Genomic DNA, 72089 nt, shown 5'->3' on the forward strand with positions numbered 1-72089 from the left:
TGACCCATGGCGAGGAAGATACCATTGGGAAAAAAGGACCATTTAAGGAAGATGGTTGACTGGAACCCATATTTGGACTCGGAAATGAAAGCAGGTCAATGGTGACAATTCTTCCTTCATGCAGGAAACACATAACTAGAAAGAGTGTTGAAACAATAGCTCCCATGTCATATACATAGTTGCACCCAAGAAGTAAATTGTAATCTAAAGGGCCTGGGACTACCATCACATTGAGATAAACAATTTTTCTCCCAAAGTAATATGAAACTGAGGAAGGATTACTAATGGTTGACTGGTTCCTATGTTAAAAGCCAATAAATTCTAGGTAACAGGCACAAGTGGTGGCGAACCGAGCGCTTGGCAAGCAGTGGAGGAAAGGATACTCACAGATGCACCTTCATCTATAATAGTGCTAGGTACAATCATATTACAAACCTATACTATGATCTGGAAAGGCACATAAGAAGGAAGACGACATCCTGTCAGTCAATTCCAATCAAAGGAAGTGACGAGACTACTTGGAGGGGGTACCGTAATAATGGTAGAATCACCCCCTTGGGTTACCAGAGCTGGAGGATTTTCCTCCTGTCTTGATGGAACAAGAGGGTTGCCACCAAGCTCATTCAAATCTGAAGAAACGAAAAGAACCTGAGTGGTATCATACTCACTCTCTATGAGAAAGGTATGATTACCTAAAGGTGAAATCGAGTCAACTGTTTCCTCGACCTATTATGGGTCAGGTATAAACTCATGGCATTCACATTTAGAGAGAGTGGGTTTGACCAATGGTTGATTTGGGTCGGTCAATTCATCAACTAGTGAAGGATTAAGGGGATTCTCCTATAACCAGATGGAAGTCACCGTGGAGAAGAAAGAAAATTACCCAACACTTTTTTGGCTTCATCTAGATAGGGAAAAAGGTGAATGGGGTGATTCCTTTCACATAACCTACAAGGAAGCTTAACTTTACCCTTCTTTCCATGAACTTTGCTATCACTAGTTGATGGTGTGTCACCAACATGATCTCCAAATGTTGATGACATAGGATGATGTGAACGAGAAGACCATTCTTCTAACATCTGAGAAATACCAGAAAAATTTCGAAGAAGGTGGTCTCCTGTACAAAATTTGCATGGATATCAAAGTTCGTGAGGCTTATCGGATGGTTTCTCATCAAAATTTGCATTTGAAGCAATGGTTGCCTCATTGCCCCCTACGAAATTTTCTTCTTCTTCTTCTTCTTCCCTTTCTTCTTCTTCTTAGCCACCTAGTTACTGGTAGCAATGCTTTCCCCAGGTGAAGAGGAAGAAGGGGAGGAAGAAACAACAAATGAAGAAGCAAAAGGGTCAACTTTAGGATCAACTGGAGGTTGATTTTGTCCAGTTGGTGGAATACTTGATTGCTGAGAAATCATGACATTTTGAACCAAGGAGGTTGAAAACAACCAAACTGGCAAGCCAATGGTAAATCCCAAAAGGGACAATGTAGCCATAGAAGGAGCATCAATATTTCTGAAAGGAGGAAAATGACTAGGATTCCCATCAAAAGGAACTCCTTGATCAGTGGACTCCAGAGTTGTTCCCATATGTCTCAACCTAATATCAACTAAGGAGTGAGTGTGGAGGATGTTATCCATGGTCAATTAATTTTATTTTAATAAAATAACATAATGAAACAAAATAGGGATAATTTAGGCAAAAGGATTACCAAGCAACTGTGAACTACAGAATACCTCCTAGCAAACTGAGAAGTACAGGTAGGCAATCTCCCTGAATACTATGTTTGGTGTATCACAATGTAAAGGCGGCCAACTCGGTTACCTATGGATGGATAGAAACCTAATGTAGTCCTTCCATACATACCTGAAAGTATGTGCAGGCCCAATCCATGTTAGTGTTGTCTGATGCGAAATCGCACAGTGAGAACATTCCTTTATACTTTACGTATTGTAGCATTGCCCTATATAACCGAAGGTATGTGTACGAGCTATGATATACTTATGTACGTGGAATGAGGTATCACTCTCAGAATGTATCGTAGACAAGTTAGCGCCAGTTGCTATGTTTTACGATGATGGAACATGTCTCTAGCCTAGAACCTCTAAATGTCTTGCGTTAGGTGAAAATGCTCCATTAGGTTAATTAGGTTAATTTTAAGTTGGTCTTGATTAAGAATTTTCCTTTCAAGGTTCACCACGTGATGTCTTTGAAATTCCTAGAATGCAACTAATATGATAAGCATTCTTTTCATTCAATTTTGAACAATGAAAACCATAGCTAGTAGGGATAGAGGAATCAGATTCTTTTAATAAAAAAAAAAGAGCACATCTAATGCAATTTCCCTAAACTATTCCTACAAGAACACCCAAACTTTTTTAAAGCACAATGCAAGTTTTTCTTTTCAATTCCCTTAATATTTGAAATGAACAAAAGGAAACTAATGCACCTACAATCAATCAATCTTTTTGCAAGAATGAAGACTTTACGACAGTTCCTTTTCGAAAGAAATGAAGACTTTTATGACACTTTCTTTTGAACAAAGGTTAATCGACTATAAACTAACTTTTACAATGAATTGATAGTGATAAAGAAATCATTTAAGAAACACTAAACAATCAAGGTCAAAGTAGGGCTAGGAAAGGAAACACAATTTAATTTCAAAGACACAACAATCATTGATCTTTCAGCAAGAAAAAACAAATGGAAATTTGGGGAAAATCAAGTCAAAGGTGGGATTTTTGACCTAAGAAGGATCAGCACAGTCCTGAATGGGAGACAATGCACTTCGGAGCACTGTCCTCAAGCCAAGGGTGCTCTACAGTTCTCTATGTCCTGACCAAGCCTACGCTGGTGCCAGAGAAGCCATTCTAGGGGCTTTCAACCAGAATTTTTACCAAAAAACACTTCAAAAAGGTTGAAACAAGATCAATGGAAGTGAGTAAAGTCTACTAGGGTATACTAGGATGAAGGTAAACTACTTGGAAAAATGATCCTTCCCTAGCGGAGTCACCAATTTGTTATGTGGAATTTTGGATCTACGAATAAACATAATTTCCCTAGGTGGGTAGCTACACCTAGAACAACAGAATTAAAGAATTTAACGTTTTTCTATAGAAGATAAATAAGACCAAGGACCTACTTGTTATCTTTTGCTTTCCCTTTGTCTCCTTTGTATGGCTCCCGTCGCTCCTTCTCAAACTTAATCCACTCGACAAGTACTTGCAATCATAAACAGAGGACAAAAACCAATCAAAGAAAGAGATCTATCTACTATAAGTAAATGGAATCGAAAGCATTTACACATATAATCATCATACATAAAGACAATAATATGGGAAAAGGTGTAAACAACTTTATTAAGTAGAAGGAAGAGTTACAACCATGAAGTCCAATCCAATGTCACTTCTCCAGCTTGAGTTCCATCCTTCATCACACCATAAGAACAACTCTCTGGTAGCATAATGCTACTTGCTTACAATCTCAAACCTCACACCAACAGTATCTCCTTACAAATTCTCAAAGTCCAGCCCCTGATCACTTAGATGAGTGCTTAATTTATAGGAAAATGGAGGTGGTTTGGTCATAAATGAATGTATTGAATGACCTTGCAAACTTAGCGTTAGTTTGCATGGTGGAAGGGATGAGAGGATAGGAGGTTACTTAACTCATCCCTTTCAAGATCATAGGAGATGATAAGTGTGGGAATCTTCTAGAATTCTCCAGAAGATAAGAATATTCCCAAAACCCTATGAAGAATTCGCTCAATCTCACCCAGCACAGGTCAAAGTGGGCCTAAGTGCACTAAAATGCACCCTTACATGGGCCTACCTGCACTGAAGCGTATTTACCCCTGACCAAGGTTGCGCTGGTCCCTCAAGGAGGAATTTTTGGAGGGCTTTTGGCCAGGAAACATTCAAGGAGGGAGGCATTCAAAGTAATGACTTGTCTAGGGCATGTAGCAACTAGATTAGGGTTTGATGAGCCCTAATAGTACTAATATGAATGTTGGGAGTGATGTGCCCAAATGGATCTAAACAAGGATGAATAATAAATAATAAATGAAAAAGATATTATGGAATTATGGCACAGATTGCGGAACTCCAATGATTGAGAAAATCTAGGAATGTGTTCCACTAATCAAGGGACCAAATCCACTAATCAAGTGACCAGATCCTAATTAAGTGATTATGGTGGGGAAAGATTCCTCCATTCATGGGGAATGATTCCTAATCATTTTTTATAAGTACCAAGTCGAATTTTCCTCTAGGGAATGATTGAAAAAATCTAGGAATGTGTTCCCTGCTATTTAATGCAGATTCCTAGTATCGGGGACCAGATTGACTGATCAAGTGATTTTGGTGGGGAAATATTTCTCCATTCATGGGGAATTATTAATAATCATTTTTTATAAGTACCAAGTCGAATTTTCCTCTAGGGATAGATTTTCATTAGTGTTATTTTGGAGAGAACATTTATTTTTGTAGCTCCATTGTATTTTCTTGCAAGGATGTAATTCTATTAATGAAAATAATGAAGATTTGTGTCATGTTCACCTTCTAAATATTTTTCTCCTCCATAGGTCTCTAAGTTTCCTTGGGCTTGGCCATCCCAGGAACCTCAGAGCCCTTTTGTATCAATTTCTTTCCTTCTTTTCACTAATTATTCACATGAATCTCTAGTTTTTATTTCTTTCTATTTCTGCATTTAGTATTAATGATTTCTTGTTGTAGGATTGAGTTAAATGGTTGATGTAAGTTATTTTGCAGGATCACAAGCATTATTTCATCCTAGGAAAATATTTGGAATTTCATATCAATCATTGAGCTACTTGGATTAGTCATCTTATTCCCAAATCTAAATTGGTGGACCTCCTTTCTAACAAAGAACAGTAAACTTATGCTATATTTTAGAGCATGCTAACAAGCTTCAATCAAGTTGGTTCCACTTGCATTAGAATAAAAAAAAAAATCTAGTTCATAAAAAAAAATTCCCCATTTAATTTTCACTTGATTTTGTTAGGAATTTTTTATATTTACTAGCTCACTAGTTCTCAAATCTCTAGATTTTCGACTAGTAATGTTTTTTAGTTTTTTTGAATGGGTTAAAAAATATCTTTTTGAGTGATTCCACTTAGAATAGAGACCTAAGACATCCTAGTTAATAACAAAATTTGTCCCATCCAATTTGGATTTGATTTTCTTGGTCATTAAACCCTCACCATTTTCATCATTTCACAAGGAACCTTCTCGAAGCTTTTTGAGCAAATCCATCCATCTCCCAACTTTGGTTTTGATTTCTGAGTGATCCTAGCCATTTTATTACTCCATTCCATCCACCAACCAGCTTCCCTAATCTTTCCATCACCTTTAACATCCATCCTTTTTCTCACGGCTGTATGCTATAGGTTTTTAGGGGATCCTATAGGTTTTTAGTACATCATGTAGGTTTTCCTATAGTGGCCTATTTTTAGGCTGAATTGAAGGAAAACCTCCAATAAGCCACACAAGGTCACCTAAGGGTCTCACAAGTCTTCCAACCATCCACCATAATCACCAAGCCACTTGCCACATCACCAAAAGAGATTAGCGTTCACACTCTCACATGAAAAAAAAGACAAAAAGAAAAAAAGATTTATTTTATTTATTTACATGCACAACAATACAAGGTTTGATGGCTTGAATATGCATGCTTAGGATAGTAGGATTGCATACATGTTAACTTAGCATTCTTTTGAAGCAAAGCCTCTTAGTAGTTAGTTTGAAAATGGTGTGTTTTATCATTTGATTTTAGTCTCTTTTCTTGTACTTTCTTTCTTGCAATATGTTAGGGTTCCATTTCGAACATTTCATTTTCTGCAATTAGTTTAGGATTTGAATTCAGTACATGCACTCCATTACATAATGATAGCAAAGGAAGGGCACATTGTATGCTGCACACATAGTGTCGATACCTCTTAAGTTTGTACGAACCCCGGGTTGATAATTAAAGTCGGTAACCTTGGGAGTTGTAGCAATATTGTTGCAATACCAAGGTTCATCATAATGCCCAAGATAAAATTTATGGGTTTTTCTATAAAAGGACTTTCCCTCCAATTCTACATCATTTGTGCAATGGCTTGTAGAGAGCTTGGATAGAATGAGACCTTAAACCTTAGCAAGCTTATTGCAAACGAATCAGGTGGTGGAATTTGGATCTATGAATTTTAGGTAGGCGGTCGTACTTGTCTAGGAATGGTTTAAAAGGGCCAAATAGGTTGAGAAAAAAGCGCCTTAATGCTTCTTAGGAAGGTGTTCCCCTTTGAAAAATCAAGGCCAAAAATGATGAGGGGTTGAACTAGAAAAGGAGGTCTAGAGTCAGCTTGATTTGTTATTGAATGTTAGTTTTGCTGTGCTAATTTCAACTTCAAATTTATAAACAAATGCTTGTCAATTGCTTCATGTGCATAGGTTTCCTTAGGGTGTTTTGCCAATGTAAACAGGTAAATTCATCAAGTTTTATGTGAAGTTCATGAGAAAAATAGCATGAAAAACAAGTGTTGAACAACAACAATCTAAAGTAAAGAAAACCATCAAATTGAACACTTAACACACTGTTTTGATGAAGGATTTCACCCCTCCTGGGCTACATATCATTGGTACAGCTTCCATGGCTTTAGCCTCTGTATTAACTCAATATGGGAAAACTATTGTTTACAATACTTTATTGCTCCTGAAACCTACTTCAATGTGCTCAGAATGCCCAAATCAGCTTGGAACACCTTTTCCTGATCTCAATTTGGTCGAATTTTGCTCCAGTTATGGTCAAAATTGTTTTCCCTAGTAAACCTCCACTAAAACTGGAGGAACTCCAGTTAGTCCCGCTAAAAATGGAGTTAGTACCGAATTTGGTGATACCAATGAATTCTCCACAAAGTTAACTGGAGATTAATTAACATTAAGTGTGATTTAATTACAATTAAGTGGAGATCAGGCACATTAAGTGCATTTAATGGTGAACCATTTCCCTTTGTGCTCGAGGTCTTCACAGTAGAGGACACATGGTAGCATTGAATGTTACGTTAAGCTTACGATTGTTGCAATCTCCACACGGTTTCACTAATTGTTACCTTGTCATTAACGAAACTGGTCACATGGGATTTAATGTCAGTTTGAGCTGGCAGCTATGTAATGTTGGACGTTGGATTAACCGTAACCACTGGAAGTTTGTGTGGTGTTCACATGGGAGGGTTGGCCCACAGGCTAGCCCTCCTAACCCCCAGTCTCGCAAACCATTAACTACAAATATAAACAATCCACTGTATTGTAAGAACCACCAGTGTGGCGCAACGACAAGGCTTGGATTTTGCATGGCGTAGGTCCCGGGTTTGACCCCCCGACCTGCCATAAAATTTTGGTAAAGTGCACCATAGCTGGTCCTTTGGGGAGGGACATGTGGTGGCCTAAGGGCTTGCTACTTGTCCCCTCCGCATTGGTCCACTTTCAACCAATAGAAATATGCCACATCACCAACTTCCAAACCAACCAAAACTTGACACTTGTCGAACTCCGATTGAGAGTTGACCAATGTTGGCTCTGCCCAGCTGATGAGCGTCAGTATTGTAACAAGAATGCCACAACTCCCAAGGCTACCGACTTTAATTATCAACCCGGGGTTCATACAAACTTAAGAGATGTCAACACTATATGTGAAGGATACAATGTGTCCTTCCTTTGCTGTCATGATGTAATGGAGTGCATGTACTGAAGTCAAATCCTAAACTAATTACAAAAAATGAAAAGTTAGAAATGGAACCTTAACCTATTGCAAGAAAGAAAGTAAAAGGAAAGAGACAGAAATTCAATGCTAAATCACACCATTTCCTAATTAACTGCCAAGAAACTATGCATTGAAATAATGTTAATTATCATGAACCAAATGCTACTATCTAAGCATGGAAGTAAGAAGCATCAAACATCACTAATGTGCAAGTAAAGGGACTGAAATAAATTTGTTTTTGTCTTTTTGCCTTTTCATGCACAATCAAGTATGCAAACTAATTTCCTTTGGTGATGCGGTAGGTGAATTAAGGATGTTGGAGGTTGCATGGGAGGGTTATGAGATGGTTGGATGGTGTGGGAGACCCCTGGGAGGCTTTTGGTGACATCCTATAGGTTTTCTATCAATTCAGCCTCAAAACAGGCCGTTTAAGGAAAACCCACATGATGTACTATAAATGTACAAGATGATCCTTTAGGAATTACAAGAAACCTACAAGATACAGCCGAGAGAAAAATGTGAGGTGTTGGAGGTGATGGGAGGCCTAGGAAAGGTGTGTGATGGCTGGAATGGAGTGGGAAAATTCCTAGGATCACTCAGAACTCAGAACCAAAGTGGAGAGACCCTTGGGAGTATTTTGGTGACTTCCTAGAGGTTTTCTATCAATTCGGCCTCAAAACAGGCCGTTTCAGAAAAACCTACATGATGTACTAGAAACCTACAGGATGATCCTGTAGGAATTACGGGAAACCTACAGGATACAGCCAAGAGAAAAATGTGAGGTGTTGGACGTGATGGGATGCCTAGGAAAGGTGTGTGATGGGTGGAATGGAGTGGGAAAATTCCTAGGATCCCTCATAACTCAAAACCAAAGTTGGGAGATGGATGGATTCACTCAAAAAGCTTGGAGAAGTTTCCTTGTGAAATGATGAAATTGGTGAGGGTTTAATGACCAAGAAAATCAAATCCAAATTGGATGGGACAAATTTTTTTATTAACTAGGATGTCTTAGGTCCCTATTCCAAGTGAAATCGCTTAAAAATACCTATGTTAACCAATGCAAAAAAATAGAAAACATTACTAGTCAAAAATCTAGAAATTTGAGAACTAGTGAGCTAGTAAATCTAAGAAATGCCTAACCAAATCAAGTGCAAATGAAATGGGGTGATTTTTTTTATGAACTATAATGTTTTTGTGATCTAATGCAAGTGGAATCAATTCGATTGAAGCTCGTTAGGATGCTCTAAAAAATATCATAAATTTATTGTTCTTTGCTAAAAAGGAGGTCCAACAATCTAGATTTGGGAATAAGAAGACTAATCCAAGAAACTCAATGATTCCTATGAACTCCCAAAGATTTTCCAAGGATGAAATAATTCTTGTGATCTTGCAAAAGAACTTTCATCAACCATTTAACTCAATCCTACAACAAGAAATCATTAATTCAAAATGCAGAAATAGGAAGAAATAAAAACTAGAGATACATGTGAATAAGCAATGAAAAGAAGGAAAGGAAATGATACAAAAAGGCTCTGAGGTTCCTAGGATGGCCAATCCCAAGGAAAATCAGAGACCTATGGAGGATAAAAATATTTAGAAGTTGAACATGACACCAATCTTCATCATTTTCATCAATAGAATTACATCCTTGCAAAAAAATACAATCGAGCTGCAAAAATACAAGCTCTCTCCAAAATAACACTACTGAAAAATCTCCCCCTAGAGGAAAATTTGACTTGGTACTTATAAAAAATGATTAGTAATCATTCGTCATGAATGGAGGAAGTTTTCCCCACCAAAATCCCTTGATTGGTGGATCTAGTCCCCAATACTAGGAATTTGCATTAAATGGCAGAGAACACATTCCTAGATTTTCGCAATCATTCCCTAGAGGAAAATTTGACTTGGTACTTATACAAAATGATTAAGAATCATTCCCCATGGATGGAGGAAGCTTTCCCCACCGAAATACCTTCATTAGTGGATCTGCTTCCTTGATTGGTGGATATGCTCCCTTGATTAGTGGAACACATTCCTAGATTTTCTCAATCATTGGAGTTCCACAATTTGTGCCATAATTCCATAATATCTTGTTTACTTATTGTTTATTATTGATCCTCTAGTAGTAGGGAACAAGTCCCTAAATTATCTCCTCCTCCAATGCTTCATAATCTGCCCAATATTCTCATAATATTCAACAAAAATAAATAATATTAGGCACAAATATTCAATTATTCATAAACCTTCCTAATAAATATATTAAAGTTAAAAATAAATTATCTAATGCAAAAAGAGAGGTTTAATGTGCTGAAGGATGGTCATAGGCCTTAATTTATGTTTTAAATTAGAGGCATGGGCCTTAATTTATGTCTAATTTAGAGGCCCATCCTACCCCCCTACTGAAATTGTTCCTCATCCTCTGAGCAACTTAGTGACCTCATTGTGCCTCATCCATGGCCCTAGTGGCCTCTCTCTTGTGCATTAAGAATCTTGGATGTGAGCTATGCAAGGACAAGCCAAAAAACATATTTGTGCAAAGAAAAATCATTGTTTCTTGAGACCATTAGCTTGCATTTGTCCCCCTATTCAAGATGGTTCTTGATTGTTTCTTCAGTTTGGCGAGGTCTTCCACACCCTTATCAACATTTTGCCACCTTTTTCCACCATTTATTTTCCTTAGGTCTATCTCCTGTAGGATTTTTGGGTCACTGTAATTCCTACAGGATCATCGTGTAGAAAACACAGTCCCTTTGTAAACTGAAATAAAGGAGTGGAAAAAATGACATAAATGGTGGAGGAATGAATGGTAATGAGTGGTGAAATAAAAATGTGAGTGAAAAAGATCTCTTTGTAATCCTCCTTTGCTCTTTGACCATCCTTGTTGACCTGCAAATGGAATTTCATGAAAATGGAGAGGATGCTCTCTTTGTCTTTCTTTTTCAAGAATGAAATGGGATTGATGAATGATGAATAGATAGTGAATATGAAGTGGATGGAGAGCGTGGAATGTTGTGGTGACCTTCGCCTTTGCAAAAATTTCTTCTTTTAACTGTTGTCCTCATTCCTTCAAATGATCACCCTTCATAATTTGACTTTTCAACATTGCATGAGTGAAGGAGTGAGTTGCAATTAACTAGCTGAAGGCAGCTGAGACTACTGACCAATCCTTAGCTTATAAAACTTCATCCCTCATGCATTGACATCAAATTTCTAACTATAATATGCTCAAGAGAAGAGGTCAAGAATATTGCATACCTGTACCTACCTGATGGTTGTTGGAGACACATGCATGCTTCTGCTGAGTTGATGTTGATGTGCAGGTGTTGGATGGTGATGTTGATGATCCTGATGCTGCTACTAAGCTTTGGAGGAGCTTATTTGACCTTTGGATCTCCTTTAAAACTGCTCATTGCCAATCCTGTAGGTGTCGTTCTGTATCATGTAGGTTTACAGGACAACAACTTGTTTTGTCCACATCTCCCAAATGGTAGACTGGATTGAGCTGAAACTTTTTGAGCATGTTTCCATCATCATTATTCACCTCCCCATAGAAAATGTTTGGTCAATGGATGCATGAATCTCGAGAAAAACTAAAAATGGCTGAAGGTGATGGAGGTCGATTTCTTGGAAACTGCACTAGAATTTGCTGAAATTTCTTAGGCATGTTACCATCATCCATATGCATCTCCCCATGAAAATGATTTTTAAATGGATGCACAATTATTGAGAAAATGTAAAAATGGCTGAAGGTGATGGAGGCCAATTTCTTGGAAACCGTGCATTGGAATTTGCTAAAACTTCTCATGTTACAATCATCCATATGCATCTTCCCCTAAAATAACTTGGCAAATGGATTCATGGTTTTCAAGTTATGTAAAAAAAAAGTTTATGATCTATGTATTTTTGTGTTATTTAGTAAAAGAGAGCATCCTGTAGTTTTCTAGGACAGCAAGGAAACTGAGTGGTAGAAACTTGAGAATGATGGTTGGATGGTGAAAATAGATGAGGGTGATGGATTGGCATGGCCTTGGCCTTGTTGGACCATTTGAGCGAAGTAGGAGAAAGTCAAAATTTAACTTGTTTTAACTAGGCTTGACCAATTTTCCTTTTGGTACCAACTTGTTCTTATTGCTTGTAGATGGTGGAGAGTACATGCATGCATGGAGCAAGGATTCTTTTTTTTTTTCTTTTTTTTTTCTTCTAGGCCTACTAGCTGCCTCAATGAGGTTTTCAACAAGTAGGTCTGCCTAGGTGCCTCAAAGGATGTTTTCACATAGGATCTTTTCTCCTTTTTTTCTTTTTTTTCCAACCCATTGACCGCCTCATGGAGGCTTTCAATCAATGAGCCAATCTGAGGTGCCTCCAAGGAGGTTTTCACCTTAGATTATTTTTTTTTTCTACCCTACCCTACTTGAAAAACAAAATCACTTTCAACTATAAGAATACTTCCAATGGAGCCATGTGCACATCAAAATGATAGACAAAATGATGTGGAGGCTTGAAATGTATGCTTTGACATGTACCTGGATTTGAGTGATCAAATGCTTTGACTTTGAAAGGATCAAGCATAGTTGAAGAAGAGAGTGATGCTGCAACTTAGTGACTGTCTGGAACCAAACCTCAATATAACTTTCATGCCCTTGGTTTGATTGCTTATCTAGATCATTCTTCATGTCTTCTTCTACCATGACCTTCAAATCTTCCTCTTTTTTCTAATTGTTCTCTTGAATACATGGAGGATTTGATGGTAAGCATGTGGGAGCTCTCTCAATCTCTGATTTTGATGTTTTCTTTTCGTCGATTGCAACCCATGATTCTTTGATCTTCTCTTTCGAATCTTCTTCTTCGGGATGTAGTCCTTCAATGATATCAAGAGAATCTCTTTTTTGCAATACTCTTCCTTAGCTATGGTGAATACCATTGATCTCAAGAGGAGATGTTTGGATGTTTTGTACCTCAGCGTTGTAAGTGGGCTAAGCTATTTCAATGTGTGGGTTTGGAAATGGTGGTACAGGTATTTGAGTGGGAGTGTATATTTGAGATGGATGTGGATGGGGTTGTGGTTGTGGTGGAGGTGAATGGTAAGGATACCATGGAGTTTGGTATGGAGGATATTGAGGAAAATACTGAGGATATTGTGAATGGCTCTCATAAGTTCCTTTCCAACCTTGTTGCCAAGATTGGTTTTGGGGTTGAGATGGCCAATGTTGCCGAGGAAAGGGTGTGTTCCAATTACTTTGAGGTGGATGTGCATAAGCCTTAAATTGTGAATTAGGCTCTTGCATCATATCAAGCTGAATAGGATTCCATGGTCCTCTTGGAGCTACATAACATTGCTGCATTGGCAATTCACTTGCTCCATTATCCTCTTGGTAAACTTCCTTCAACCTTGGTAATGATGGACAATGTTTAACATCATGTGATTCTGCAAAACAAATATCAGTATTTTCTTTTGCTTCATCTTGCATTCTTAACATTTCAACTTGTTTTGTTAGATTGCTAAGAATTTCTATTTTAAAATCATCAAACAAATTTCCAACTTTAGCTTGACTTACCGATCTTGATGCTGATTTACCTACTGTTATTTTTCTTCTTGATATGTGTTTGCATGTTTCACAAATTTCTTCGAATGATAATTGATATACATCACCTCTACTCATGAGATTAAGTAGATCAATCCATTCATCTCTAATTGTTCTAAGTAAGAGGGTTTTTAGTGTGTCGGATCCTAAATGATGTAGGTTTCCCCTCTTAACATTGTACAAGAACCTCTCTATTAGATCCTCAAGTCTCTCATCTTCTCTTTGATTCATTCTAAATATTTCTTCTTTAAGATCATGATCTTTATATTTTTTTATAAATATCTTTTGCATATCATTCCATGATCTTATTGAATTAGTCCATAAACTCAGTTTTTGAGTTTTTAATAAGTAACCATAAGATCTACAAACATTTTTTAATTCAAAGAGAAAGGTTTCTAGATCCTCTGACCTTAGACCATGAAATTTTGAAAGAAAAGATGGAGGGATGTTCTTCATGTGCACATTAACATCAATATCTTGAATGGGAAATCCGAGAGGATCTTCCTCATTGTCATCATCTCCATCCATTTCTTCTTCATTCCTTGCCATCTTCTTCTTCTCCCCTAAAAGTGAATGGTGATGTGGCTCTTACTGCACCACGTGATCAATTGGGGGGGTGGGTTGGTGTTGGAATTTTTTTTTTGTTGTTATTATGATTGAATGAAAACACTAAGGCAATGTAATTTTCTATTTTTGAAATGAAATATGCCTAATGCAAATATTTTATTTTTTGCAAAAAGTGAAAAGACATGAATCAACTAGGGAAGAAAACAATGTGTACTTTGACACCTCCCTGGAAACGGTGCCAAAAATTGATGAGCCTTAGTATTGCAACAAGAATTCTGCAACTCCCAAGGCTACCGACTTTAATTATCAACCCGAGGTTCGTACGAACTTAAGAGGTGTCGGCACTATATGTGCAGCATACAATGTGTCATTCCTTTGCTATCATGATGTAATGGAGTGCATGTACTGAATTCAAATCCTAAACTAATTTGCAAAAAATGAAATGTTCGAAATGGAACCTTAACCTATTACAAGAAATAAAGTACAAGGAAAGAGACAAAAATTCAATGCTAAATCACACCATTTCCTAATTAACTGCCAAGAAACTATGCGTTGCAATAATGCTAAATTATCATGAACCAAATGCTACTATCTAAGCATGGAAGTAAGAAGCATCAAACATCACTAATGTGCAAGTAAAGGGACTGAAATAAATTTGTTTTTGTCTTTTTGTCTTTTCATGCAAAATCAAGTATGCAAACTAATTTCCTTTGGTGATGTGGCAGGTGAATTAAGGATGTTGGAGGTTGGATGGGAGGGTTATGAGATGGTTGGATGGTGTGGGAGACCCTTGGGAGGCTTTTGGTGACATCATAGAGGTTTTCTATCAATTCAGCCTCAAAACAGACCGTTTAAGGAAAACCCACACGATGTACTAGAAATCTACAGGATGATCCTGTAGGAATTACAAGAAACCTACAAGATACAACCGAGAGAAAAATGTGAGGTGTTAGAGGTGATGGGAGGCCTAGGAAAGGTGTGTGATGGCTGGAATGGAGTGGGAAATTCCTAGGATCACTCAAAACTGAAAACCAAAGTGGGGAGATGGATGGATTCACTCAGAAAGCTTGGAGAAGTTTCCTTGTGAAATGATGAACTTGGTGAGGGTTTAATGACAAAGAAAATCAAATCCAAATTGGATTGGACAATTTTTTTTATTAGCTAGGATGTCTTAGGTCTCTATCCCAAGTGAAATCACTCAAAAAGACCTATGTTAACCCATGCAAAAAAAATAAAAAAACATTACTAGTTGAAATTCTACAAATTTCAGAACTAGTGAGCTAGTAAATCTAAGAAATGCCTAACCAAATCATGTGAAAATGCAATGGGGTAATTTTTGTTATCAACTATAATGTTTTTTTGATCTAATTCATGTGGAATCAATTCAATTGAAGCTCATTAGGATGCTCTAAAAAATAGCAGAAATTTATTTTTCTTTGCTAAAAATGAGGTCCAACAATCTAGATTTGGGAATAAGACGACTAATCCAAGAAAATCAATGGTTCCTATGAACATCAAAAGATTTTACAAGGATGAAATAATGCTTTTGATCCTGAAAAATAACCTACATAAACCATTTAACTCATTCCTACAACAAGAAATCATTAATTCTAAATGCAAAAATAGAAAGAAATAAAAACTCGAGATGCATGTGAATAAGCAACGAAAAGAAGGAAATGAAATGATACAAAAGGGCTCTAAGGTTCTTGGGATGGCCAAGCCCAAGGAAACTCAAAGACCTATGGAGGAGAACAATATTTAGAAGCTCAACATAACACCAATCTTCATTATTTTCATCAATAGAATTACATCCCTGCAAAAAAATACAATGAAGCTGCAAAAATACAAGCTCTCTCCACAATAACACTACTAAAAAATCCACCCCTAGAGGAAAATTCGACTTGGTACTTATACAAAATGATTAGGAATCATTCCCCATGAATGGAGGAATATTTCCCCACCAAAATCCCTTGATTAGTGGATCTAGTCCCCAATACTAGCAATTTGCATTAAATGGTAGGGAACACATTCCTAGATTTTCTCAATCATTACCTAGAGGAAAATTCCTCTTGGTAATTATAAAAAATGATTAAGAATCATTCCTCATGGATGGAGGAAGCTTTCCCCACCGAAATCCCTTCATTAGTGGATCTGCTCCCTTGATTAGTGGAACACATTCATATTTTCTCAATCATTGGAGTTCCGCAATTTGTGCCATAATTCCATACTATCTTGTTGTCTTATTATTTATTATTGATCCTCAAATATTAGAGAACAAGTCCCTAAATTATCTCCTCCTCCAACTCTTCATAATCTGCCCAATATTCTCATAATATTCCAAAAAAAATAAATAATATTAGGCACAAATATTCAATTATTCATAAACCTTCCTAATGAATATATTAAAGTTAAAAATAAATTATATAATGCAAAACGAGAGGTTTAATGTGCTGAAGGATGGTCACAAGCATTAATTTATGTTTTAAATTAGAGGCATGGGCCTTAATTTATGTCTAATTTAGAGGCCCATCACCAGTCACCTGCCACTTCAACAGTACGGACGGCTGACTGTGTAGTGATTGTACACATTTTTTTTCAAAATTTCTTATGTTTGGAAAAGTGGACAGAACTCAATATCTTCCTCATACAAACTCGATTTTCAATGAAAAAAGTTTCTTTGGGATTGTTTCGCTAAGATGAACGCATTCATACAGGTTTCAAGTGATTATGCGAACTTTGATTTTTTAGCTAAATACTAAGCACTGGATCATTCCTCCCCAGTGGAAGCCTTTTTGACCCCAAAAGATACTATCAATTGTTCAACAGGTGAGGGTACAGCTCTGTCACCTTTTTGATCTACAACCATTTGGATTTAGAAGGATTTTTTCCCTTGAGTCCCACTCTAAGGTATTCGACATTCCCTCTCTTTGAATTTTTGGTTCTTCTGTCAAGTATGAGATCTTTTTGTAGCTCATCAAGATATTATGACGAGAAATCATCTATTGATGGCATATGAACATGCTCTCCTTGATCATCAATCAAAGGAGGCTCAAATAATCTCAAATTCTCAATATTAACAACAGAGTATATTTGCATATATGGAGGCAAATCTAGCTTAAATGTATTGGGTTGTGGCCACAACTACCACCCTATCAAAACCTACCTTGATAGTAATTTTGAATGGGTCCCCTAAAGTTGATCTTCCACCTCTTCAAATGATCTGTTTTATTCCAAAGACTTTAACTCGTTGTCGAGCCAAATCTCCAATTCCTAATGTTTAAGCCCCCCCTTTAAACATCTACCACATGATCCATTTATAACCCTTTTTAGTCCTTCATTCATATCCTCCATTGGCACCTTTTCAACCCTCAAAAACCTTCCATCATACCTTCATCTCCATTACAAATCTTTATAATAGAAATACTCAAAAATATGCATAAATCACCCCTTTTTGGCCTATCGCAATTAACATTGCACATTGCTCTCTTCCGGACCCGATGACATTATCAACCCAAATACATATATTTCGGGTCCAGAGCTATATCACATATCGCTATCGTCCAAGTCCAAAGCTTATATATATAGCACGCCACTATTTATCTAACCTGAAGGCTATATTAACCGCATATATATATATATATATATATATATATATATATATATATATATATATATATATATATATATATATATATATATATTGGGTCCGGAAGCCCCATCGCATATCGCAATCGGTGAGGTCCGAGGCCTATATATAAGGCACATCGCTATCACTCAGACCCGCCGATGATTATAGATTCCGGCATATAATATTTCAAGTTTGACCTAATGGCCGGACACGGGTTTTCCCATATTTTCTTGTGTTTTTCGAAAAGCATTGAAGTCGGGGTTTTTTAAAGGGAAGGCTTACATTGTGGACTTGCCAGGACTATTAAGGGTAGTATGTATATATCTATATATATATATATATATATATATATATATATATATATGGGTCCACCTAGCCCCATTGCTTATCGCAATTGGAAGAACCTGGGGGTTATGCAGTTAGCGAAGGGATGATGGCCAGACCTGGAGATAATAATAGGCACCGATACATAATTTTTGAAATCCTGTTGTACGACCATTTGGATTTAGAAGGATTTTTTCCCTTGAGTCCCACTCTAAGGTATTCGACATTCCCTCTCTTTGAAGTTTTGGTTCTTCTGTCAAGTATGAGATCTTTTTGTAGCTCATCAAGATATCAAATAATCTCAAATTCTCAATATTAACAACAGAGTATATTTGCATATATGGAGGCAAATCTAGCTTAAATGTATTGGGTTGTGGCCACAACTACCACCCTATCAAAACCTACCTTGATAGTAATTTTGAATGGGTCCCCTAAAGTTGATCTTCCACCTCTTCGAATGATCTGTTTTATTCCAAAGACTTTAACTCGTTGTCGAGCCAAATCTCCAATTCCTAATGTTTAAGCCCCCCCTTTAAACATCTACCGCATGATCCATTTATAACCCTTTCTAGTCCTTCATTCATATCCTCCATTGGCACCTTTTCAACCCTCAAAAACCTTCCATCATACCTTCATCTCCATTACAAATCTTTATAATAGAAATACTCAAAAATATGCATAAATCACCCCTTTTTGGCCTATCACAATTAACATTGCGCATTGCTCTCTTCCGGACCCGATGACATTATCAACCCAAATACATATATTTCGGGTTCGGAGCTATATCACATATTTCTATCGTCCAGGTCCAAAGCTTATATATATAGCACGCCACTATTTATCGAACATGATGGCTATATTAACCGCTATATATATATATATATATATATATATATATATATATATATATATATATATATATATATATATATATATATATATATATATATATATATATTATCGGGTCCGGAAGCCCCATCGCATATCGCAATCGGTGAGGTCCGGGGCCTATATATAAGGCACATCGCTATCACTCAGACCCGCCGATGATTATAGATCCCGGCATATAATATTTCAAGTTTGACCTAATGGCCGGACACGGGTTTTCCCATATTTTCTTGTGTTTTTTGAAAAGCATTGAAGTCGGGGTTTTTTAAAGGGAAGGCTTACATTGTGGACTTGCCAGGACTATTAAGGGCAGTATATATATATATATATATATATATATATATATATATGTATGTATATATATATATATATATCTATATATATATATATATATATATATATATATATATATATATATATATATATATATATATATATTGGGTCCACCTAGCCCCATTGCTTATCGCAATTGGAAGAACCTGGGGGTTATGCAGTTAGCGAAGGGATGATGGCCAGACCTGGAGATAATAATAGGCACCGATACATAATTTTTGAAATCCTGTTGTACGACCATTTGGATTTAGAAGGATTTTTTCCCTTGAGTCCCACTCTAAGGTATTCGACATTCCCTCTCTTTGAAGTTTTGGTTCTTCTGTCAAGTATGAGATCTTTTTGTAGCTCATCAAGATATTATGACGAGAAATCATCTATTGATGGCATATGAACATGCTCTCCTTGATCATCAATCAAAGGAGGCTCAAATAATCTCAAATTCTCAATATTAACAACAGAGTATATTTGCATATATGGAGGCAAATCTAGCTTAAATGTATTGGGTTGTGGCCACAACTACCACCCTATCAAAACCTACCTTGATAGTAATTTTGAATGGGTCCCCTAAAGTTGATCTTCCACCTCTTCGAATGATCTGTTTTATTCCAAAGACTTCAACTCGTTGTCGAGCCAAATCTCCAATTCCTAATGTTTAAGCCCCCACTTTAAACATCTACCGCATGATCCATTTATAACCCTTTCTAGTCCTTCATTCATATCCTCCATTGGCACCTTTTCAACCCTCAAAAACCTTCCATCATACCTTCATCTCCATTACAAATCTTTATAATAGAAATACTCAAAAATATGCATAAATCACCCCTTTTTGGCCTATCGCAATTAACATTGCGCATTGCTCTCTTTCGGACCCGATGACATTATCAACCCAAATACATATATTTCGGGTCCGGATCTATATCACATATCGCTATCGTCCAGTTCCAAAGCTTATATATATAGCACGCCACTATTTATCGAACCTGATGGCTATATTAATCGCATATATATATATATATATATATATATATATCTGGTCCGGAAGCCCCATCGCATATCGCAATCGTTGAGGTACGAGGCCTATATATAAGGCACATCGCTATCACTCAGACCCGCCGATGATTATAGATCCCGGCATATAATATTTCAAGTTTGACCTAATGGCCAGACACGGGTTTTCCCATATTTTCTTGTGTTTTTCGAAAAGCATTGAAGTCGGGGTTTTTTAAAGGGAAGGCTTACATTGTGGACTTGCCAGGACTATTAAGGGTAGTATGTATATATATATATATATATATATATATATATATATATATATATATATTGGGTCCACCTAGCCCCATTGCGTATCGCAATTGGAAGAACCTGGGGGTTATGCAGTTAGCGAAGGGATGATGGCCAGACCTGGAGATAATATTAGGCACCGATACATAATTTTTGAAATCCTGTTGTACGGCCCGGCTGCGGTTTTCATGTATATTCCTGTGTATTTTATAAAACGTTGTGGTCACGATTTTTAATAAAAAAACCATATGGCAGACCCGATAGGATATAGGTTCTCATCCATGATATTTCAAGTCTAGATGTATGGCCCGGCCATGGGGTTTTCTATGTTTTCCTGTGTTAAACCTCCACCATTGATCTACCTTTCGTGGATCCAATCGTCCATGCAGATTTCGGGTGAACAAGTAGCTCGAGGAATACCCATTCGAAAATCGGTATCCTCTTTCCTCCTAGTTGCTACGTGTCGTTTGAAGAGTGGAATTGGGGGTCATCCTCGCAATACCAGTTACCACTTATACCCCTTCCGAAATACCATTCAGTTATGTGTTATGCCATTATTTTCAACATAAATCGGATTCGCACTCGCGGGACTTAATCAATGCATAAATTTAAAATCAGGGGCCGATTCTTTCACATTTGATGTAATAAACATTCAATGAAGGAAAGACTTATGTTTTAAAGCATTTCTATCATATTTTCATAAGCATGACTGGTGTTTGTTAGCTCTGTAGGAAAGGAGTAAAGGATGCATAAGCGGATCCGAAGAACTCATATATGTGGATGTGTTCTATTGAAAGATCCAGCCTTTGGCATTCTTAGTCGATTTGCAGGTGTTGCCTGTGTATTCCGAAAGAGAAACAGCCCTAGATCTCATCATGAAGAGATGACACATATTCATCCTCTTCTAATCAACATCTATTCATTTCCTCCGGAAACGAAGCACTCCAGTGATAGAAAATTCCCTTTACGTGTCAGCAGTGACACCAATTGTTCTACAACTATGTATTCTAATCTGTATATCGAAGAAAACTGGGGGAAGGCAAAAGGGTTAAGGGAAGACTAAGATTCATTTCCAGCCACATAAATATTCCCTCCAGATAGGAGAGGAGGGATTTTTTTGGAGAAAACAGCTTTGATTTATTGTGAATAAAGAAGATTGTTTGGTTCAAGAAGGAGCCTGTGTTTCAGATTTATTTTCCTTTTCTCTCATATGTTTAGAATCAGTGTGTTGTTGCTGGCATGAAGATAAATGTGATTTGCTTTGTGCATATTGTTAACCACTATTTCATGGTTGTTCTTGGTTATTTGAATGTAATTCAATAGCATTGATAATTCATGAAAGGTTGTTGATTCCAGACTTTGTTAAACATCAGTTGCAAGTGTTATTTGTATGGAAAGGAATGTATATTCTTGTATAAGTAATTGCATTACGATTAGGATTTAATACAACCTTGTTCTTACGTGGACCAGTAATTGATTCATTTGGACTTGGGATTTATTATGATGTTTAACCTCCTTTTGTTTTGATCCTACAGGATAGATTAGGATAGTTAGGACTAGATTAGAGTAGCTTAAGTAGTTTAGATAGGATTTGATACATATAGGTTAATTGTTTTATTTTGTTGATTTAATTGAAGTCCTGTTCCCAGAAGCAATCTTTCAACGCATTTAAAAGTTTACGGGGTCCCTTAAAACCATTGGAACTAGCCATTCCAAACGAAAGCAGGCCTAATTGGGGTCTGTGACCGGGTTAGTTCCCCTTGTTGGTATAGCGAAAATTCGCCATGTCAACACATTGTTACCAATCTTTTCTAGAATTTTAAAAGGACCATAACAGATTGGATTAAGCCTTTTACCTTCCCCTTGAAGTCTCTCTTTGCTAATATATAAACAAACTTCATCTCCAACTTGAAATTTGTGAAATTTGTGATTGACACGATGTTTGTCATGCCTTGCCTTGTAGTTGCTTTGACTTCTTTCAAGTTGTTCTTGCATTGTATAATGTATCAACTGAATTTTCTCTATGAATTGCCTTGCCTTATCGATGTCGCTATGACCATTTATGGCAACATATTTCTCAAATATGAAGTCCAATGACAATCTTGGAAAGTACCCAAAACATGCCTCAAATGGCGATGTATTAGTGGAAGAATTCTTTTCCCTGTTATATGCATGTTGTATGTAATGATATTGTTCATCCCACAACTTGGGATGTTTGTTGCAATATCCTATAAGAAGATGAATGACTGTCTTGTTTGCCACCTTAGTTTTTGCATCTGTTTACGAATGAAAGGATGTACTCTTCTTCAACTTAGTGTCCATCATGTCCCAAAAATTTGACCAAAAATTCCCAACAAATCGAGAATCATGATCACTTACAATGTAAGTAGGAAGACCAAAATGAATCCAAATGTTTTGAAAGAAAATATGAGATGTTTGTTCAGCTACAATTTTCTTTTACATGTTGTTAGAATACAGATCTTGCTGAACTTGTCTACAACCACATACAAGTAATCATGACCTTTCCTTGACAATGGAAGACCTCCTACAAAATCCATTGAGATACTCACCCATAAACATGAAGGTGCTGGAAGTGGAGTGTACAATCCTAGTTTCCTATTTCTAGGCTTACTTGTTGCACACAAAGAACATCCTCTAATGAAATGAGATACATTATCAAACATGCATGGCCGATAACCATACATTTGAATATTCGCTATTGTGTTGCCTACACCAAAGTTTCCAGCAAACAATGAAGTGTGCACCTCCCTTATGATACTATTTCTTCCTCCCTGTGGAATACATAACTTGCCTAAGTGATACAACAAATTGTTATGTACATGGCAATCTAACTCTTCAATTTGGTTTCCTTGCCTCAAGCTTGCATACACATCTTGATAGTCATTATCATATGCATATTTCTCAATGTCACTTTCATGTAAAACAAAATTGTGCTTGAGTATAATAGATGAATTTACAATAGGCCTAGAAAGCATATCAGCTACCTTATTGTAGATTACCTTTTTCTACTTGATAACCAAATGAAACTATTGTAGAAAATACATCCATCTGAAGTGTCGTGATTGTTGTAAATTTGACTATGACTGTAAGTACTGCAATGGTTGATGGTCAGTATGGATAATGGTCTCCTTCCCCATTAAGTAGTGTTTCCATTGTTTGGCACGTTGTACCAATGCGTAAAGTTCTTTTTCATAAGTGGGATAGTTAGTCACAGCTCCATTAAAAATTTCAGAATGAAATGAAATGGGCTTACCATGCTGCACAAGAACAGCTCCCATGGTGTAATCACTAGCATCCGTTTGAATCTCAAATGGATGTCTAAGATCCAGAAGAGCCAATACCAGTGTTGAACCGATCTTTTGGTTTAAAGCATCGAAAGCTTTTTTTTGTACATCTCCCATGTTATCACTCAAAATTTTCCTCAGAGGTTATTAGAAGGAGGAATAAACCGAGGTAACCACAAACCAATCTTTTAAGTATAGGCTCTAGCCAACCTATGACTCAGAGAGGGCTCTCTCTATATAATTTAGCTTTGTTTTTATGGGATTTTAGGCTAGTTCTTAATGTTTGTTGGGGTTTTGGTTTTGAATTGAAGGTTGGGTGGTGGAATTCTTGAAGCAGATGGATAGAGCTAGGTCTTCAAGCCATTGGGCTATGGAGTCAACAAATGGATAGCATAACTGGACCAGATCATTAAAGGGAATGTTCACAGGGTAGGCTAGCAAAGAAAAATGCAAATCTTTAGGCCTAATGGGTGAAGTAATTCTAACCAGGTGAAAGGGCCCTTAAGAATTCTTGGACTAGGATCGGAATGAAGAACAGAGGATGATCATGAACAAAGGGCAATTAAGAATCCTTTGCTATAGATGGCTAGGGGTAATCTAAACTAAGGAGCAATCAAGAATTACTTAACTTATATTTGTGAAGAAAACATACAATAATGCATAAAAGTCAAGACAGAGTGCATTTAAGAAATTTCTTAATATCATTCCTGGCTATACATTAAGATATTAGAAATTTACACAAAGATTATGCAAAAAACATAAGGAAAAAAAACATTGAACATGGGAGAATACTTATTTGTATTTTGCTTTACACAAGAATCCTATAAAATATCTGATCTTTATTCCTTGATCCAGCAAGCCAATCCAGTCATTGATACAATAGAATTTTGATTTGAGAGAAAAAGTCTATAGAAATGTCTTGGAATCCACCCTACATACTTCGAAATATGAAGTATATATACAAAAATATTTACAAAATATCTCAAAACAACTTGGGACTTAATCTAGGGAATAAAATTAGCTTATTGCATGAATATAGAGAGAGATGTTGAACTGCTTCCTGCTATCCCTTTTATTGTGGTGTTGTTGGTTGTTTTAGTTGAGTTGGAGCCCTTTAAGCTGGCTGATATTTGTAGCACTTCTACACTGGAATCTTCTTTACTTTCATCTTTCAACTGATACTCTTTGACCCTGCTACTAGGCTTTTACCTATTTTAACTGGTTTCCTTCATTTACTGTGCAATAACTTTCAGATGTAAATTTATTACAATAAATCTATCATTTTTTCCCACCATTCTGCATCAGGTAGTTTTACATTCGCCATCCTTCTATATATTTCATCTGCCTCTAGGTACTTTGCAAAATTTGGCTTAGTGAGGAACAAATGTTTCACCTCATGCTCTAGGAAAAACAAGTTTTCCAATGTGTCATATAACACTTTGCCTATTGGCAAGACTTTAATGGCTGAAGAACTTGCTTGTTCCTTAGCCAATTTTCTTAGTCTATCTCCATAGTCCAGTTGGGTCATGAGTTTGTCATTGATGAGCAGAGGACTGTGATGACTCTTCTCCCTCAAAATCTAAAACTTAGCCATGAACCTATCAATGGCTACCTGCATGTTATGGAACTTCTCTTCTAATTTAAGCATAAGGTTCCTTTTGGAAAGAACATTCCTAATCTCTAGAATGGCCTCAGTCCTATCTTCTATGTTAAGCTCATGGAGCTCATATCTGTTATTTTTTTTTAGGAAGTGGATGAGTCGATTGGCATCCTCTAGTTTATCCCCCAATTCTTCCTTTACTTTTTGGATAGCTTCAGTACCTATCTTTACTAATTCTGTCTGCTCAAAGATTACCTGGACTGATGGCCAAATATCATTGACAAAGTCAATGATATTGGCCCACATCATCTCTTTGGTTTGTCTAAGTGTTTTCTGTAGTGTCAAATATTTTTCCAGGATTTTGATTCTCTCACCCTTCTATGTTTCTTCTTTCTTCTTAAGTTAGGCAAGTTTGTAGTCAGTTTCCAAACTTGCCACCTTTTCTTTTAACTTTTTAAGCTCTATAGCCTAGATGGACATATCTTCCATGGCTTTCACAAGTTCTACTGCTTTATCTGTTGGTGCTCCTATTGTTGTTGTAGGCTCTGTGGTAACTGGCAAAGTTGTGGGAGGTGGAACTGTGGGTGCTAGTGATGCTGCCAATGTAGATGGAACTGTTGTAGATATTGTATGGATGATAGTTCTAGAAGTTGTGGCAAAGTCACCTTTCTTCAACTGAATTAAAGTTTCCAACTCCTTCTTTGTCTCCTTGAGTTGATCGTTTAGCTTCAGGACCAATTCCATGAGCTCTTCATGTCCTTGTTGTGCTTCTAGGACTTCCATTTTCTGTGGGTGATGCAACTAGGGTATCTTTAGCTACTTCTTGAGTGCAACAATGTCATCATTTTTCTTTTTAATCAGCTACTTTGTAGCTTTTACATCTTTGGGATCGTGTCCCAATTCAATCACTAAGTCCTCTAAGGACTTGATTCTAGTATCCTTGGCCTGTGAGGAGGCCTTCTCCAACTAAAATTGTGATGATATATTGTTTAGGGAGTTCTGTAATTGTTGGGCAGTAATGGATTTCCTGTTCATGTGGAGTATATCATCTCCCCTATTTGTTTGTGTAGTTCAGTCTAGACAATGGGATGAATATCCCTTACCAGTACTTCAAAATCCATCTTTTTGAAATCTGATTCTACTCTTGGCTGCTGAGTGGTTGGCTTGATGAAATTCATCTACATTTTCCCCTCTTTGATATCAAAGGCTGACATTAGCCTTGTTTGATTAGTAGGGGTCATCTTCAGATATTGGGCATATGTTTGGGTCTTAAGCCTCTCATTTCTGGCTTTGATCTCTTTGTATATTTCCTTAATATCTTGGTCCTTATCTACAGGTATTCTGGAGGAAGATACCTCAACACTTTGTTGCCTCATCAACATCTGAGTCTGTGATGTGGAAGGCTCCTGCACACTCCCAGATGGAGTGGTGGGCCTGCTTCTTTCAACCTCTGTGTTGGTGACCTCAGTTGAGTCGTCAGTAAATTCTTGCTCAGAGGCTGGATTGGGCTTTTGCCTTTTGTTTGATTCTTGTTGTACATCAGAAGTAGGCATTCCTGAAGTGGAAGCCTCTTCTCTATTTATTTTTGGGACCTTCTCCTCATTTTGAGGAGTTTGCATGACTGGATGTGTATATGAAGTAGTTTCTGGTTCTTCTGATTGTTCTAGCTGGTTGGACTGCTCTGGCCTGCTTGATTGTTCTGGCACCTGCAGGAAAGAACCCTCATCAAGTTGTTTTTCCAGATCTATTAGAGCATTCTCTATATCTATCCTAGTGTTGTCCTGATCAACTAATGTTCCTTCCACCCATTCTGATTGGTTGGCATAAGCTTCAATCTCAGGTATGGGATGGTGGATGAAAGGCCCTAGCTTGACCTTTTCTCTCTTCTTGGATATTAATTCCAAAGGGTCATATCTCCAAACAAAACTCCTTTGAAATTTCATGCTTTGTAATATAGCCTCTGCTTCATGGCCTGCTTCCCTAAAGTTGCAAATGAAGGGGTCTAGTTGGTCTTTTATTTTAAAATTGGCCTTCTTCTTAGCATTGACAAAATTTCTCCCATCAGTGTTAATAATCCATCTATAGTATTATAGAGCAAATAACCTCATTGGGAGGTATCTTGGAAGTTTGTATGGTGCTAGCATGAAACCATAGATTCTCATTTCTGTATGGTTTTGGTACAAGTACCAATCACCCACCTTGGTCTATTTTGACAATTGAAGGACCCTTTTAATGTCTGCACTGATTCTTGGAGGAGGGATTCCTATTAGCATTGTCACAATTGGATGTAAAAATCGGTCAATGAAGTCAGCATATGCATATGGGGACTGATATTTATGGATCAATGGAGTCTAGAAAATGACTAATCTGGGCTGACCCTTTGTGTCAAGATTCTGCAAGGTGATTGGAAACTTGTCTGACTGGTAATATAGAAAAAGGTGATACAAAACAGAGGAATACTTAAAAACTCTTTCATTATTTAATATAAGGAATTGGTCATGCATCCTATCAGCTATAAACTAGCCATACTCATAGAAAACAGCTGGAGGCTACCCTGGAGTATAGATGGACATGAAAGACAAGACAATCTCATCAATGTATTCACTGGTGGTATAACCTAGGACACTAGATATCATGTCCACAATATTTCTCCCCCATGGGGAGAAAATGGTAGCTACATATGGACGAGGATCCTTTGGGATGTGTTTTTCTTCTCTTATGAAATTTTGGAGGATTTCTGCCAATTTTGCAGTAGTAAGCTTAGGGAACTAGTCTAATAAGGCTCCAATTGAAAGAGGAGTCAAGTTTTGGCTATGCTGGAGTTGTAACATCTCATTTATAGATTCTGCAGTGATAGTGAATAGTATTGTCTAGTTAGGGGACATGATTGTTCTCTGACTTGGAATATAATTGGCATGGCAGTAATGCACAATTTCTAGGAAAATGTATACTTGAGGAAATTGGTATTTAGGCAAATTGGAATCCCATAGACCAATTTCATCTGCATGGTTAAAGTACCTATCCCTACTTTGGCAGTATACTTTGAGTGGGGATTCTTGGACAAAGGTGTCCTTTATCTTAAATCTTTGTCGACTCGGGGAAGGTGGTCCAAGTCTAGATGGGGATTGGTGACAGGTCTTACATCCATGGCAATTCGAGAAGCCATTTTTAGTTCTTGTGGATTTGAGTATGGGGGTTAATTTGTATTTTTAGGGCAATGGTGTTCAACACGGAGTAGGTTTGAGTCCTTGAGCTTCTTTGATTAATTTTTAGCTTAACTAAGAAAACTCAGTAACTGGTTTCTTTGAATTTGACAGGGTAGTGGGTGAATACTACTTTAAATACCTGGAAATGGGATGAAATGGTTCTGAATAGGATGATTGATGACTGCAAATGTATGAAAGGGCTCTGTGTAGGCTGGAAATCTAACTGGGTGCTCTATTGTTGGCTTATATGGGCCTAACCTAGGTTCGGAAGAATTATTTAGCCAAGAAAATCCCACAGCTACCGGCCCTTTCGGCAACAGCCCGCGAAGTGCAGACTAAGGTCTCACCGAAGGCAGCAAGGGAGGGTGCTGGAACTCGGTTTCCACACCCTTCGGATGTCTAGATGTGGTTTGGAAGTTTCGCGCTCCATTCTGCAGCTTCGCGCTGCGCTGTGTTCACGCGGATCCTGAATACCTTGTGTAGTCTACCGATCTAATCTAATGGAAGAGGTATTGCAGCTCGGATCTACTTTAGAGTGGTTTTTAAGAAAAAATTTATCACATTTACCCAGTTCTCCTATTAAGATTAAACCCAAATTCACAAGTATTCAATAATGCGCATAAATCAAAACAACCTTATTAACCATACAAAATGCTAGGTTCGCGATAATTTAGAGATCACAAATAATTCTTAGAATGAACTTATCTTTATTTCCACTTATCACCAGTACAACCTAATTTGCCCGGTGCACTCAGCTATAGGTGTCGGCGCACATAGCTACAAACTCTTCCAGGCCTCTGCGCATGTAGCTACAGAGCCTCTATCCTCTACCCAAACCCTTGACTCGGACTTACAAATGCTTTCATAATGTTTTTCCCATCACCTGTCAGATCCCCAAAATCATACTAAAAACTTAGCTACTCTACCCATAGACCCTCACTCTATTTATACCTTTCCATGGACCGCAATCCATGGGTGGGCCAACTCAACTTACATTTCTTTTTTTGGGCAGACTACCCCTTTTACTTTGACACATTACAAATCGTGCTCCGCGCATCCCATGGAGTCTTTACCCTATCTTTCCCAAAAATGTGAGCTTCACGCCTCATGACCATTGCACGGGGCTTCCGCTACCTAACAGTCCCCTAACATAATCATCATGACTCATCCCGAGTCACCCAACTGGTTCGGCCAATTTCCCATGAAGATCAGTGAGCATCTTCTGTGCATCGCTTGTGCTAGCAGCAAATTCTTCTGTCATTCGTTGCATCTGTTCTACGTGTGTTGTCGACACCTCAGTCCCTGTCTCTGCTGTCTCCATAGTGGCATACTCACCCTACATGTGGGCTACCTTGCGCTCTAGGTTGGTTGAAACAGCAAATGCCTCATCTAGCCATGGCTAGAGATGGGGATTTAACCACTGCTTCCTTTTGTCTGGCGATATCGGCTTGCATTTTCAAGTCCTGCGCCTCCCGCATCTTAGCCAAGTGCTACGTAATAGCAACGGTCTGTGTGGTTTCTCTAAGCTAATCATAAGCTTGCTGGAGATCCCGGGCCTCGGTTTCCAATCGGTGAAGTGTTGGATCCTCCTGAAGGGCGGTGAGCGTAATAATCGACTGAGTTAGTAGTTCGGTACATTCCACCATTGAACGTGTGAGCATCATGTGCCCCAAAGTAATAATGTTCCTGCATTGCTCTAGGATCTCTGGTGGCATTGGTGGTGGAACCTGTAGTTTTAAGTCTGCGATCTGCGAGCTGAGCTCCCACTAGATCCGCGCAGCCTCCTCCTTTGCATCTCGGAACCTAGTAGCCAATTGATTGATTTGTGCCTTAATAGGACATTCCGCCACAATCACTAGCTCACAGGCACTCGAGCAATCTTCTACTACTACCTTTTCCACCTATTGCTTCTGCGTAACTTCTTCGTCCCGTTGGAGGCGCAGTTGTTCGATATTAATCTTCTGTTCCTAAAGTACTTGTTTGACACGACCATCCCTGGCGCCGAGCTCCATGGTGGCGCTGCCGTAGAGCTGTTGCAAACTTTCACATGGTAGAGAAGCCATCTTTAGTCCTAGCCCTTGAAGTTGTCCTAGCGCAGCACGGTCCTCCACATTGGCGGTGATCAATGCTCCTGCTAGAATTGGGATGGTTGGACCTTCAACAACGGTTCAGCGGCTGTCATACCAGGAACCCCTAGAGTAGCGCAGGTGCCTATCGATGTGATCCTTGTTCCAAGATCCTATAACTATGTACGGAGTTCCCCCAACACAATCTACTGCTCTGACATGGCCTCATCGACTGCATCTTCAGCGGCGTCCTGAACAGTGTTTTCTATATCATTTAGGTCCCCCTCAGTTAAGGTGGTCACTCCACTGTCCATTTTGGATGCCTTTGCCTTCTTTCATGGCTTCGACCGTTCTTGTTACGCTGGCTGCTTCAAAGGTGAATCTGTGCCAGTTGCTGGTGGCTCATCCATAGCCGTCTCAATGGGCGGCTTCTAACTGCTTTTGGTCGTTGTCGACGTAGCCCCTCTCAGTGGTGTCTTTCCTGTTATCGCCAATGCCACCTCCTGAGCTGCTTGAACTTCCGTGGTGAGTTGTTCATTTCACTTTTGTTGTACAGCACGCTTAGCTTCCTCCTTTTTCCACCGGATAGCGGCCTCGTTGCGCTCTACTGCCTCTGGTCCACGCCATGCCAGTGGCCAGGTATCCACAACCCCATCAACAACGTCATCAATGGAAATAAAGTGGAGTGAGGTCCATGCCCGTGTCAGGTCCTTGTGCGCCCTGATGTAGATACGATGCATGTCTGCTTTAAACTCAGCAATATGCTTCATGCTTTCATAGATCCCGTCAGATAGGCGGGGTAGCTCATTAATCCATTGGCGCACAGTCGCATCCATCAATATCCAAAATATTTTTATGTTTCGAATTCATCCTGCGTCCCTTGTCGCCCAGAGGGAAGCATATCGAGTCGCTTCTGGCCATTCCGAGTCCAAGACAGGAAACTAGCTTTCTTCAGTTAAGTCAGCTGCGACTAGCATGATGGACAGGAGCAGCCACGCATAATGGAAAGTCTTGCCTTCCTCCCTCACTTCACGACAGTTGTTCAGAAACTCTTCACAAAGGAACTATGACCAATTGAACCGTACGTCGGCTTCGCATTCCTCAGTGAGTGCAATAACTACTGCTGGAACCTCAGTGCCATGGCATTTCCTCATTACTTTCCCTGCCAGCAACTGAGTGGCAACACGGATGGCGTTATCTGAGATACTATCAATGATGTGCCCTCGTTGTCCCTTCATGAGCTGATACTTATTTTTCAGTCACTCTATCATCGCGACATCGTTACTTCTATCAGTAATTTCTCGAGGGTCTCTTCCATCGTAGGGAAGGTGCGAGACCCGATGAACAAGTTCAGCTGTGATACGGACGGGTTTGCTGACCCATAATATTTCCTCATGAACTAAATAGAGCAACTGCTTTATGACCAACATGGTGATAGGAGGCTGGAGGAAGTGAGGAATAGACAAGAGACAGAGCAACCCGACTTTGTCCACCTTCCACAGCCACTCCTTTGGCTATAGTGTTGTCACCGTCCCTTCTACATTCTGCTCCATCAGTGCGTTTGTCACCACGTGGGGAAATTTTACTATATCTGCGAGGTCCCAATCTTCGAATTTCATTGTCGCAACACGGCCAACCACCAAGTTTTCCACGGGGACTACTTTCGGTAGAGCCGGGGTATCGATTACAGTGTCAACTTCATCTAGGTTTTCGGGTACCTTCGCCTTCCCCTTGCTTGGAGGCACATACTTGGGTCATCGCACTAGTTGTATGGGATCTTCCTCATGGTTTACTTCTTCAATATATGTGGGAGACTCTTCTGCTTCCTCGTCGCTGTCAATTGTAATAGTTTTACCTTTTTCCACCATTGTGAACTTGCCAAAGTGCAGGTGTCACGGCAACCTTCTTATTGATTCTGGAACCTGAGGGTCCTTCCTAGTCCTTGGCATCCGAGGTGATTTGGGGAGCTCGGCTGCTTGCGGTGAAGCTTGCTGTGGATTATCGGTGGAAGGGTTGTGTGCTTTGAGGATTTCTTCCTGGTAGTGCTTCGGCAAGGCCTTGAACCACGGAATTTCTTCAAATTACTTGTCACTCATCTTGCGCTTGTTTCTGACCCAGGGTGGATTTCTTGCAGGACGATAAGACGTGGGGGTGTGACCCTTACTATGCTTATATATGATTGGAAATTTAAAATTGGTTGTTTGCCCTTGCGGCCGCTCATAAATGCGATTTTGGCAGTTATTTTTCTACCTTAATTTCCTACCGCCTGCTCCATTGTGCTTTAAATGGGCCATCATATCATGAACAATACCTGCAACGGTCGCTTTCCATCTTTCCTTCACGACAACGAAACCCCAGGGTTGAAAGTGCAGTTTTTGTATGTATGCTATGGCCATATCGCACAGCTTCGCAATAGCCTGATTTATAGTCACGTGCCCTCTTTCAACTGCGTGGGGCGCTGGGACTGGTCCTCCTACGGATAGTCAGGTGGGCGAACCCCTCGTGCGGGTCTTTTGTTTCCCGACTAGCCTAGGTTGTGAGCACCTTCCGTGTTCCCTTGATTCTGCTAACGGGTTGCTGTGTGTGCAGTCTTGTCCTTTCTAGTGCAAGCGCAACCATGCTAGCGGGGTCACTGCTTGTGGCAGGGTAGGAGAGCTAGCCGTGTCCATCTCCTTCATTAATTCCTTCGCTTAATTCGTGTAGGTGGCTTCTAACTACAACTTTTCAATAGATTTATCCAACTTCGCACTTTGTGCCCCAAGTCTGGCCCCTATTTCTTCTAACTTACCCAATTGTACCTTACCATGCAAAACGGCTGCCCAGAGCTGCTGAATTCTTTCGCAGATGTTGTCACCAGGGTGAACTATCTCTGTGTTGGTTTGTTCAGTCATAGAGAGACTTTCCTGCCCAGCCATGCGAGTCTTCGTTCCGCGCATATCCGGTTGGGTCGACAACCGCCTGATGTGCACCCGTACCCATTGTCGTTGAGTAACGGTCGTTCTATACCATCTTAGCGGTCGCATATGTCCTCTAATGCGTACCTAGAACTTCTTCCTACAATTTGGCTTTTGTGGCCCCTCGCCAGGTGCGTGTACCACATCTTCTGCCACCTTATGTCCCTCCCGTGCTGCATATAAGGTGCCTATCTTGCCGCGATGCCCTTCATGAGTTTTGGCATTCTGCTATTGTCTTCCTCAGTGGTTACACATCGCAATGACCAAATCATCATATTGCAGTTAAATATCATAACTTCCTACAACCGATTCTGCCATCTTTTAGTCTCCTTAGCGGAATCCACTGTACAGGTGCTATTGCATTCCCACGAGATTCTTCTTCCGTCCGCGGAGTGCACCTGATCTTGGTCCTGCACAGTTATCTAATAGATGCAATCTAGTTCGTCGTCACTGTCCTCATTGGTCACTGGTTCAGTGTAGCATTCTCCTTCCGCTGGGTCCAATCGAACTACTACTCGCAATGACTTCTTTTCGAATGTCATATTCTACCTTTTTAAGTTAATGATCCCTTTCATGTCCATTGCCCAATCAATTCCGAGCAATGCAAGGTAAGGGTTACTATCATCAATAATCTCTATGACTTCGAAATCCGTCTGTGTACTAACACCGTTGATATTCACGGTCACTCCTTGCAGTCGACCCATTGGTAAGATCTTTTGTTGGTTGGCCATTCGCAGCTGAATTGGGGACCATTGCAGTGTAGTCTTGCCCATGTGCTCCCATGTTTGTTTAGGTAATACGTTCACATCTGAGCCTAAGTCCAGGATGACCTGATCCATTTCGTATTCACCAATTTCCGCAGTCAGTCTCATCTCCCGTCTGGTGCACAGAGCATGTCTTCCTATTTTCCAGACTACCTTTGGCTCACTAGATCTGGCGCACCTAGTGATCAACTCTTGCAACCCTTGAACGACTTTACTATCGCGCAACAGTTTCATGTAGGTTTCAAGAAAGGTAGTAATCATGGAGGGGTCCAATCCCAGCTTCGTTTGATCCCTCCTACCCGAAGTAGAAGCTTCTGCAAAGCTCCGCTGAGCTTCCCTCAACATCTTCTCCCCCTGTTCTAGCTCAAAGTCATGTTTCTTTGTAGGTGTGTCGTACCTCTTTCTGCCTTCCACATGCTCTTCTTGCGAATTACCTCCTACAGTTGCGCTGCTTCTTAGTACCATATTTATACTAGGATCCTCTTCGCGAGGTTCTGTTCGCATCATTTGGATATTCTAGGTGGGTGGAGATTGGAGTATTCCCTTTTCACGCATTTGGGCAATTAAGGTTGGATAGTCTACCATTTCATGATAAAACTTCTCGCAGTAGGGGCACGAAGTCCTAGTTGGGTTAGTACAGTCACAAGCATAGTGTCCCGGCCCTCCACAATTATAATAGATTAGCTGTCCACAGCCCTGCCTGGGCCCCATTCCTTTTCTCGACCGCATCCCTGAAATCCTCCCTGCACTTCAGTCTGCATTTGGTAAGCTGGGGTTCTTTCCATCAGTAACTCATAACTTTGACATGTTCTCTCATTGTGTCCCACCGATTGACAAAAGTTGTAATACGATTGCTGCGGGGTCTGGGTATACTTTTGCAATAGGTGGCAGTTATCTGTTGCATGTTTCCCACCCACCTGACAAATCGCACACCAAAGCGCAGGTACGGCACTTGGTCCTGCTGGCATCGGGCCTCCCCCCACTAGATAGTTCGTGAAGATAGGGAAACGGTCCTTATCGTGCGCTTGGCTCTTGCATTTAATACAACCTACCTCCATACGTACCTCTGGTCAGGACACTCTTTCTTGCTTCAAGATTTGCATTTCTAAACTCAAGTTTTGAAGTTGCGCGTGGATTTTCTAAACTCCCAACCCTGGATCTGGTATTGGAGTTTCGTGTAACCTCATTGCAGTCGCCAGTGCCTCGGCTTGGGTTGAGATTTTTGGTTGTGACAGAGCCGTCCTCAGATGTGGTGTCAATGATGCCACAAACCACGCACAATGCTGTGCATCTGTCAAGGTCATGTTAGCTTCGCAGATAGTGCTCTTTAACCTTTGGTCCAAGTCCCACGGGGTTTTGCCAAGCAACATTGCGATCTCCTTGAACCCAATGACCGACTGGGTCTTTGACTTTGGTCAGCCAAACTCTTTATTTAGCACATCTTGGATTGCCACTATTCCCTCATTCGGATGGTCAATCAAGTATTTTATGTACCACGTTAGCGCGCGGTCCTCTAGTGCACTAACTAAGGTTGCCTTCTTGATGTTCTCATCTGTAATGCCTTGGGCGTCCCATACAGATCGTATCACAAACCATAATCATCCTGGTTCTTCATCCCCCACACCCTTAAATACTGGTAGTTTTATTGCACTCGCCATCCCAACTTTTGGTGGAAGTGGTGGAGGAGGTGGGGTCGGGGTTGGTGTGGATGGCTTCGATGTAGGTGAAGCGGGTGGTGGCGTGGATAGAGGGGGTATCAGTGGGAAGTGCTCCCTGATCAACTGGACCACACTTCCTGGTGAGAACCTCGTGCGCTCCTCCTCGCTTTCCCAGGAAATGGAAGCTAATGGACTATTCTCTAGTCCTCCCATTCTGCGGCACCCTCTTCCGCTCCGCATTACTCCACACATCAATAAACGCACATAATCTGTTTTTCACATAACAACATCTTAATCCAAGTATTCAATGATTTGATATACCTACCCCGAGGTCCTTGAAGAAAGCCGCCTTTCCACTTCACTATATCTCATGGTAGTATCCATCACGAACTCAATGATAAATATTCCTATTACCCGATCCAGCCAATGATCTACTGCGCTCGTGATTTTATCCTCAGTGGCTTCTAGCCTGCGCACCAATTCTGGGGTCCACACAATAGGCTAGTCCAATCTGCACCTTCCCACTCTGTCAGCTAGCCTTGAGATCCACTCGTACAGCTCTACCAGGAATAACGAAAAGAAGATCTCATGAATATTTGTAAATATATACCGGTCCAGCCAATCTTCCTCTAATACTCTCGGGTTTCTGTTTTCTTGAATTGTGTACTCGTGGAGTTTCAGATCCCACCACTCGTCAATCTCTTTCTTTGTAGGGTTCTATTGTTCCCACATCAGACACCCCTTAGGCAGATCCCGGTCCCGACAACAGAACCATTTGTTGGCCTATATGGGCCTGACCTAGGTTCTGAAGAATTATTTAGCCAAGCAAATCTCGTAGCTACCGGCCCTTTCGAGAACATCCCGCGAAGCGTGAACTGAGGTCTCACCTGAGGTAGTAGGGGAGGGTGCTAGAACCAGGTTTCCGTACCCTTGGGATGTCTAGATGTGGTTTGGAAGTTTCATGCTTCGTTCTGTAGTTTCGCACTGCACTGTGTTCATGCAGATCCTGAATACCTCGCGCAGTCTACCGATCTAATCTAATGGAAGAGGTGTTGTAGCTCGGATCTACTTTAGAGTGGTCTTTAAGCAAACATTTATCACATTTACCCAGTTCACTTATTAAGATTAAACCCAGATTCACAAGTATTCAATAATGCGCATAAATCAAAACAATCTTATTAACCATACAAAATTCTAGATTTGCGATAATTCAGAGATCACAAATAATTCTCAGAATGAACTTATCTTTATTTCCACTTATCACCAATTCAACCTGATCCGCCCTGTGCACTCAGCTGTAGGGGTATGCGCACACAGCTGCGGACTCTTCCAGGCCTCTACGAACACAGTTACAGAGCCTCTATGCTCTACCAAAACCCTCGACTCGGACTTACAGATGCTTTCAGAATGTTTTTCCCATCACCTGTCAGATCCCCAAAATCATACCAAAAACTTAGCTACTCTACCCATAGACCCTCGCTCTATTTATACCTTTCCACGGATCGCAATCCATGGGCGGGCCGACTCAACTTACATTTCTTTACATTATTTTTGGGCGGACTACCCCTTTTACTTTGACTCATTACAAATCGCGCTTCGCGCATCCCACGAAGTCTTTACCCTGTTTTCCCAAAAATGTGGTCTTCGCGCCTCATGACCACTACCCGGGGCTTCCGCTACCCAACATCTACGGTGTCTTTGGAGTGCAATTGGACGTTGGCTGATGGCTTTGACGTTCACAGATGACGTGCATGCGTGCAGGGGTTTATAGTTGAAATTTCAGACAAAACGAATGATTTGGGGCTTTCTGGCTTTATGCGCAAAAAGTCAGTTTTGGCGGGTATGGGGTGAATAGTGGTCATTTTGTCGTCTAGTAGGTGAGTAGTAAATGGTTTCTATCGCACCGCTTTTGGGTGCTCATTGGTATTTGGGAGGGGTTGCCCAATTCCATTCATCGATTGACATGTAGCGTCGGAGGCCGGGGAAGAAACCACTTTATCGGGTGGGTAAAGGATGGATGTTGGGTTGGCCTGATATGGATAAGGGCCGTCAGATGTGGAGGGAGACGATTGCACAGTGATCGGGTGAGGAAGTTGCACGGAGGCTAGTGGGGGGGCTGGCAGGCGCTTAAGTGTGGCGGTATCGGGGTTAATGATGGATTAAGGCGGGATTAAGCCATTAGGGTAATTAGCGAAGGATTTAATCAGGGTTTTGCCTAACATAATCATAGATCAATTAGTCAGTGGCTTTTTTGTCGAGTTGACTATATATTATAGTTTATATTTAAACTAAGGTGTAGGGTTAATTAATATGTAGGAGTTACATATATAAGGGGAAATGGGTTTTATTATCGGATTTTAATATAATAAATTAGTAGTTAATAAAGAATGGGCGGAAAAGGGACACAAAATACTAAGCAAATTCTTTTTTGTGATTTGAATGCCTTTCCATATTAACATTAATACTTAGGGTAATGTGTTTGGGTGGGTTTTTAATATGAAAATGCTTTATGTGGGGGGAAAAGTGCTTTTCCTAAGCAAAAGAGTTTTATCCTTAGGAAAGGAACATAATTTAGGAAAATGAATGAACTAAAGGGGGGGATGATTTTTTATGAGGGGAATTTAGTACTTGATATCCATAAATCATTGAGCCGAGGATCCAGTCCCTCCAAAACTTAGAGAAATTCTCTGAGCCTCTTTGACTTAAAGGTTTTGTACTTTGAACTTTATTTATGGGAAATTAGTTAAGTAAAAGGTGAAATGAATGGGGGAAGTTAATTAATTGACTTTGAAATCCAGTTGCATGCTTGATTTTCCATTCACATCTGGAACTTTTATGATGAGAATGATAAATATTCTTCTTGTCTAACAAATCATCATACTTCTGCAATCTTTCTCCTACTTACCCATCTACTTTTCCTACCATTTTTACTTCACTTTATTAGGGTGCATTTGAGCTAGCAAACCCTTATCAAATACTTTTCTTTTTCTTTACAATAGTAAGCTAACTAAATCTAACCTTATTACATCCAAGGGCTCAAATTAAATAGTTGAGCTCCTTTTATTTACTCTACCTATCTAATTATCTACCAAGGTTACACTGTTTGGCCAGATTTTTATTCTCTATCTATAGACATGAAATTGAAAACATGAAATAGCCAAGTTTAAACATTTTGACTATCATGGATTGTGGCAAGGATCCCAAGCTGCACACAATCTTTTATTATGCATAAAAAACAAATAGGAGTGTCATTTTGGCTTGCTCACTTTCATGGTCTTTTTTCTTTTCTTGGGGTTCATATTTTTCATCTTTTTTTGACCTTTTTGTTCTTTTTGTCCTTTGATTATTCTTTAAGAACATACCCTCTTTACATTTTTTAATTTGTTGAATATGGAAAACATTTGCAAGAGCAAAGGTGTGTAAAATATTACAAGGTTTAATCTCAGTGATTCAAAATTATGACTCCTATTGGTATAGGAACCTAACAATGGCTCCACTTGGGGATGGCATTTCCTGGTGAAAATTCAAGAACTTTGTAGATCACTGGCCTTCTGAATTCCTATGATATTACCATGAAAAATTTCCCTATTATGCTTATGCATTATTACTATTTATGACAGTAAAACTTTTAAAGCTTAAGGCCTTCTCTCCAGGCTTCAACTTCAAAAATCACAATCCAATCAACTCTAGACTTTTGAAATTAAAGTATGTACAAATGATAAGCGAAATTAGTAACTAGGTTCAATATAGTGTTTAAGCATTCGACCATTCATTGGTCCTCCTTCTTCTTTTGTGCCATCCATTTCTCTTAGGAAAAAATCATTGCTACCTCTGAAGGCATAAATGACATATGGGCCTTTCCACAAGAAATCAAATTTCCCATGTTCACCTTTATCTTCTCTCCTTGAATCCAATTTTGGAACTTTGTCCCCTAGGTAAAAATCTTCAACCTCGGTTCTTTTATCAAAAATCTTTTTGATCCTTTCCTGCACAACTTGAGATCAGATGTACACCTCTTCCCTGGTTTGCTGCAAATGAATTGTTTGGTTGATTCTTCTTTGGATTTCATTTGGTTCAACCTACAATTCTTGGAGCAACTTCATCACTGGTGTTCCCAAGGAAGATGGGAAAACAGCTTCCATTCCATAAGCTAATTGGTAGGGAGAAGTACCAATTGATTTCTTTGTGGTTAGACTGTCTTCCCACAAGGAATTTACTAGCTTTTTTTTCCATGTTTTCTTGTTATCCTCTAATAATTTTTTGATGATATTTACCACACTTTTGTTTGAGGATTCTGCTAGTCCATTTCCTTGAGAGTAATAAGCTATGGAATGGCCCACGGTTATATGATAGTTACCATAGAAATCTATCATTTTTCTGGATTTGAAAGTTGCTACATTATAAGTGATGATCTTGGTTGGGCATCCAAATCTTGATAGGATGTTGGCCTCAAGGAAGATTATTATAACAGTGTCAGTGGCTTGCCTTAAAGGTATGGCCTCTATCCATTTCGTGAAATAGTCTGTAGCAGTGAGGATCCATTTGGGTTGGGTCGAGGAAGGTGGGTGGATTTCTGATCCAGGTGGATGTTGGTGGCCACCCACCTATCCCATCTAGACCCCCACAACTATCCCTTTCAGTTTTTCAGTTTCCTTAATTATAGCGCAGTTTACTATTTTTAGCAGCTTTCTGGATCCTAAACTTTCGAAGCCATTTTGAGGCCCTAAACGACGTTTTTTGGGAAATCTACCGCCAATGATTTTTCTATCAAAAAATCATCTTTTTCGTCATAGTCCTCGGAGAGATCTTTCCAACAGGCTATCATGCGCGTCAAACGGAGATAATACGACCAATTCGCAACCCCGGGAAGTTGATGTACCAACTTACCCAAAAACGGGGCCCACAATTTGGCATTTCATCTTCTAGGGTTAGGTTTTGGAATGTGAAGAGTTTTCCATTGTTTCCCAGCAATAAATAGTCCTTCGAGCCTCATTGTAACATAGTTCAGAATATTTCAGAGGCATGTAGCCACCACATCTCTTCTCAGAGATAAGCTACCATCACCCTAGCTGGTTTATTTCCATTCTTGTTTGTAAGCATATTTCAGTATTTTCTATTAATGAAATGAGGCATTATTTCTGCTGCATCTTTGTGTATATGGTTATCTCTGTATTTTGTTGAGTTCCTATTTAAGTCTGGATCAATTTCACTAATGATGTCTAGACCCCATTGTTGAAAAGGTGCTTCAGCAGAGATTGGTTTTAGGGGCAGGGGTAGAAGCTTTTTCTCACCTTCAAAAATTTGACATTTATGATAGGAGGTTACATATTTCTTTACATAAGAAAACAAAGTAGGCCAATAGAAACTGGCTCTAAGAATTTTATCAGCAGTGGTTTTCCAATAAAGATGTCCTCCACAGTCACCTACATGAAACTCTTGTAACACTTTGTGAGATTCTTCTTTCAATAAATAGTTGAGAAGAATACCTTCATGATTCCTCCAAAACAAAGCATTATCTACTATGCAACATTTTGAGGATTTCATTTTTAAAAACCTGCTTTTTGTCGTGGATAATTCAAGAGGAGCTTGTAGATTTAGTAAAACATATATGATATCAGCATACCATAGTGATTCAATAAAGGCCTGGCTGATTGGTGGAGTCACCATATCCTCTTCATTATCTATTTCTGCAATAAAATGTATATCTAAAGCCTGACAGTTCGATTCAGCCATGAGCTTGGCTAAACCTTGGCCTTTGATTAACTTTGTTGGTTTGATTTCTAGGTCATATTCCAATATAGTAGCGATCCATTTCCCTCTCTTTCCATCTAGACCTTCCTGAGTTAGGATGTCCTTGACTACTGAATTAGGGACATAAGCTACTATATGAGAATATAAAATGTAGACTCTAAAATATTTGATAGATTTGACCAAAACAAAGGCTTGTTTTTCCATTATATTGTATTTTAAGGGGGACTCCCTTAGGGATTTGCTAAAAAGGCAATAGGTTGTTCATGACCCTGATCATTTTTCTATAGTAGAACTTGAGCAATTGTATGTTCTGAAGCAAAGGTAAATAAAATGAAATCTCTGTCAAATTTAGGACTGATCAAAACTGGTGTTTTAGTTAAGGCTAGCTTAATGTCTTCAAAGGATTTCTTAGCCTCAATGGTCCATTTTATGGTCAAATATTTTTTCAACATATTGTTCAATGATCTAATTAATTCTGCTAGATTAGAAATAAATCTCCTAAGAAAGTTAATTTTCCCTAAAAAGGCTTGTAATTCCCTAATGTTCCTAGGATGTTGTATCTATAAGATGGCTTCTATTCTTAGAGGATCTATTCGGATACCATCTTTTGAGATTATATGCCCTAATAACTTTCCCTCTTCTAACCCAAATAAAGATTTCTTGGGATTCAAAGAAATTCCATACTTCCTGCATTTGATGAAAACCTGCCTTAGATGATCTAAGTGTTGATTATCAGATTTTGAGAATACAGTGATGTCATCTAAATATATTACTAGGAAGCCATGAATTTCGTTGGTGAAAGCTATGTCCATGGCTCTTTGAAAAGTGGCCCCTGCATTCATTAATCCAAAAGGCATCTTCACATACATGAATGTGCCCCAAGGAGTAGTAAATGCAGTTTTGGCTTGGTCATCTGGGTGAACTAAAATCTGATTGTAACCAGAAAACCCATCCAATAATGAGATTCTAGTTGACCCAACTACCCTTTGTAAGATATGATCCATTTTAGGGAGAGGGTAATTGTCTTTGAGTGAAACTTTATTAAGATTTCTGAGATCAACACAAAGTCTGATCTCACCAGTTTTCTTCCTTGTTGGCACCAAATTTGAAACCCAATCAGAGAATCTGATTGGTGCTATTATCTTGGCCTCATACATCCTTCGGATTTCCTTTTCAATAGAAGGTAATAGGATGGGATTAATCCTCCTAAGCTTTTGTGTAAAAGATTTCTGGTTTTCTTTTATGGAGATGGTGTGTTGTATGATGCTGGTGTCATAGGACTTGAGGTCCTCATAACTCCAAGCAAAGACATCTTGGAATTATTTTAATAATTCAAGGTATTTCACTTTTTCAGTAGGAGGTAATGACTTCGAAAGTTTGATTAATTTTGGATTTTCCTTAGTGCCTGTATTACACTCCTCTATATCAGATTTTAAGGGTTCCATCTTTGGTTTTCTAGGGACATCATTTGAGTCAAACAAGTCTTCCAAAGGGGTTAATCCTTTCAGCAAAAAGTTGTCTTTGAGATTAATGACTTCAGAGTCTTCGTTAATTATCTCATCAATTTCAATTTCCTTTAGGTTTTCTACATCTAATCTTGTAAATTTAATGGGATGAAATCTATCTATCTTTTCATCTTCTATTTCTTTAATTTCTATTTCATCTTTAAACTCAGGATATGATGTTATGTCAGTATCTATATTACTATTTACAAATTCTTCTTCTAAGGTTTAAAAATTGTTTATCTATTTTTCATTAGCAAATACTTGCCAGTTTTTCAAGTTATCTGGGATAGCAAGTCTATGCCTGACCTCAATAGTATACTGATGGTTAGGTTGAAATGGTAACTTACAAGTGCTAGCAAACATTTCTAAACTATGAGCCTACATATTATGTTTCCTTGGGATGACTGCAAGCTTAGTTTCTAGGAAAGTATTCATTATTTCTACAATTGTCCCTGTATAAAATCTTAATCTAGTGTCTTTGGTCATATATATAGCATTAATTTGTTTTATAACTAACTCAGAGTCTCCCATGACAGAAACTCTTTTGGCTCCTAAATTCCTAACTAGTTTGAGACCTAAAATTAGGGCTTCATACTCAGCCATGTTGTTAGTGCATTTAAAATTCAATCTATAAGCATGGCCCTCTGAGTGATCATTCTCCAGATTGTATATCCATACTCCTGCTCCTGCTCCTAACTTATTTACTGATCCATCAAATTCAAGATGCCATAGTATCTCATGTTCATAATTTTCACTATCTGGTGGAACAAAATTTTCATTGTCTGTTGTATTTTGATTATCTTGTTTATTGGAAAGCTCTTGAGTTTGGATAGTTTCATTTTTAGTTGTAACTGCAATTTCTTTTGGTTTTGAAACAATACTGTTTGAAGTAGTTTGTTGTGTTTGTTCAGCATTATACAAAATAAAAGAATCAATGTCTGAATGCATGGAGTAGATAGGAACGTTTTGAGGCCTATCCTAGCTACTCACCACATATTTCATTAGGGTGTCTCTGTACATCTTTTTAGGTTGTCAAAAATAGAGATTGTGGCATATGACATGTCAAGTTGTAAAGATCCTTGGAGTTTAGCTCCCCGTGATCTAGACAATAGCATGCCATATTTGGGTGGGATGTCAATGACTACTATATCCATGAGAATGCTTTTAGCAGGATATTGTACTAAGGTAACACACAGGTCTTTGATTAACCCTAGACACTTTACTTGACTTGAGTCAAATGAAAATAAGTCCTTGTAAGGTCTTGTAATGTCTAAGTTTAATTTTTCCATAACTGATTTGGGCATTAAATTGTGTGAGGCCCAAGAATCTAACATTGTGTTGTGTAAGATTTATCATGAATGCTAAGGGTAATATAAAAGGGTGGTACCCCTCTTTCTACTAGTTTTCCATTAACATCAGAACCAAATATAAGTTCTGGTTGATCATCAAACAAGTTGACAGAATCTTCATTCTCAACAATGTTTAAGGTTTGGTTTATTTGAGACTTATAGGTTTCACTTTTAATCAATTCTGTTAAGGGAATTGAAATTTTTAGTTTAGCTACCTCTTCTCCCAAATTGAAAGGAAAAGGGGCTTTTTCTATTTGAGGGCTTGAAATTTTCATAGCAGGAATTGGAGTAGGATGTTCTTCTTTTTCTGTATTTGGGGTCTTTTTCTGCAAATTTGCTAATATGGTGTTTGGAGATTTTTCCACTATTTCCTTGGAGGGGATTGAAGTGGATGGTTGATCATTAGGGGGTTGATTAGGGGTTATATCTACAATGGTAGGACCAGGAGGGTTCTGGTTTAGTCTAGGGAGGATTTGGAGAGCTTTGGTAACTAGAGCTACTTTGATCTTCTTGTGTTGATTTGGCATTGTTTTCTTGGTTTGGTCAGGAGTATCAATATTATTTTTACTCCTTAAGTTATATTGTTTGTGTACTTCAAAGATGGAAAAATCATATCCTTGTTTATAATCAAATGATTCTCCAGATTGGGTTTGCAATTGCTGCAGCATATGCAATTCCTGCTCATCTTGGGTCAAGAAGACAGCATCCTCATCATCCAACCCCATCAAGTTAATCTGTGTGTCTTGTTCAGGGTCATCTGAATGAGATGTTTCAGCATAGTTTTCTTGAAAAGAGGCCTAATATTCTGATTAGGTCCATTCTTTCCAATGTTTTGATTTTGATTCTTTCTAAAGTTTGGGTTTCTAACTGGAGGTGCCTGTTGATTATCCCATTGAGGCTTCCTCTCCATATTATCTATCCTGTCCAAAAGATTTTCCATACTCTTGGCCAGAACATCTATTTTAAGGTCAGAGGGTGAGGCTTCATCTTTTGCAGATCCTCTCCTTTCATTCCTAACTCTAGCTCTTTTTGCTAGCAAATTGGCTTCTACACTAACTGCTACACTCTGCATGTCTTATAAAGTTGGGGGATTTCTCTCTCTAAGTTGGAATGCCATATCAGTATCAAACCCATCAGGAAATTTTATTAATGCTAAGTCAGGTGGGGCTCTAAGATTCACTAGTATTACATTATATATTTTGTTAAATCTGGTTCAATAATCCTAGACTGTTTCATTAGGTCCTCTTTTAATATTTTCATACTCTAAAAGGATCTGCGAAGGGTTCTTTTTCTTTTCCCATCTATTTAAAAGTTTTAATAAAATATATCTAAACTATCTATGTTATTAGTAGGTGATGCTATGAACCATTTCCTAACATCACTAGCTAGAATCTGAGCAAAAAGTCTCATTTGAACATCTCCAATATCAATTTCATGTAATTCAAAGTAGTCAGTCATTTTGTTTACATGATGTTGTGTTGTATAAGGTCCTATGCCATCAAATTGGAAAATTTTGTTTTGGTAGTCTTGTGGCATGGCACCAAGAGGGGCAGGTAACACAAGAGGAGCATATCTATTTTCCATGGCTCTAAATTGGGCAGGGCTAAGACGTGGGGTTAAGGTACTTGAAGATGATACAGTAGTTGATGGAGAACTAGGAGTATTAGGTGATTGATGGGTAATGGTAGGTTGGTAGGGAAGTGAAGATATAAATGGAGGTGGGGAATGAACTTTAGAGGTTGAAAGGAATAATGGTGAACTAAGAGTAGTGGACACTGGTTTAGAAAGCTCGGGGATCTTTGCAGTAGTAAGGGATGGCTATGGGGAATTCAGAATATATTCATCAATTGACTGGTTTGCCTTTTGGAATTCGATGTCTGCAATAAACTCTGGATCTAGAACTATGTCATCAAGTGCACTTTCAGACCTAGTTCTAAATAGGGAAAGGTCAAATGACACCTCAAACGGAATGTCTTCTAAAAACAACCACTCATTAGTGCATGAATTTTCTTTGATTGAAGGTGTCGGACTGACTGAACTTTCTTGTCTTTTGGATCTTCTCGAAATCAGGTTGGGATTATCCACTACTGGGGTAGGGTTTGGATCTGGATGAGCCCTAGTATATTGAGTTCTCCTTGAAGCCAGAATTTCAAGCTTTTCTAATTACTTTCTTTTTTGTGAAATTTTGCAAACAACTTCTAATGAACACTTCAAGAGGCTTGAAATAAAGATTTGAAATTTTCTAAAAGGTTTATTAAGACTGAGGATTTGAGTCCCCAATATGGTTGCCACTATGTTATCACTTAGAATTTTCCTCAAAAGTTATCAGAAGGAGGAATAAACCGAGGTAACCACAATACAATCTTTTAAGTATAGGCTCTAACCAACCTATGACTCAGAGAGGGCTCTCCCTATATCATTTAGCTTTGTTTTTATGGGATTTTAGGCTAGTTCTAAATGTTCGTTGGGGTCTTGGTTTTGAATTGAAGGTTGGGTGGTGGAATTCTTGGAGCAGATGGATAGAGATAGGTCTTCAAGCCATTGGGCTATGGAGTCAACAATTGGATAGCATAATTGGACCAGATCATTAAAGGGAATGTTCACAGGGTAGGATAGCAAAATAAAATGCAAATCTTTAGGCATAATGGGTGAAGTAATTCTAACCAGGGTGAAAGGGCACTTAAGAATCCTTGGATCGGGATCAAAACGAAGAACAAAGGATGATCATGAACAAAGGGCAATTAAGAATCCTTTGCTATAGATGGCTAGGGGTCATCTAAACTAAGGACTAGTCAAGAATTCCTTAACTTATATTTGTGAAGAAAAGATACAATAAGGCGTAACAGTCAAGACAAAGTGAATTTATGAAATTTATGAAATATCATTCCTGGCTATACATTTAGATTTTAGAAATTTACACAAAAGATTATGGAAAAAAACATAAAGAAAAACAACATTGAACATGGGAGAACACTTATTTGTATTTTGCTTTACACAAGAATCCTGTAAAATATCTTATCTTTATTCCTTGATCCAGCAAGCCAATCCAGTCATTGATACAATAGAAATTTGATTTGAGAGAAAATGTCTATAGAAATGTCTTGGAATCCACCCTACATACTTCAAAATATGAAGTATATATACAAAAATATTTACAAAATATCTCAAAACAACTTGAGACTTAATCTAGGGAACAAAAATAGCTTCTTGCATGAAGATAGAGACAGATGTTGAACTGATCAATGCTGTCCCTTTTATTGTGGTGTTGCTAGCTGTTTCAGTGGAGTTGGAGCCCCTTAAGCTGACTGATATTTGTAGCACTTCTATGTTGGAATCTTCTTTACTTTCATCTTTAAACTGATACTCTTTGACCCTGCTGCTCTGCTTTTACCTGTTTTAACTGGTTGCCTTCATTTATTGTGCAATAACTTTCTGATGTAAATTTATTACAGTAAATCTGTCATTTTTTCCCACCATTCTGCATCAAGTAGTTTTACATTCACCATCCTTCTATAGATTTCATCTGCCTCTGTGTACTTTGCAAAATTTGGATTAGTGAGGAACAAATGTTTCACCTCATTTTTTGAATTTTTAACCGAAGAATCCACAGTATTGGAATTTTTACACCAACGTTTTGAATCCCAAATGGGATCCATCATCAGGGAAAAGAGAAAGATGATAAGAGAAATATGATAAAAAGAAGAGCCAGATGAAGGAAATAAATACTCATGAGGGATGAATGTTTAAGGCACAGCATAGGTCGGCCAGACATATTTATAATGAAACCTAATTTTAATTTTAATTTTAAAATAAAATCATTTATTTAATATCTATAAAATAAAAACTTTAAACTAAAATCTAAATTAATATTAATATTAAAAGCTAATATATATATTAATATTAATATCATAAAACATTAAATAACCTAAATCCTATAATGATAATGAAATCTAAAACCAAAATATATGTTAATATTAATGACATAAATCCTAATATATGATATTAAAATTAAAATTTTTTATATAACTTCATATTTATGAAATAGGATGACCATATAACTTAATAATTGTATAACCTAAAATCTATAAAACTTAATATATATATAATAGAATTAATATCAATAGAGCCTATTATCTATATCAGATTCTAAAACTAAAATAAATATTAATATCATAATTCTTTATATATAACATAAAAAAAATTTATATTAATATTAATATCTTAAAAACTAATATATGTATTGATATCATAAACCCTAATATCTATATAATATTAATATAATATTAATATTTATATAACCTAATATCTATGTAATATTAATATAATGTTAATATTTATATAACTTAATGACTAAATACCTTAATGCCTTTTTATAAAACTTGAGCCCTATATAACTAAAAAAATTTGACCTAAAACCTATATAACTTAATATATATAATAGTATAAATATCAATAAAACCTAATATCTATAACAATATGTAAATAAATTAATATTAATATAACCTAAATTCTATATTCATTCTATATAAAATTCTAAATTCAATCTATATTTAAAACTAAACTATATTAAAACAAACATTAATGTCTAAATTAAAATCTATGCTTGTAGTTATTTTAATAATTAGAGCTTTAATGGAATGTAAATAATTTAATGACAAACTTAATATTAAAATCAAACCTATGTTAATATCTATAATAATATGTAAACATATATTAATATCTATATTAATAGCTATCTTACCTGATCGACAACTTACCTGGGGCCGGGCTGACGTTTCTTGATTTCACTGATGAGGGGAAGCCAGCTTCCGCTAATCTCCAAACCGCTGTCTCTGTTCAGATTACAAGGATGCTTCAAGATTTCGAGGGCTTCTCTGATTTTCCGTTTTTGATGCTGCTCTTCTCTTGCGATGATTGATGCGTTTTCTAAGCAGATGTGGTGTTTAGTTTTCAAGGAGTGCTCTGCCAAGGCTGAGGTACGTGATCTTCCATTCCTGATGTCAGCGCCATGTTCTTTCAGTCTTGTCTGGAGGGAGCGACCAGTTTCACCTATGTAGCTTTTCCCACACGAACAGTCTATTTTATAGACTCCTTTAAGCTGCTGCTTGTCAATATCATCTAAAACACTTGCCTTAATGCCTCTTTGTCTTCAAGAGGGAGGTTGCTGATCCCATCTTCAATGCTACAAATCATCTTTTCAATGGGGAGGCTTTTAGGGGCCATTGCAAACCCCATCCCCTTGCTGAGAACATTAATGGCTACCTGGTCAAGAACCTCGGAAGACAGGTTAACTACTTTTCTTTTAGATGTTGATGTTGATCCATAAGAGTTTTCGCCAGCATCCTTGTCACCCTTGCTCAGCACTTTGCAATTTGCCACATTTTTAGTGTTTAATTCTGGCCTTTTCACCTCCTCATTGAAATTTCTGACTCCGCCATGCGCATCTTTTCTTGAGACATGCACCCTCTCTATACATTTATCATTTCCGGTCCTGCCCAGGGGGTTATCACTTTCTATGATAATCCTATTCATTTTAGACTCATCACACAAAAATACTTCTGCGCTTTTATTGTCACACTCATTGTATTTATTAGAATTCCCATTTAAATTTTTATCTTCTCTTAAATTTTCTGGATTCATTACTTCTGCACTGAAACAGCTGCTCTTAATACCATTGTCACCGGAGCTGGCCATCATTTCTACGCTAACACTTTCCTTTATGTTATTATCCAATCTGCTTCTGTTATTTTCACTAATCGAGTTACAACTATATGATTCGGAATTTGTGTTGCCGGTAACTGGAGAGGAAAGAGAACCTGCGTTTGAACCCGAGCTGATAGACCTATCTTCAAGGGTATTTCCGCTGTCTACCGCGTGGTTTATTACTTCTGCGTTATTCGTAACTGGAGAAGAAAGAGAACCTGCGTTTGAACCCGAGCTGACAGACCTATCCTCAAGGGTATTTCCGCTGTCTACCGCATGGTTTATTACTTCTGCGCTATTCGTAACTGTTCTTACTACTGCGTTGTTTAGTTCGGTAGCTGGAGCACCTGCGTTTGAGCCCGAGCTGACAGACCAACCATCACGGGTATTTCTGTTGTCTTTAGCGTGAATCCGAGGAGTTATTACTTCTTTTATTACTCCTGCGTTATTATTGTTGCTTGAATCTGGATTATCGCATTTACTTCCAGTGTTATTTGAACAATTATTGGGCATGAATTTATAGGGGCAGGCATTGGGGCCATCTACGCAGCTACCAGGTTTTTGAACCAGCTTTGTCACGTTCGAATCTGATTGTTTAACCTTTAGAAGCCTATTTAGCTTATTGTGCTGTCTGGTCTGTGCAGTTTGCCATTCCTTCTCTGCTTTCAGTGCGGTCCTGCCATCTATAATGGCCCACAGGTTTTTATCGATGCTGCTGATGGTGTTGGCAGGGATTTAATGGTTGAAGAACTTTCTTGTTCCTTTGCCAATTTTCTTAGTCTATCTCCATAGTCCAACTGGGTTATGAGTTTGTCATTGATGACCATAGGACTGTGAAGACCCTTCTCTCTCAAAATCTGAAACTTAGCCATGAACCTATCAATGGCTACCTACATGTTATGGCACTTCTCTTCTAAGTTAAGCATAAGGTTCCTTTTAGAAAGAACCTTCCTAAAATCCAAAATGGCCTTAGTTTTATCTTCTATGTTAAGCTCATGGAGTTCATATCTGTTCTTGTTGTTTAGGAAGTGGATGAGTCGATTGGCATCCTCTGGTTTATCACCCAATTCTTCCTTTACTTTTTGGATAGCTTCAGTAGCTATCTTTACTAATTTTGTCTACTCAAATATTACCTAGACTGATGGGCAAATATCATTGATAGAGTCAATGATATTGGCCCAGCACATCTCTTTGGTTTGTCCAAGTGGTTTCTATAGTGTCAAATCTTTTTCCAGGATTTTGATTCTCTCACTGTTGGGTTGTGTTATATTCTTTCCACGACTAACCCACGTAGTGAACTGGGGGGTTAGAGGGGGGGCGGAGCCCCCCCTTCGTTGTGCCGATTGCACAATGGGGGGGTCACAGGGGGGCGGCAGCCCCCCTTTTCGGGGGGTTTGAGGGGGGTGGGTAGCCCCCTTCTACGGGGTCCGGGGCAGCGCCCCGGGAAAGTTTTTTTTTTTGGACCCTATATTAGGTTGGGCGAACCTACCTATGGTTTTCGGTCCATGGTTTTCGATGCGATGGTTTTCAGTCCATGGTATTGGATGCTTCGGCATGTATAAATATGTATTATAACATTGAAAGAAATATAATGAAAAATCAAGCTGGTAGCTCCGGTTTTGGGATCCAGGGGAAAATCTCTGTGTATATGTGTTTTATGTGTTATGCTCTCGCATTGTTTATTTTTCTGTGATTTAGAATTCGTATGTAGGTATTTTCTGTACGGGTTAAAACCTACATTTGGTATCAGAGCTGTTTTGGCTTCAAGGGGACGCCTTTGTTGTTGAGGGGTTTCACTCGGGCTTGTGGTAGACCCTGTTCAGTGGGAGATCTGTGAGATTGATTCTGGTGGTGAAAGAAGATGGCGAGCAGTGGAAAGATAGAGATCGAGAAGTTCAATGGTCATAGTTTTGAGTTGTGGAAACTCAAGATGGAGGATCTGTTGGTGGATAAAGATCAGTGGATCGTGGTAGATCCAGGTACTAAACCAACGGGAGTGACCGATGAAGAATGGAAGAAGTTGGATCGGAAGGCAAAGAGCACAATACGATTGTGTGTCTCAGATTCAGTATTGCTGAATGTATCAGGGGAAGCTACGGCAAAGGCTTTGTGGGACAAGTTAGGGACTTTGTACCAATCTAAGTCTCTGGTGAATAAACTGTTCCTACGAAAAAAGTTGTATAACCTGAGGATGAAAGATGGAGACTAGGTGACAGAGCATCTGAACGCATTTAATACTGTGGTAAGTCAGTTAGCATCTGTTGATATTAAAATTTCAGATGAAGATAAGTGCATCAGTTTGTTGTGTTCTCAACCAGATTAGTGGGATAGTCTGGTTATTGCAATAGGTAGCAATGCAACTGCTTTGCAGTTTGATGAAATAGTCTCAGCCTTGCTGACGGAGGAGATGAGACAGAAAAATATGGAGAGCCAGAATGGTGATGCCTTGTCTGTACGAGGACGGTCCCAGAATAGAAACAAAAATAAGTCATTGAGTGGGAGATCTAAATCTAGAGGGAGATCTAAATCTCCAGGAAAACCTGTAAAGGTGGTGTGCTCAAAATGCGGAAAGGAAGGGCACTTCAAAAGGGACTGTAAATCTAAAGCTCCTGATAAAGGAAAGGGATCTGATGATGCTCCTTCTGCAGAGGCGAAAACCACCTCAGATGAAGGTGGGGATGTGTACTTGGCTTCTTCAAGTACACATGTAGATCATGAGGCATGGTTGATTGACTCAGGTGCATCCTTTCACTTCACTCCCCATAGAGAGTGGTTCTGTGAGTATGAGAAATACGATGGTGGTGATGTCTTCTTAGGAGATGATAGGAAGGATAGAATCATTTGTCGCGGAAAAATAAAGTTGAAGTTGCAAGGTGGAAGGGTTAGAACACTTCCAGGTGTTCTGCATATTCCTGCATTGGCCAGAAATCTGATTTCTGTAAGCAAGTTGGATTATGCAGGTGTAAAAACAGTGTTCGAGAAGGATACCTGCGAGATGGTTCGGGGAGCACTGGTATTGATGTGGGGAGTTCGGACTGGAACTTTGTACAAGCTGCAAGGTAGCACTGTTGTTGATGGGTGCAACAGTTCTGTTGTTTCTGAAAGTGGAGCTGAAAATCTAGTGGTCTCTGGAGAGAAGACCATGTTGTGGCATCAAAGGCTTGGACATATTGGAGAGAAGGGCCTGCGAATACTTCATGGTAAAGGTATGGTAGAAGGTATGAGTAATAGCTCTCTGGATTTTGATTTCTGTGAAAATTATGTATATGGGAAGCAGAATCGGGTGAGTTTCCCCTCCGGTGCTAAAAGGGTGAAACAGATATTAGAGCTTGTGCACAGTGATGTGTTTGGACCTGTGAAAGTTCCATCACTGGGTAAGTCTTTGTACTATGTATCATTTATAGATGACTTCTCAAGGAATACATGGATATATTTCCTTAAGAAGAAATCTGAAGTCTTTGACAAGTTTAAAGAATTTAAGGCTCTGGTGGAAAATCAGACAGAGAAGAAGATAAAGGTGCTGAGGACAGATAATGGTGGAGAGTTTTGCAGCAAGGAATTTGAAGAATTCTGTAAGAAGTGTGGTATAGCACGGCAGAAGACTACTCCATATACACCTCAACAAAATGTAGTCGCAGAAAGAATGAACAAGACGTTGATGGAAAGGGCAAGAAGCATGCTCAGTGGTGCCGGGTTAGGACAGGAATTCTGGGTAGAGGCGGTGGATACTGCATGTTACTTGGTCAACAGGTCACCTTCATCAGCGTTGGAGGATAAGACTCCACAAGAAGTATGGACTGGTAAGAAAACCCTCTCTTTCACATCTGAAGGTATTTGGATGTGATGCATATGTACATGTTCCAAAGGAGAAACGAACCAAGTTGGATAGTAAATCTGAAAAGTGCATCTTATTGGGTATAAGGATGGTTTAAAGGGTTATAAGCTTTGGAACCCAATAACAAGGAAGGTTGTGTACAATCGAGATGTGGTGTTCAGAGAGGTGAAAGATGTTATTAAACATGAGGTCCAACCAAAGAAACCTAAGAAGATAGAGTTTGAGCTAAAGGAGGAAGAATCAGACTCTGCAGCAGAGGAGGAATCAAAAGATGAAGAGCCACAAACTCCGACTGTGAGAAGATCAGTTCGAGAAAGAAGGCAGCCAGAAAGGTATAGTCCTTCTACTTTCTATTCAAATTTTGCTTTGTCTACTACTGATGATGATCCCAGAACTGTGAAGGAAGCAGTAGATTCAGAGGATGGAAAACTCTGGAAAGAGGCCATGGTTGATGAAATGGCATCTTTGCACAAAAATGAGGCTTGGGATCTGGTGGAGTTGCCGACTGGAAGGAAACCCATTGGTAGCAAATGGGTGTTCAAAAAGAAGACAAATGCAGAAGGGAAGGTGGAGAAATACAAAGCTTGGTTGGTAGCAAAAGGATATTCCCAAGTGTTGGGAATTGATTTTGGTGATATTTTTTCTCCTGTTGCCAAGGTAACTTCTATTAGATTACTTTTATCTGTTGTTGCTGCTTTTGATTTTGAGGTAGAACAAATGGATGTGAAGACAACATTTCTTCATGGGGATTTGGAAGAGGAAATCTACATGAAGCAACCTAATGGCTTTGCGGTGAAGGGTAAGAAAGAACGGGTATGCAAGTTAAAGAAGTCTTTGTATGGGTTAAAACAGTCACCAAGGATGTGGTATCAGAAATTTGATACATTTATACGGGGACTTGGTTTCACCAGAAGCAAAGCAGATCACTGTGTGTATTTTAAATTGATTGGTGACCGTGTTATTTATCTGGTCTTGTATGTGGATGATATGTTGCTGGTTGGAAATGACAAAGAAATTATCCACGATTTGAAGACCCAATTGTCCTCCAAATTCAACATGAAAGATCTTGGTGCTGCAAACTATATTTTGGGCATGGAAATTAAAAGAGATCGGGCAGAGAGGAAGCTCTGGTTAAACCAGAGGAAGTATGTCGAGACAATACTGCAGAGGTTTAATATGAAGGATAGTAAACCGGTGAAGGTTCCTATTCCTGTAGGTGTGAGGTTATCTGCTAAACAGTGTCCCAGGACACAAGAAGAGGAAGAGAACATGTGTCGTGTTCCATATGCGAGTGCAGTCGGTAGCCTGATCTATGCAATGGTCTGTACTAGACCAGACATTACACATACAGTGGGAGTATTGAGCAGGTTTATGTCAAAACCAGGGAAGGAGCACTGGACAACAGTGAAGCGGGTTTTCAAGTATTTGCGTGGCACTAGTAATTATGGTTTGTGCTACCAAGGAAGACCAGGATTGGACAAAGTGTTGGATATTCGTGGCTTTGTTGATGCAGACTGGGCTGGAGATCTGGATCAGAGAAGATCTACAAGTGGGTATGTGTTTAACATATTTGGAGGTGCAGTCAGTTGGATGAGTAAGAAACAATCTGTAGTGGCACTATCAACTACAGAGGCAGAATACATGGCAGCCACTCATGCAAGCAAGGAAGCAGTTTGGTTGCAGAGATTGTGTTCAAGTATGGGTTTAGTACAGGAAGCTATAAGAATATACTGTGACAGCCAAAGTGCAATTTTCTTGGCAAAGAACCCTGCTTATCATTCAAAGACAAAGCACATTGATGTTCAGTATCACTTTGTGAGGGATATGATAGAAGACAAAAAGGTGTTGCTGGTAAAGGTGGACACTTTGAAGAATACTGCAGACGCATTGACAAAATCTGTGAGCTCTGAGAAGTTCTCTTGGTGTAGAGAAACAATGGGCATTTCAGGGTTGAAAAAATGACTAAGCTCTCCTGTGGCCCCCTGTGGAAAGAAAACAACAAGTGGGAGATTGTTGGGTTGTGTTATATTATTTCCACGACTAACCCACGTAGTGAACCAAGGGGTTAGAGGGGGGGCGGAGCCCCCCCTTCGTTGCACCGATTGTGCAGCGGGGGGGTCACAGGGGGGGCGGCAGCCCCCCCTGTCCGGGGGGTTTGAGGGGGGTGGGTAGCCCCCCTCTACGGGGTACGGGGCAGCGCCCCGGGAAATTTTTTTTTTTTTGGACCCTATATTAGGTTGGGCGAACCTACCTATGGTTTTCAGTCCATGGTTGGACGCGATGGTTTTCGGTCCATGGTATTGGATGCTTCGGCATGTATAAATATGTATTGTAACATTGAAAGGAATATAATGAAAAATCAAGCTGGTAGTCCCAGTTTTGGGATCCAGGGGAAAATCTTTGTGTATATGTGTTTTATGTGTTATGCTCTCGCATTGTTTATTTTTCTGTGATTTAGAATTCGTATGCAGGTAATTTTTGTACGGGGTTAAAACCTACACTCACGCATTCTCTGGGCCTTCTGTGTTTCTTCTTTCGGCTTAAGTTGGGCAAGTTTGTAGCCAGCTTCCAAACTTGCCACCTTTTCTTTTAAATTTTTAAGTTCTGTAGCCTGGATGGACATATCTTCGATGGCTTTCGCAAGTTCTGCTGCTTTATCTGCTGGTGCTCCTGTTGTTGCTGTAGGCTCTATGGTAACTAGCAAAGCTATGGGAGGTGGAACTGTGGGTGCTAGTGATGCTGCCAATGTAGATGGAACTATTGTAGATACTGTAGGGATGATAGTTCTAGAAGTTGTCGCCTTGAGTTGATCGTTTAGCTTCAGGACCAAGTCCATGAGCTTCTCATGTCCTTGTTGTGCTTCTAGGACTTCCCTTGTCTATGGGTGATGAAGCTTGGGTGTCTTCAGCTACTTCTTGAGTGCAACAATGTCATCATTTTTCTTTTTAATCATCTGCTCTGTAGCGTTTACATCTTTGGGATCGTGTCCCATTTCAATCACTAAGTCCTCTAAGGAGTTGATTCTAGTATCCTTGGCCTGTGAGGAGGCCTTCTCCAACTGAAATTGTGTTGATATATTGTTTAGGGAGTTCTGTAATTGGTGGGCAGCAATGGCTTTCCCTGTTAATGTGGAGTATATCATCTCCCCTGTTTGCTTGTGTAGTTCAATCTGGTCAATGGGATGAATATCCCTTGCTAGTACTTCAAAATCCACCTTTTTGAAATTTGATGCTGCTCTTGGCTGCTAAGTGGTTGGCTTGATGAAAGTCATTTGTATTTTCCCCTCTTTGATATCAAAGGCTAACATTAGCCTTGTTTGATTAGTGGGGGTCATATTCAGATATTGGGCATATGTTTGGGCCTTAAGCCTCTCATTTCTAGCTTTGATCTCTTTGTATATTTCCTTAATATCTTGGTCCTTATCTACAGGTATTCTGAAGGAAGATACCTCAACACTTTGTTGCCTCATCGACATCTGAGTCTATGATGTGGAAGGCTCTTGCACACTCCCATATGGAGTGGTGGGCCTACTTCTTTCAACCTCTGTGTTGGTGACCTCAGCTGAGTCGTCAGTAAATTCTTGCTCAGAGGCTGTATTGGGCTTTTTCCTTTTGTTTGATTCTTGTTGTACATCAGAAGTAGGCATTCTTGAAGTGGAAGCCCCTTCTCTGTTTCTTTTTGGAACCTTCTCCTCATTCTAAGGATTTTGCATGATTGAATGTGTATATGAAGTAGTTTTTGGTTCTTCTAATTTTTCTGGGCAGTTGGACTGCTCTTGCCTGCTTGATTCTTCTGGCACATACAGGAAAGAACCCTCATCAAGTTGTTTTTCCAGATCTATTAGAGCATTCTCTATATCTATCTTGGTGCTGTCCTGATCAACTAATGTTCCTTCCACGCATTCTGATTGGTTGGCATAAGCTTCAATCTCAGGTATGGGATGGTGGATAAAAGGCCCTAGCTTGACCTTTTTTCTCTTCTTGGATATGAATTCCAAAGGTTCATATCTCCAAACCAGACTCCTTTGAAATTTCATGCTTTGTAATATAACCTCTGCTTCATGGCCTTCTTCCCTAGAGTTGCAAATGAAGGGGCCTAGTTGGTGTTTTATTTTGAAATTGGCCTTCTTCTTATCATTGACAAACTTTGTCTCATCAGTGTTAATAATATGTCTGTAGTATTCTAGAGAAAATAACCTCATTGGGAGGTATCTTGGAAGTTTGTATGGTGCTAGCATGCAACCATAGATTCTGATTTCTGTATGGTTTTGGTACAAGTACCAATCACCCACCTTGGTCTGTTTTGACAATTGAAGGACCCTTTTAATGTCTGCACTGATTCTTGGAGGAGGGATTCCTGTTAGCATTGTCACAATTGGATGTACAAATAGGTCAATGAATTCAGCATATGCATATGGGGACTAATATTTATGGATCAATGGAGTCTAGAAAATGATTGATCTAGGCTGACCCTTTGTGTCAAGCTTCTGCAAGGTGAATGGAAACTTGTCTGACTGGTAATATAGAAAAAGGTGATACAAAACAGAGGAATACTTAAAAACTCTTTCATTATTTAATCTAAGGAACTGGTCATGCATCCTATCCGCTATAAATTGGGCATAGTCATAGATAACAATAGGAGGCTGCCCTGGAGTATAGATGTACATGAAAGACAGGACAATCTCATCAATGTATTAATTGGTGGTATAACCTAGGACACTAGATATCATATCCACAATATTTCTCCTCCATGGGGAGAAAATGGTAGCTACATATGGAGGAGGATCCTTTGGGATGTGGTTTTATTCACTTATGAAAGTTTGGAACATTTCTGTCAATTTTGCAGTAGTAAGCTTAGGGAACTGGTCTAATAAGGCTCCAATTGAAAGAGGAGTCAAGTTTTGGCCAGGCTAGAGTTGTAACATCTCATTTATAGATTCTGCAGTGATAGTGAATAGTATTGTCTGGTTAGGAGACATGACTATTCTCTGACTTGGAATATAATTGGCATGGCAGTAATGCACAATTTCTAGGAAAATGTGATCTTGAGGAAATTGGTATTTAGGAAAATTGGAATCCCACAGACCAATTTCATCTGCATGGTTCAAGTACCTATCCCAACTTTGGCAGTATACTTTGAGCGGGGATTCTTGGATAGAGGTGTCCTTTATTTGAAAATATTTATCGGCTAAGGGAAGGTGGTCCAGGTCTAGATGGGGAGTGGTGACAGGTCTTACATCCATGGCAATTGGGGCAGCCATTGTCAGTTCTTGTGGATTTGAGTATGGGGGGTAATTTGTATTTTTAGGGAAATGGTGTTCAACACGGAGTAGGTTTGTGTCCTTGAGCTTCTTTGGTTAATTTTTAGCTTAACTAAGAAAACTCAGTAACTGGTTTCTTTGAATTTGACAAGGTAGTGGGTGAATACTGGTTTAAATACCTGGAAATGGGATGAAATGGTCCTGAACAGGACGGTTGATGACTACAAATGTTTGAAAGGGCTCTGTGTAGGCTGGAAAGCTAATTGGGTGCTCTGCAGTGTCTTTGGAGTGAAATTGGACGTGGGTTGATGGCTTCGACGTTCGCAGATGACATGCATGCGTGTAGGGGTTTATAGTTGAAATTTCAAACAAAACGAATGATTTGGAGCTTTTGGGCTTTATGCGCGAAAAGTCATTTTTGGAGAGTACAGGGTGAACAGTGGTCATTTTGTCATCTAGCGGGCAGGCGGTAAATGGTTTCTATCGCACTGCTTTTGGGTGCTCGGTGGTATTTGGGAGGGGTCACTCGATTCCATTCATCGGTTGACACATAGCATCGGAGGCCAGGCAAGAAACCACTTTATTGGACAGGTAAAGGACGGATGTCGGGTTGGCCCAATATGGATAAGGTCCGTCGGATGTGCAGGGAGACGATCACATGGTGATGGGTGTGGAAGCTGCATGGAGGCTAGTGGGGGGCCCGGCGGGTGCTTAAGTGCGGCGGTATCGGGGTTAATGATGGATTAAGGCGAGATTAAGCCATTAGGGTAATTAGTGGAGGATTTAATCGAGATTTTTCCTAACATAATCATAGATCGATTAGTCAGTGGCTTTTTTGTCAGGTTGACTATATATTATAGTTTATATTTAAACTAAGGTGTAGGGTTAATTAATATGTAGGAGTTACATATATACAGGGAAATGGGTTTTATTATTGGATTTTAATATAATAAATTAGTAGTTAATAAAGATTGGGCGGAAAAGGGCCACAACATACTAAGAAAATGTTTTTTTGTGATTTGAATGCTTTTCCTAGGCAAAAGTGTTTTATCCTTAGGAAAGGAACATTATTTAGGGAAATGAATGAACTGAAGGGGGGGATGAATTTTTATGAGGGGAATTTAGTACTTGATAACCATAAATCATTGAGCTGAGGGTTCGGCCCCTCCAAAAGTCAGAGAAATGCTCTGAGCCTCTTTGACTTAAAGGTTTTAAGTACTTTGAACTTTATTTTTGGGAAATTAGTTAAGTAAAAGGTGAAATGAAAGGGGAAGTTAATTAATTGACTTTGAAATCCAGTTGCATTCTTGATTTTCCATTCACATCTGGAACTTTTATAAAGAGAATGATAAATATGCTTTTTGTTTAACTAGTCATCATACTTCTGCAATCTTTCTCCTACTTACCCATCTACTTTTCCTACCATTTTTACTTCACTTTATTAGGGTGCATTTGAGCTAGCAAACCCTTATCAAATATTTTTCTTTTTCTTTACAATAGTAACCTAACTAAATCTAACCTTATTACATCCAAGGGCTTATATTAAACAGTTGAGCTCCTTTTATTTACTCTACCTATCTAATTATCTGCCAAGGTTACACTATTTGGCTAGATTTTTATTCTCTATCTATAGATATGAAATTGAAAACATGAAATAGCCAAGTTTAAACATTTTGACTATCATGGATTTTGGCAAGGATCCCAAGCTGCACACAATCTTTTATTATACATAAAAAAAAATAGGAGTGCCATTTTGGCTTGCTCACTTTCATGTTCTTTTTTCTTTTGTTGGGGTTCATATTTTTCATCTTTTTTGAGCTTTTTGTTATTTTTGTCCTTTGATTATTCTTTTAGGACATACCCTCTTTACATTTTTTAATTTGTTGAATATGGAAAACATTTACAAAAGCAAAGGTATGTACAATATTACAAGGTTTAATCTCAGTCATTCAAAATTATGACTCCTATTGGTATAGGAACCTAACATCCCCAGTGGAAGATTTTCTTGACACTAGTCAATGCATGTAGCAGTGCTGAAATGGAAGAAAAAATAGCAATAAATTTTGTCCAATATTGTGTTGCCCCAAGAAAGTTTCTTACCTATGTAATTGTCTTAGGCTTGGGCCAATTCAGAATGACCTCAACCTTAGAGGGGTCTATCTCCAGCTCACCTCCTCCAACAATGTGTCCCAAATACACTAAATAAGTCTTGTCAAATTCACACTTTGACATATTTAAAAAAAATTGTTCTTTTCTCAAGACATCAAGTACTTTGTTTATATGCATAACATGTTCATCTCTGGATTTCCTGAATATGAGAATATCATCTAAGTAAACAATGACAAAGTCATCTAGAAATGGTCTCAATACATCATTCATAACTCTCATGAAAGTAGCTGGAGCATTTGTAAGACCAAAAGGCATAACAAGCCACTCAAACAATCCTTGTTTAGTTTTAAATGTGGTTTTCCAAATGTCCTCTTCAATTATTCTAACTTGATGATAACCACTTCGTAAGTCTAACTTAGTGATATTTTTCATACCTCAATTGATCAAGAAAATCATCAATTCTTGGGAGTGGATAATGATTCTTTACCGTGATTTTGTTTAGTGCGCGGAAATATACACACATGCACCAAGTCTCGTCCTTCTTTGGCACCAAGACAATGGACGAACCACATGGCAAAGTAGATGGGCATATGATACCTTTGTTCAACAATTCTTGAATTTTCTTCTTGATTTCCATGCTCTCCATAATCGACATGCAATACATGCCAATGTTTGGAAGTGGAACATCCTACTGTAGTTGTATCCCATGTTGAATTCCCTTCTTGGGAGGTAACCCCTTTGGTTCCTAAAACATTTCGCCATTCTTGCTTACCACATCAAACAAATCAGATTTTAATTAACCTTCAAAAGATTCATAATCAATATCATTATTTTTCTTGATCACGAGAAGCACAAAATTTTTACATGCATTTACTAGTCTCTTCATTTTCCTTGCATTAACAAAAAAAATGTTTAACTTTTTGTGATGGGCTCTCACAATGGACTCCACTCCATTCTTGAGAAACATATATTTGTTCTCAATGCAATAAAATATTTCTTTCCTATCATACAAATATGGACTACCCAAAATGATTCTTGATATGTCAAGTGAAACTACATCTAACTCAACTTCATCAATGAAGTTTTCAGTAACGGAAAACTTGAATAAACACTTCCTTGTAACCTGTAAATTTTCATTATTGACTATCCAACCCAATGGATATGGCTTATTATGAGGTACAGTTTCAAGGTTAAGCTTTTTGACCAAGTCTTATGAAATTAAGTTTGATTGTGACCCATTATCGAATAATGCATCAAAATTTGTATGATTTGAAACTACCCTTACATGGAACAACTGTATTCTTGATTCTGCATTTGGAGTGTTATTATGACTATGTGAGAAACAAGTGCTTGCAACAGCTTCTTTTCCATTTGTAGCCATGGCTGAAATCTTGGTCTCATCACCAAAATCTGATCTAAGATCTTGTTGTGTGGTAGCGGCTGCCTTTTGTTTTCCCTTGTTGTTTGGTTTCTTAGGCCTTAGTTTGGGATGTAATTTCCAACAATGGGTTTCATCATGCCCAACTTTGGAACAATGTTGGCATATAGCTTTTTCCCCTTCTTTCTTCACACTTGCATTCTTCTTTCCCTTCCATTTTCCTCCATTCTCTTTCTCCTTTCCCTTGAATAGCTTCTTCTTACTACCCTCTTCCTAAATGTTATTTCCTCTTGCTTCAAGGTGTGTGGCTTGCACACATACCTCATCCAAATTTCTTGGATTGAACATAACGATAGTACTTTTTAAGTAGGAATGTAAACCCCCAATATATTTCAATAGTGTATCTTGGGAATTCAAGTTTACTCCTAACAGCAAATCCCTCTTTCTCAACTCCTGGTTATAGTCTAAGACTGTTTGGCCTTTAAGTTGCCTAAAATTTTTCCGACTCATTATGGATTTTTTCATATATGCTAAAGGATAAACCTATCTTTAAATTTCATAAAAAATATTCAACCCAAGAAATGGATATCTTACCATGAATTCGCATTTCCTCTTGAGTCTTTGCTTCCCACTAGACTAATGTTGCTCCTTCTAGCCTCAATGAAGCAAGTTGGATCTTTATGTCATATTCTTGAAGGTTAGGAATTCTGCAATAAACCTCCAATTTCCGAATCAAATTTTCTAACTTTTCTGCATTCACCTCACCATTGTACATGGGAAGTTCAAACTTAATGTCCAATTTGAGTAAGCGAGTTTTTCCTTTCAGGGTTTGGGAGTGAGTATGGACAACTTTTGTGGTGGCAGTGGAAGATGATGTTGTTTGAGATGTTGAATATGATGAATATGATGAGGAATATGATGAAGATGGTGGAGATGGAGGTGGCTTTTCTCCAATACCCATTGAATCGTTCTTCTCATCTATTTTATCTCCTGAGATTCCCTCTCCATGTGGAGGCTTAGAACCCTCTCCAACCATTCTAGTATTCCTCTCTCATAGAGGACTCTAACCATATCAGTTAAAGTATAGAAATTTTTCTTGAATGCTTTCTCTTCTAAAGAAATACCTGCAGTCTCTCTTTCTTCTGACATGACGGCTGTGGATTCAGGCTCAGTTTCTGGTACTGCTTGTACCTCTTCAATCTCAAATGAAGGTAAAACTTGAGGTGTTTCAAGTGAAACTGGGATTTGAACTTTCGGTGGAGATTGTGGCCTTGTGGCTCTCCTTCTTCTAGGAATTACCTCAGGATTTGCAACCAATCGTTTCCCTTCTCCTCTTTGCAACTTCAACCTTGTAAGCATCACAAATTTGAAACCATTAAAACCCTACTTGCACAAAACTCAAGCAATCAAGCAAATAACCTTTGCTCTAATACCAACTTGATTTGTTATTGAATGTTATTTTTTTTTTTGCTAATTTCAACTTTAGATTTATGTAAAAATGCTTGTCAATTTCTTCATGTGAATAGGTTTCCTTACGGTTTTTGTGAATGTAAACAAGTAAATTCATCAAGTTTTATGTGAATTTCATGAGAAAAATAACATGAAAAATAAGTGTTGAACAACAACAATCTAAAGTACAACAAACCATCAAATTGAACACTTAACACAGTGCTTTGATGAAGGAGTTCACCCCTCCTGGGCTACATCTCCTTGGTCTAGCTTCTATGGCTTGGGCCTCTGTATTAGCTCAGTATGGCAAAAATTTTTTTTACAATCCTCTATTACTCCTGAAACCTCCTTCAATGTGCTCAGAATGCCCAAATAAGCTAGGAACACCTTTTCCTGATCTCAATTTGGTCGAACTTTGCTCCAGTTATGGTCAAAATTGTTTTCCCTAGTAAACCTCCACTAGAACTAGAGGAACTCTAGTTAGTCCCATTAAAAATGGATTTAGTGATGAATTTAGTGATACTGTCGAATTCTCTGCCAAGTTAAATGGAGTTAATTAACGTTAAGTGTGGTTTAATTACAGTTAAGTGGATATTAGATGCATTAAGTGCGTTTAATGGTGAACTGTTTCCATTTGCGCTGCGATTCTTCAAGGTAGAGGACACATGGTAGCATTGAATGTTATGTTAAGCTAACGATTGTTGCAATCTCTGCGCAGTTTCACTGACCGTTACCTTGTGGTTAACGAAATTGGTCAGATGGCATTAAATGTCAGGTTGAGCTGGCAGTCATGTAACATTGGCCGTTGGATTAACCATAACCACCAAAATTTTGGGTGGTGCTCAGATGGGAGGGCTGGCCCTCCTAACCCCCAATCTCACAAACCGTTAACAACAAATATAAATGGATTCCATTGTATTGTAAGAACCACCAGCATGGAAAAATGATAAGGCTTGGAGTTTGTATGGCACAAGTCCCGAGTCCAACACTCCAGCCTACCATAAAATTTTGGTAAAGCGCGCCATAGTTGGTCCTTTGGGGGACACATGGCAGCTTCAGGGCTTGCCACTTGTCCCCTCCTCATTGGTCCACTTTCAACCAATAAAATTATGCCACATCACTAACTTACAAACAAACCAAAAATTGACACTTTTCAAACTCTGATTGAGCATTGACTGATGTTGACTCTGCCCAGTCACCTACCATGTCAGTAGTACGGACTACTGACTGTGTAGTGACTATACACATTTTTTTGCAAAATTTATTCTATTTGGTAAAGCGAACAGAACTCAATATCTTCCTCATACGAACTTGGTTTTCAGTGAAACGAGTTACATTGGGATTGTTTCGCTAATACGGAAGTGGTCGTTCAGGTTTCGAGCAATTAAGAGAAATTTTATTTTTGAGCTAAATACTAAGCACCTGATCACATCCCCCCCACATCAAGTCAAACATGGAGACTAGAAGGTAAGTGTGATATTACATACATTAAAATGTTTCAATGTATGGTATCAATCATATACTATATGCAATGTGTCGATGACTTGTCGAAGAGGTTAGTAGGAGAGACTATCCAAATAACGATAGGATAAGCGACCTTACCTAGACCATTAGTCCTAAGTTATTTGGAAGACAAATCTTATCCTGTGGATAGGAAAGATCTCCCTAGACTCATAACATAGATTGGCCTTTCAAAAGCAATGGAAACTAAAGAGAATCTTGCTTCCCAAAGGAGCCGCCAATTTTTTTGGCGAACAAATCTTATCGTGTGGACAGGACAGATGTCCCTAGACTTGAAAACCAAGTCTAGAAATGAATAGACAAACACATGAAAATAATCCCTAATTTATCATTAAATCATAGATGTAGGTAGGATGCAAATCTCATACCTTTTTCAAATTTCTTGATGATGATCCTCATTGTTGTCCTTTATAGATTTCAACCTTTCCCTCTTGATGCTCCAAGAAGAGACCTACAAAGATAGAAGCAAATAAGTGATCAAAGCATATAACACATCAATGATTCAACCATAAAGTATGTAAGTGATCAAGGAATATTAGAATAAACATAATGACAAATGTATATGGGAAAGAAACAAGTATTTGTATTAATAATGAGGAAAAGGAGAATTACAACCAGGCCTTGATGTTGGAAGCCTCCTTTCTATGATCCTCAGTCTAAACCCTTTCAATCAAAATAAATCTAATGGATATTTGGTCAACATGTAAATATAATTCATAAGTCTAAAATAGCAACGCCATATCTCTTTGAGTGCGTTGTACTTATAAGAAATAGTAGAGGTTGAGAGATCCATGAAGGAGACAAATCCACTATAGTAGGAAGGAGGTCAAAGGTAAAGGTAGCTCAAGCTCAATCTCAACAACTTAGAATTAGATACCAACCACGAGGCTTCTAGAAGAGGAAGCTTCAATCATTTTTTATCTTTTACCCTTGTAATAAGACCATTGTGACCTTAACATAGGCAGCCTGTGATGACATCAATTTGTGTTTACTCTACAACATGCATCATCACATGTTGTAAACTATTAACCCGTGATGACCTCCAAAATTAGGGTTTTTAGGAATTTAATTCAAGATTGTTATACATCATGGAGAGGTATTTCTTCCATATTTCATGATGATTTATAACAATAAGTTTCATCAAATATTTAGAGATATAGATTTGGAATCATTTGCATAATGGTGACAAATCGATGTGTAACATATGTTGAAATTGTAAAATAATAAAATGAAAATGGGTCAAAGGGGTTGTCATGACCCCAAGCATGAGATGTTATCCCCTAGTAGATGATGATCAGGGGACTCATTGGGTATGTAAAGGTGGGAATAATTCCCCCTATTGGATGTGTATGTAGCTTACTAAGGGAATTCCCTCAAATGGTGGTGATACACATATGCACTATGGGTGCATCTCTGGAAATGATGTGGTGTTTTTGGCATGGAACCCTCCATCTGAGGAGAATTATATAGGAATAAAATTCACCCCTAAGTTTTAGCATGCTATGGGCATGCCAAACGTATTAGAGTAGTTGAACACTTTCTTGATGACAATATTACATGATGGTATACATAATGAAATTATGCATATTTCTATGTTTTTATTTTCACCATGTTATTTATGTTGGTTATCTTCTTATGGAAGGAAATGATGGATACATTGGGAGAAAGGAAATGTTGGAGTGCCAATATCACTTGGTATTGCATGTATGAGTCAAAGGGACTAAATGTCTAGGTTCTAAAAGATATTTCACCATACTAAGGAGTGGCTTGGGATATAGTCAACAAATTCTTGTCCATACAAGACTATGGATAAAAAACACAAGTGTTAGAGGGATCAGGTTGTTGATGTAGAAGTAGGAATGATTAGGTGAATCGTCCCCAGGGTGATCTAAAGTGTTATAGGACTTTAGATGTTCTCCATGGTGGAGAAGAATAAAGGTGTTGGAGATAACACTACCATATGTAATATGAGGGTTTGGGAGAATTTCTCCTTTTGGGCGCTCAAAAATGTATACCCCATTACCCAAACATTATTTATCAATGTAACGACAATGAGGTGGATGTGGTTCAAATTTTTGGGTTCAAAGTAAGGGGTGGTTAGGCCAATATACTTGAATATGATTGAATTATTTAAATTACATAACATATTGGTCAAAGGACTTGGTATTTTGGGTAAGAAATAGAAACGATTATGCATTTCATCCCATGGGTAGTCTGGTGTAGTAAAGAACTCTACAATGTAATCATCATGTTGGAAGACTATAATGTGAGATCATAAATGACTGAATGACATAAATGAAAAAGAATTATATGAATCATCATCATGGGAGACATGGCTCACATGTGTGATATCTAAAGAGATATAATAAGGGCTGGTGAAAAGAACTTCCACTAATGTTTATACCAAAGAAACACTCTCGAGAGGTATGAAAATTTCAATCTCATAGATGATGACAGATAAAGGATATGTATAATATTTTCTAACATCTACACATAAATAGGATCAATATTTATAATTGGTGGATTGACTTCCTACCCTAGCATAGAAGAGGTGTCAAGAACTATAAGTTAGGGGGTAGAGATTCCCTTACGAGCGACATGGATTTTGTAAAGAGTAATGATGGTACTGAAAAAATGTCAAAGATGAGGGAAATGATGGGATTAATGTATGTATGTTTTACACAAAGCACATAGGTGGTTTATGCATAGGGAATTATTATTCTTAAATTATATAAGGAGAGTGACTTTCACTTTGGAGACCATTGGATCCAACTGAAGTTCATCAAAGTTGATGACACCTTTAATTTAGAGAGTTGGGGATAGTTATTGGGGATGTGGCCATTAATATCTACAAAACCAGAAGGAGGTGGAGGCTTTGGTGCAAAATTTTGGGTGGCCACAACCAAATATATATTCTTAGTGTCCCCCTTCTTGAACTTGCCTTCCTTTCCAATTACTTGCACACCATGAGAAAACTATGATTGAGGTTGTGATAGAACTGAAGCAATGGAATGGGTGATCATAATAATTTGGAAAAGAGTTAAAACCATATACTATTTTAGGTTGTTGGGAGGGGTTGGAGAAGGAGGATCTAGGTACCAAAATAGAATCCCCAATGTGAGGTTAGGAAAATTTTAGATAGCCATTATAAGGGGCATATTGAATACTCCCATAGATAGGAATCTAGAGGTAGAATAAGAAAGAAAGGTATTAGATCAAATGGATAATGACTAGGGGGAACACACCCAGTTATGTGAGTTGAATGTTCAACAACAGAATGTTGAGGACATGGCTACTAGAAATAGGGTGTCAGTTGCTAAGAAACTTGGGACCTAGACACCATACTAAGTAGTGTCAGGTGTGGTAGCGACATTCAGTGGGCTGTAATATGCCCCAAGCAAAGAGAAGTCTTTTGTACATTGTGGGAGTGATCTCAATGAGATAAGGCATAGTGTGGTTTCCAACCATCAAGGAGATGAAATTATTAGGGTGAACCTACAACTTTGGACCATAACATGTTAGTTGGTCAATAGTGTGAGTCTTCCAGTTATGGGGGAATCTCATGATACGATAGATGAATGAATAGAACTCCCTCATGGTGTACATGATACCATTTCCTAACAGGATATTATATAATAGAGGGGAGTTAGTGAACTTCATGGCAATCAAGACTTGCTTACTGGCTAACTTCACAGGGAAATTATTATACAATCTTTTAGGTTGAAAGGGGTGACCATCATACGCTTGATGTGTGATCATGGATGGTAATATTTTAAATGAGCCAAGATTTTTTTAGACTTGGTTGGACATCACAAATGCAGATGATCCTTCAATAATGATGCACCACTACATGATGATGTTCTTAATGGACACTAGGATCTGGAAAGCAACAAATGGCGGGATAAGAGGGGAATATTCCTTATCGACATCAAATACAATCATACGATTTTTGGAAGAATCCATGACACCCAAAGTGGAGAGTAGACCCTTTCATTGTGAAGGGTATGTCTAGAGACATTCTAGTGCTAGCAAGCCAACAGGGGATTGCGCCAAGTCATTTATGATGCTCTAATTATGGGGGAGGTTCTGTAAGGGAATTGGTAGCATTTTTATGTAATGGTCCCTTGGTGATCTTAAGAGGTACCTCAACCATTGGTCGAGGGATCCATAGTGTGCCATTTTTTGGTTATAGAGGCTTTGTGGCAGGGATCAATTGTGTATTAGATGGATATCTCTATTGACATGATTGAGTGGAGAAGTTAATGTTAGGAGAATATGTCATCATGATTTGAGAGGTTTGATACCCAGGTTGGTTTGTAGATGGATCGAGGAGGGTGGTTTGGCCATATTAAGTGGCCATGTACCTTAGATAGGGAATGGGTTCAATAGCACAGTCGATTGAAAATAGGTTGGAGCTAAGGTAGAAGGTGGTTGATTACCCCTTTTAGTCATCTCTTGGTTTTCCCATAACTTATGAATCCATGCAGAAGATGACACATGCATGTAATGACCATATGTACCACAACATGCATAGGGCTTAATCATACAAATAGCCTTTTTTTTCTTGGGTTGGTTTCCATGTTTCTGATTTTTGGCATTCGAGTTTCCTCCCAAGTTGGTATTGGGATTTTAGCCCTGGTTACCTATGTTTCCTTGATTTTTATCATTTTTCTTACCTTTCACCTCACTTCTTTTATTTGAACTAGGGGAGTTGGTGATATTTTTTTGGGCATACACTTGGCCTTGTGGAGGAGGTGTATGCTGAGGTATGGGAGCTTGAGATTCTAGTTCCAAAGGGGATGGAGCACTTGGCCATGGGAACATATAGTAATGGTTCATAATTACACTATAGTAGGTGGGTGGAGTACACACTTTCTTAAGAAGAAGATTATGTAGATGGGTATAGGCATAAGAGGTACTAATAACTACTTGTGACACAACCCTTTGTTCATGACCCTAAGAGGCTCATTGATTTGACCGATTTGAGAGGCTCAACTTGGGGTCATGAACCAAGAGTTTTAATGTAGTGGTTTGTAGGTGTGTGCAAGTTTATGTGTTATACAACTTTAAATAAAATTACTTTCCATTGAAGTGAAAGATGACAAACTGCATAAAATAATAAACAAATTGTTGTAACTAAACATAAATCATGTGTTCGCCATAAGAAATTCACTACCCAACCTATCAATATTTCATGCAAAGAAAAGGAAGCAAAAAAGGGGCAAAATTGAGGCACCAATGAGTAGAGAAACAAATCAAGAATGGATATTGAATATTATTTGATATCTTATAGATAATTGTATGCATAGGTTACAACAGGGAAATAGTGGTTTAGGGCTACAAACTTAGCTCAAACAAATCTACCATAAATGGGGTTCAGAGGAGAAAACCAAGGGGAGATTAATACTAGTCAAAATATGGGTTTTATTAACCTCAATATCTAATGGAGAAGAAACTTATCATATTTATAAAACAATGGTGACCAGGCTTTATCCAGCCTACTATAACAAACTACCAATTTAGCCCTCCAAATCCCAACTTGGTGGAGAAGTACTAGAAGCCCTCAAGGGGGTTTCTTTCATCCTCATAAGGTTTAGAAGGTGAAAATATCAAGGCTTACTGACTTAATACTGATAGGATGGAGCCAAAAACCTTATAGCTAAGAAATAGTTAGAAAAAGATAGAAAAAAAAGAAAAACAAAAATTTTGGAGTTTTTTACTAATGCAAAAAGCTGACTTAGAAGTGTATTAACCATTGCAAAAATGTAACAGCCCCTAGTTGATTTTCTATGTAAATAAAATAAGACCAATGTCATGGGACATGTATTCCAATTTGAATGTTGGGTAGAACATAGTGATGGGTAATGGCAATGGAAATTGGAAAAGAAAAAGAGACATTAATTAGCATTTATTTATGAAAATAAAGGAAAATAGGAGAAAAGGAAGGTGAAGAGACAAAGATTTGCGTGAGAGGTATGTTCAAGGAAAAATGAAGGAAACTGAAGAAAATAGAGGCCTAAATGATAAAAAGGCTTCTCAGGATCAGTTCACAACTTTTGTTGGTTCACCTCTTATCATTTCAGTTTTAAAGCTCTCTTATATTCACTCATTCTCTCATATGCTTGCACAATTATAGCATTCTTAGAGCATGCTTGGACCACTCTAGAATTCACTTGGATTTGGAGAAAGAAGGAAAAATAAAGTAGGAAAATACAAGAGAACATGTGGATGAGTATCTACAACTAGATTGCTTTGTAGGTAATAGATTGCATGTGTGATTTCCTTGTTGATATATGGATGCATGGTATATGCATGTGAT

Source organism: Pinus tabuliformis, chromosome 8 (assembly GCF_031772625.1).
Source record: "Pinus tabuliformis cultivar Carrire ecotype Pingquan chromosome 8, CPIR1, whole genome shotgun sequence".
Taxonomy (NCBI): domain Eukaryota; kingdom Viridiplantae; phylum Streptophyta; class Pinopsida; order Pinales; family Pinaceae; genus Pinus; species Pinus tabuliformis.